The sequence below is a fragment of the Diabrotica undecimpunctata genome, chromosome 9 (genome assembly GCF_040954645.1).
Source record: "Diabrotica undecimpunctata isolate CICGRU chromosome 9, icDiaUnde3, whole genome shotgun sequence".
NCBI classification, from domain to species: domain Eukaryota; kingdom Metazoa; phylum Arthropoda; class Insecta; order Coleoptera; family Chrysomelidae; genus Diabrotica; species Diabrotica undecimpunctata.
Genome location: NC_092811.1, coordinates 68,497,398 through 68,569,486, shown reverse-complemented (window position 1 = coordinate 68,569,486; position 72,089 = coordinate 68,497,398). Strand labels below are relative to the sequence as shown.

The 72,089-nt window shown below is 34.9% G+C and overlaps 3 long non-coding RNA genes across 3 annotated transcripts; all 3 read right to left on the bottom strand.

The window, feature by feature from the left end:
• Positions 1 to 30,606: 30,606 nt before the first annotated feature.
• Positions 30,607 to 31,432, bottom strand: LOC140449669 (uncharacterized). Its single transcript, XR_011951860.1, has 3 exons — positions 31,220 to 31,432; positions 30,994 to 31,164; positions 30,607 to 30,877 (listed from the first exon to the last, which is right to left on the bottom strand). It is a non-coding gene; the product is annotated as an uncharacterized lncRNA (long non-coding RNA).
• Positions 31,433 to 35,326: 3,894 nt separating this feature from the next.
• LOC140449668 (uncharacterized) lies at positions 35,327 to 36,176 on the bottom strand. Its single transcript, XR_011951859.1, has 3 exons — positions 35,944 to 36,176; positions 35,718 to 35,888; positions 35,327 to 35,601 (listed from the first exon to the last, which is right to left on the bottom strand). It is a non-coding gene; the product is annotated as an uncharacterized lncRNA (long non-coding RNA).
• A 9,234-nt stretch (positions 36,177 to 45,410) lies between these two features.
• On the bottom strand, positions 45,411 to 46,240 carry LOC140449667 (uncharacterized). Its single transcript, XR_011951858.1, has 3 exons — positions 46,028 to 46,240; positions 45,802 to 45,972; positions 45,411 to 45,685 (listed from the first exon to the last, which is right to left on the bottom strand). It is a non-coding gene; the product is annotated as an uncharacterized lncRNA (long non-coding RNA).
• Between the last annotated feature and the right edge of the window lie 25,849 nt (positions 46,241 to 72,089).

Below are 72,089 nucleotides of genomic sequence, written 5' to 3'. Positions count from 1 at the left end.
AAAAATTAACTTACAACTCAATTATATTAGGCCCTGTATGTCAAAAAACAACATTTGGTACCTGGAAAATGTAAAACTTCTTGAGTTGTAAGTTCATTAATATGAATATCTGATTGGATGTTGACAAACTGAGTGAAGTAGTTATATTTTGTGTGTTGACAAGTATGAAATGGACAAAATTTGATGGTTGATAGTGGTTTTGTAATATATTGGTCGTAAAGTACTTAACTTATAACTTGAGAAAAAGCCCTATCTGTTATAAAGCAACACTAGGTACATAGGAAGATAAAAGATTAAGTTATAAGTTGGTAAGTTGAATGAACTATTGGTCTATATTGACTATAATAGTAAAATGAAATTGTTGTATGTGGCTCTGTTAAATTTGAGTAAAGAGAATGAAAATTAAGGTGTTTTGAGAAAATTGTGATAAACGGATAGACTACGAAAGGCTGAGGTCCACAGAGAACCGAAGCCAAACCCTTAGGGAATAGTGTTTAGAGAAGTAAAATAATAATTTAATAATATGGAATGGGTGGTGGATGATGGATGATCTGATCTGAATTTGGGAGTGTCGAAATAGAAGCATGGAAAGTATTGGTTATAGTGATTAAGACATGAAGTTTGGGTTGAAAAGAAAAGAGTGGGATAGATAGAAAGTAAGATGTATTGGAAGAAAGGTTTTTAGAGTGAACTAGGGGAGATGAGTATTAGGTGAACTAATAATTAATATGGAATTTAATTGTAGAAGTAAATTGGGGATGTGGGTTAGGAGAATAGTTGGCGATGGAGAGGGAGAAAATCTCGATTGAATGAAACATGACGATTAACGCAATTTGGGCTTTTTTGTTTTTCTTTAAGAATTTCAAGATCTTCGTATAAATCTAATTTGAGGAAATTTTTTTGGGAGATATTGTGGATAAGTGAAACGTCTTCTGGGATATTGAGGGTGTGGTTGTGTTCTTTGAGATGTTGAGAGAAAGTGGAAGTATTTTCTCTAAATAGAAGCATGGAAAGTATTGGTTATAGTGATTATATGAACTTCATCTTCTAAACCTAGGTCTCAAATACTCCATCCCTCGTAAGGTTTCAGAAAAAGACCTTCAGAGTCTCTCCATTGAGCTAGATATTATTATCCAAAACCTCTCAGTCCCGTTAAATCAAAAAACTTCTATTAGAAACTCTTGCTTCAATACCATCAACAAATTTAAAAACAAAAATTATCCTTCTAATTCTTCAACAGTACTTAATACCAACACACCCTCATCTTCCAACTTTTCTTACAACGCACAAAATTTTAATTTAACACCCAATTTTCATTCAACATCCAATCTTCACAAGCTGTCTCAAAACAAACGCAATGAACACCTCAAGACCCTCCATTCCATCAAGAAGAAAATCAAATCCAATAACTTAATCATCAGCAAAGCAGACAAAGGTAACTGTCTAGTGATTCTAGATCAAACATCATATAACAATAAAGTTTCAACTTTCCTTAATAATAATAACTTCACTTTACTTGCAACAGACCCCTCTAAAAAGTTCATAAACAAATTAAAAGATAACATTAAACTTTTCACAGACTTTTTCTCTGAACATTTTGCACCATACTATAAAATCCCAAGCAACCCTTTGACACCCAGACTGTATGGTTTGCCTAAGATACACAAGGAGGGCATTCCCATTCGTCCAGTTGTTAGTTTCATAAACACTCCAGTTTCCATCCTATCAAAATTTATATTGAACCTAATTAACAATATGACGAACTTCACCCCTCGATTCTCAGTCAAAAATACCAGTCACCTAGTCAATAATTTACAACACATTAATCTTCACCCCAACACCACTATGCTTTCATTTGATGTTAGCAATCTATTCACCTCTGTCCCCAAACTAGAAACAATTAATCTGGTTCCCTCACTTCTAAGAGCCAACTCCATTACCTTATCTACCACTAACTACATTATCCAACTATTACAACTTTGTTTAGATCAAGATTTCTTTGTTTTTAACAACAATTACTATAGACAACCTGATGGCTTAGCCATGGGCAGCTGTCTCTCCCCTCTATTAGCTGATGTCTTTATGGATCATTTAGAATCCACTCAGATCATGAAAAACCCTGAAATACTACACTGGTTTCGCTATGTTGATGACTGTTTAGTCTTCATTTCAGGTAATTCCAATTCAGCTGAACTTTTACTTTCCAAAATCAACCAAATTCACCCCAATATCAAGTTCACCATGGAACTAGAATCTTCCAAGTCAATTAATTTTCTTGATCTAACCATTACCAGATTAAATGACCACTTCGACTTCAGTATCTATAGGAAACCCACACAGACTGACCACGTAATTCCATTTTCATCCAACCATCCCATGTCACATAAATACGCCGCTTTTCATAGTTACATCCATCGCCTAGAAAGCATTCCACTGTCAGATTCAAACTACAAAAAAGAACTAAATATACTCAGACAAATAGCAGTCAACAACTGATATGATCACAACATCATCAACAAACTCATCCACAAAAAACGCCTTAAGACCTTGCGGGAGACTGCGTTCCCCAGAGACCTTACTACCAAACCCAACTATGTTTCACTCCCTTTCTACCATGAAAGTCTTTCTGGAGATATTCGAAATCTCATCCAACGTTCGGTTGAAAACACCCATGTTTCTTTCAAAGTACCCAACAACTTGGGACAACACATTTCTAATTCCAAAGATCCTATCAACTATATGAACCGGAGTGGAGTATATAGACTTAAATGTTCAGATTGCAATGCCACCTACATAGGTAGAACATGCAGATCTCTTTCTTCACGCTCTCTAGAGCACATAAAAAGAGAAAATACTTCCACTTTCTCTCAACATCTCAAAGAACACAACCACACCCTCAATATCCCAGAAGACGTTTCACTTATCCACAATATCTCCCAAAAAAATTTCCTCAAATTAGATTTATACGAAGATCTTGAAATTCTTAAAGAAAAACAAAAAAGCCCAAATTGCGTTAATCGTCATGTTTCATTCAATCGAGATTTTCTCCCTCTCCATCGGCAACTATTCTCCTAACCCACATCCCCAATTTACTTCTACAATTAAATTCCATATTAATTATTAGTTCACCTAATACTCATCTCCCCTAGTTCACTCCAAAAACCTTTCTTCCAATACATCTTACTTTCTATCTATCCCACTCTTTTCTTTTCAACCCAAACTTCATGTCTTAATCACTATAACCAATACTTTCCATGCTTCTATTTCGACACTCCCAAATTCAGATCAGATCATCCATCATCCACCACCCATTCCATATTATTAAATTATTATTTTACTTCTCTAAACACTATTCCCTAAGGGTTTGGCTTCGGTTCTCTGGGGACCTCAGCCTTTCGTAGTCTATCCGTTTATCACAATTTTCTCAAAACACCTTAATTTTCATTCTCTTTACTCAAATTTAACAGAGCCACATACAACAATTTCATTTTACTATTATAGTCAATATAGACCAATAGTTCATTCAACTTACCAACTTATAACTTAATCTTTTATCTTCCTATGTACCTAGTGTTGCTTTATAACAGATAGGGCTTTTTCTCAAGTTATAAGTTAAGTACTTTACGACCAATATATTACAAAACCACTTTCAACCATCAAATTTTGTCCATTTCATACTTGTCAACACACAAAATATAACTACTTCACTCAGTTTGTCAACATCCAATCAGATATTCATATTAATGAACTTACAACTCAAGAAGTTTTACATTTTTCGGGTACCAAATGTTGTTTTTTGACATACAGGGCCTAATATAATTGAGTTGTAAGTTAATTTTTACATGAACTTTATATCATAATAGTTTTATTTCATTCATTGAACAACATCCTCACATATTAAATATATTAATTCCTATATTTTTTCAAGAACCCAACTCTCCACCAGTGTCTAGTTTCCATTTTCCAGGTACCAAATGTTATTAAAACATAAAAGGCCTTATATAAGAATCTTTTCATCACACCACTCGACACTGTATATTTGGTTGCCTAACTATAATCACATAATTTTCTCACCACAATTTCATTTCACATACATAATTTAAAACAATAACATTGATGGTTGATACTGTTATAATTTTATTTTATTTCAACTTTCACAATTTTAAACAACGTTGGCTTCTGTCTTAAATAGACATATACTGTTACACTGACTGCTCTGTCATAACTTCCGTCTTAACCTGCCAAGATTGTCATTTCAATCAGTTGCTTTGACAAAGTCCTCGTAGACATACCGTCTCAGGACTCGCAACTAACGTAGAGTCATATGTCGCCATGTTACCAATCCAACGGTAACTTTAACATCTTAACTGTAAATTAGACATAATGTAAATCAAATCTTATTTAATAATTTTTAAAGGGTTTTTACCCACATATTTAGTGGCTACATCCATGTATTAACTTGTAAGTATTAACCACACTTTTACATTAACCTTAGTCAAAACTTAAATCATTTTATGTTCTTTTAATTAAGTGGTTAAATACTATTTTAGGACACTGATGATGGAATATTTATTCCGAAAACGTTTTGTCAATGCAACATAGCCCAACTGGGTTTTTTATATACCTTTTTATAAAGGATTTTATTCAAAAATTTTTTTAATATATGGTATACAGCCAAATACAGGAACTTTGTTTCCTTGTGGATTTTAATTTGACGGTATGGTCAACTTGGCTCCTCAGTACATGCGCTTAGCCACTAAAAGATGCACTTTGAAGCTGGATATTTGGTTCATCTCCCAATGTATAAATAACCAGGTCTTCCCTACTTTTTGTAAGATAAAAACTCCAGGAAATGTTCCAGTCATCCTAAAGAACACCTTCCAACGGAAAATTTTGAAAAAGGAGATTTGTAACCATTATGGAAAGCTTAACTACATTGATTGTAAACTTAAGGTAACATATGACTCTCTACTTGATTTCATGGGCTTTGACAATTTAAATAATTTTTTGAATGATGTTCAGGACAGATTGGACAATGTAACTTTCACCAAATTCAATAAACTTAAATCTAAATTGAATAATCTTATCAAAAATAAGCCTAATTCATCAAATAGTAACAGTAACACCAACAGTAAATTCTCTAATTTTTCTTTTCACCCAAGATTGAAAAATCTCTCTTCAGTTACCTTCGACAAAAATGAACTTCATCTTCTAAACCTAGGTCTCAAATACTCCATCCCTCGTAAGGTTTCAGAAAAAGACCTTCAGAGTCTCTCCATTGAGCTAGATATTATTATCCAAAACCTCTCAGTCCCGTTAAATCAAAAAACTTCTATTAGAAACTCTTGCTTCAATACCATCAACAAATTTAAAAACAAAAATTATCCTTCTAATTCTTCAACAGTACTTAATACCAACACACCCTCATCTTACAACTTTTCTTACAACGCACAAAATTTTAATTTAACACCCAATTTTCATTCAACATCCAATCTTCACAAGATGTCTCAAAACAAACGCAATGAACACCTCAAGACCCTCCATTCCATCAAGAAGAAAATCAAATCCAATAACTTAATCATCAGCAAAGCAGACAAAGGTAACTGTCTAGTGATTCTAGATCAAACATCATATAACAATAAAGTTTCAACTTTCCTTAATAATAATAACTTCACTTTACTTGCAACAGACCCCTCTAAAAAGTTCATAAACAAATTAAAAGATAACATTAAACTTTTCACAGACTTTTTCTCTGAACATTTTGCACCATACTATAAAATCCCAAGCAACCCTTTGACACCCAGACTGTATGGTTTACCTAAGATACACAAGGAGGGCATTCCCATTCGTCCAGTTGTTAGTTTCATAAACACTCCAGTTTCCATCCTATCAAAATTTATATTGAACCTAATTAACAATATGACGAACTTCACCCCTCGATTCTCAGTCAAAAATACCAGTCACCTAGTCAATAATTTACAACACATTAATCTTCACCCCAACACCACTATGCTTTCATTTGATGTTAGCAATCTATTCACCTCTGTCCCCAAACTAGAAACAATTAATCTGGTTCACTCACTTCTAAGAGCCAACTCCATTACCTTATCTACCACTAACTACATTATCCAACTATTACAACTTTGTTTAGATCAAGATTTCTTTGTTTTTAACAACAATTACTATAGACAACCTGATGGCTTAGCCATGGGCAGCTGTCTCTCCCCTCTATTAGCTGATGTCTTTATGGATCATTTAGAATCCACTCAGATCATGAAAAACCCTGAAATACTACACTGGTTTCGCTATGTTGATGACTGTTTAGTCTTCATTTCAGGTAATTCCAATTCAGCTGAACTTTTACTTTCCAAAATCAACCAAATTCACCCCAATATCAAGTTCACCATGGAACTAGAATCTTCCATGTCAATTAATTTTCTTGATCTAACCATTACCAGATTAAATGACCACTTCGACTTCAGTATCTATAGGAAACCCACACAGACTGACCACGTAATTCCATTTTCATCCAACCATCCCATGTCACATAAATACGCAGCTTTTCATAGTTACATCCATCGCCTAGAAAGCATTCCACTGTCAGATTAAAACTACAAAAAAGAACTAAATATACTCAGACAAATAGTAGTCAACAACGGATATGATCACAACATCATCAACAAACTCATCCACAAAAAACGCCTTAAGACCTTGCAGGAGACTGCGTTCCCCAGAGACCTTACCACCAAACCCAACTATGTTTCACTCCCTTTCTACCATGAAAGTCTTTCTGGAGATATTCGAAATCTCATCCAACGTTCGGTTGAAAACACCCATGTTTCTTTCAAAGTACCCAACAACTTGGGACAACACATTTCTAATTCCAAAGATCCTATCAACTATATGAACCGGAGTGGAGTATATAGACTTAAATGTTCAGATTGCAATGCCACCTACATAGGTAGAACATGCAGATCTCTTTCTTCACGCTCTCTAGAGCACATAAAAAGAGAAAATACTTCCACTTTCTCTCAACATCTCAAAGAACACAACCACACCCTCAATATCCCAGAAGACGTTTCACTTATCCACAATATCTCCCAAAAAAAATTTCCTCAAATTAGATTTATACGAAGATCTTGAAATTCTTAAAGAAAAACAAAAAAGCCCAAATTGCGTTAATCGTCATGTTTCATTCAATCGAGATTTTCTCCCTCTCCATCGCCAACTATTCTCCTAACCCACATCCCCAATTTACTTCTACAATTAAATTCCATATTAATTATTAGTTCACCTAATACTCATCTCCCCTAGTTCACTCCAAAAACCTTTCTTCCAATACATCTTACTTTCTATCTATCCCACTCTTTTCTTTTCAACCCAAACTTCATGTCTTAATCACTATAACCAATACTTTCCATGCTTCTATTTCGACACTCCCAAATTCAGATCAGATCATCCATCATCCACCACCCATTCCATATTATTAAATTATTATTTTACTTCTCTAAACACTATTCCCTAAGGGTTTGGCTTCGGTTCTCTGGGGACCTCAGCCTTTCGTAGTCTATCCGTTTATCACAATTTTCTCAAAACACCTTAATTTTCATTCTCTCTACTCAAATTTAACAGAGCCACATACAACAATTTCATTTTACTATTATAGTCAATATAGACCAATAGTTCATTCAACTTACCAACTTATAACTTAATCTTTTATCTTCCTATGTACCTAGTGTTGCTTTATAACAGATAGGGCTTTTTCTCAAGTTATAAGTTAAGTACTTTACGACCAATATATTACAAAACCACTTTCAACCATCAAATTTTGTCCATTTCATACTTGTCAACACACAAAATATAACTACTCCACTCAGTTTGTCAACATCCAATCAGATATTCATATTAATGAACTTACAACTCAAGAAGTTTTACATTTTCCAGGTACCAAATGTTGTTTTTTGACATACAGGGCCTAATATAATTGAGTTGTAAGTTAATTTTTACATGAACTTTATATCATAATAGTTTTATTTCATTCATTGAACAACATCCTCACATATTAAATATATCAATTCCTATATTTTTTCAAGAACCCAACTCTCCACCAGTGTCTAGTTTCCATTTTCCAGGTACCAAATGTTATTAAAACATAAAAGGCCTTATATAAGAATCTTTTCATCACACCACTCGACACTGTATAGTTGGTTGCCTAACTATAATCACATAATTTTCTCACCACAATTTCATTTCACATACATAATTTAAAACAATAACATTGATGGTTGATACTGTTATAATTTTATTTTATTTCAACTTTCACAATTTTAAACAACGTTGGCTTCTGTCTTAAATAGACATATACAGTTACACTGACTGCTCTGTCATAACTTCCGTCTTAACCTGCCAAGATTGTCATTTCAATCAGTTGCTTTGACAAAGTCCTCGTAGACATACCGTCTCAGGACTCGCAACTAACGTAGAGTCATATGTCGCCATGTTACCAATCCAACGGTAACTTTAACATCTTAACTGTAAATTAGACATAATGTAAATCAAATCTTATTTAATAATTTTTAAAGGGTTTTTACCCACATATTTAGTGGCTACATCCATGTATTAACTTGTAAGTATTAACCACACTTTTACATTAACCTTAGTCAAAACTTTCATTTTATGTTCTTTTAATTAAGTGGTTAAATACTATTTTAGGACACTGATGATGGAATATTTATTCCGAAAACGTTTTGTCAATGCAACATAGCCCAACTGGGTTTTTTATATACCTTTTTATAAAGGATTTTATTCAAAAAATTTTTTAAAAAAATATATATTGACATCACATATTAAGATATATTAACATTACAAATTAAATATGCTGATCAGGAAGAAGAATAGGCCAAGCACTCCGCCACACTTATGTCTAGAGTCTGATCCACTACTCTGAGCCGCGTAATGTGGGTTGCCTATTATGAATTTAAATCGGTGAAATTACTGAAAGACTTACGCATGATGTCTTAGTGACGTGACAACTTAGTGTTTTCTTGATTATTTGTTAAAGACTATACCGATAAATTTTCGGATTATTTCTATCGTTCACAGTTCTGTGTTTTCTTTTTGGACAATTCATTTTGTTGACAACGAAAATGTCTGGTGTGGAAAGCGTTAATAAGTGTGTGGAATGCGGAAAAGTTTATAAATGTTTAAGTGAACTAAGACGACATGTAAAAACTTCTCATCCCGACAAATTGAATTTAATGGCGCCTTTAAAAGTTCTAAAAGGCAACGTCTATATAAGTGTACGTATTGTGATAGACAATTTAGTTATAAGCCAAATTTAAACTTTCATCTGACAAAAGTTCACTCAAATGTGTCAGTTTCTGCCTCGGTTTCTATAAAAACTTAAAAAGTTCAACATAACTGTCCACTGTGTGATTATGGTGCCACTTTTAAAAAGGACTTTATGAAACGGGACACTCAGAAACTTCTCATAGCATTCTTATGCAATACGATATCATAGAGTTTTCCAACCATGATGACTTTATTTCTTGGAAGAATAAAATAGAGCATGAAAAAAATGCTAGTTTTGTTATGGAAAAAGGAAAAAGGTAGGAATAGTGAACTACATATGCCACCGATCGGGATTTTTCACCTCAAAAGGGCGACAGACACCTTAAAACACAAGGTAGCAATACAATTAATGGATACTGTCCTGCTATGATAAAAGAAGTTGCCCAAAGTAATGAAAATATGTAGCATATTTCGCTAAAACTCATATTGTTCACCAAAACACAATTGGGCACTTATTTTTGTCACCCCTCAGAAAGAAAATCTATTCCTACGAAACTAGGTGCAAAAATTCCATTTAAAGCGGTTTTAGATGAAGTGAGAGATGGAATTTCAGATGCAGAGAAGTTACAAAAAAAGCATCTTTTGACAAAAAAGGATCTTTATAATATTGAGGCCACCTTCGCTCTACTACAGTAAGACATCAAAATGATGCCGTTAACCTAGAATCTTGGATAAATGAAATATAAGCCTCAAGATATGACATTGGATGAGTACCCCGAGCTGCATAGTGCTGATATTGTTTTAATAATTATAAACACTGGTCAACTCACTACGATAAAGAAGTTTGGAAGCGACTGTTTTGTGTCGATGGAACTCATGGTGTTAACAGCTACCAATTTGAGCTTCACACATTACAAGTCCTTGATGACCTACGTCAAGGCTTTCCTTGTTTCCTCTGATTGTATTAAGAAAGAAAGTGGGCTTATTGAGGCAAAAGTTTTCATGTCTGACATGGCATATGTCACATTTCCGATATGTTTAATTGCATTTTTCACATTATAATATAGTTTTAATTATTGATGTATATTTTTCAGCTTATATTGCACATGGCCTATGGATCGTGCATGGAGAAAGAACTTAACTTTGATTAAGACCAAAGAAAAACAGGTAGGTACTTACTGGGTTAATTTGGAAATAAATAAGTCTTAAAAATTAATTCAATCATTAAAAATTAACTTATATTTTTATTCTTTTATATCATTTTCAAAAATTTCCTCAGACTCTATTGATGTTCAGCAATTTTGATTGTGAAAAAAAACTGCACAACAATAAAGTATGTTGTCTCCGAAGTGAGCCCCTTTATAAAAAATTGCAAGAGTTTCTTTACATCTTTATGTTTCAAATTAAAAGTTTATGGAAAAAATTTAAATTAAATAAGTGTCATATTTTTATTTTCAGGAATTGGTGTATAAAAATTTAAGAGTTCTTCTCCAAAAAACGGATGCCTCAGCCTTTAAACCCATGCTAAACAGTTTTATAGAAAATACATTTGATGATCCACGTACTGTTAATTTCGGTCGTTATTTTCAGTTAACAGGTTAAACGCCACACCAAAAATATTGTTTTTTTCTGTTGGGCCGAAATTTTCTTTGCATGTTTTTGGTTAGTAGTTGATCAATTATAACTATTATGGTAATTAAAATTTATTTTAAAAGTAAACATTTGTCAATATTAAAAAACTGTTTTTGGCGGTCCGCAGGGACCGCCACGGCCAGAGTATAATTTTATTGACATAGCACTAGCGGTCCCCTCCACGGTACAGCTGAAATTCTTGTCGTGACTTGTTTTATTGTATTGGTTAGTTGTGCATCGAGTGAGCTTTGAGCAACATCAACTCATTATGGCTTCGGAGCGTACAAAAAGAATGTTTTTGCTTGCAAAACTTACTAGAAAAACTAGAAAACTAAATCAAATATCTTTTAAATTATAAAATACAATTCTGGATATAAAACTACCATTTAACTTTATGTATTTATTTTTCTTTTTGGATCTTACCGATAATGAAACAGACGACGAGCCATTTTCGTCTGATTCAATGGAAGATCCCAACTACTCTCCTGAATATTTGAATTCCAAAGATGAGGTTATACCGGTGGTTGAAGATGATCCAGTTTATGTAGAAACAGTAGAAGATACAAATAACATTGGTTCCTATTTGAAAGAACAAAGCGATTCATCTTCAGAGACATCAGAAAATGAAGTTTACAGGTAGCCAGGTTGAAGCATTCCGCAAGGAATTCACCAAAATTTTTTACCTACTTATCATGAGTCGGAAGGAATGTGACCAGAATTGCAACAGCATTGGTCAATGAAACCCGATTTGATTATTTTTCTGCATTTGTAGATTAAAATATCATCGAGTCCGTGATATGCGATATTTATGCGACTCAAATACTAACTTCTGGAGAGGATGTTCCAGAAGGTTCCAGATTACATCAGTGGACTCCAACTACGACTACTGAAATGTATAAGTTTTTAGGTCTCATAGGATACATGGGGTTGGTAAATATGCCCACAATACGTCATTACTGGAGTCAAAATCGTTTTGAGTTATTGATGCAGGTTTAGCATTTCACAGATAATACATTGTGCCCACCGGGTGATCGCACATTTAAAGTTCAGCGTCTTGTTGATACACTTGTAAAAAATATCAACAGGTGTATACGCCAGGAAATACATTCTGCATAGATGAATCGCTTATTCTATTTCAAGGACGTCTCATATTGAAGCAATACTTACCGCTTAAAACCCACAAATGAAGTGTGTAGATGCAAAATTCACATTCTCCAAATTTTCATATTTTTAGTTATTTATATCAATGAATTCGTCTTTTAAAGGCGAATCGAACCGTAATGATATCTTGAACCAAAACTCACATTTTAATATCGAAAAACCATATTGAAAAAGACGTTCTGAAATATAAGTCACATTATCCAACACATGATTTGCAGCAAAATTAACATTCTCCAATTCGACCAATCAGACTGCGTAGGGCGTATCACGTGATTGTCGTCACTCTGTTGATGTTTTGTCAACGGTTTTTTTAACCTCACCTCACTTGTGGTATTTACATGTGCTTGTGAAGATTAATTAACGCTTTTATGATTGTGGTTTAAATAATACGACTTTTATAACTAGTTACTAAACTAAATTATTGGTGTATAATGGATGAACTAGTAGAACCCTCGACTGGTCAAACAAGGAAAAAGAAAATAAGTCCCCAGAAGTGGAAACGAAAAAAATCTATGCACCAAAAAATGTAAAAACGGCGGAGTTCTTTTTTCCCATAACAGGTCATAGGTCATTTGGTCATTTGGTCATTTCAATCAGTTGCTTTGACAAAGTCCTCGTAGACATACCGTCTCAGGACTTGCAACTTAATGTAGAGTCATATGTCGCCATGTTACCAATCCAACGGTAACTTTAACATCTTAACTGTAAATTAGACATAATGTAAACTAAATTTCATTTAATAATTTTTAAAGGGTTTTTACCCACATATTTAGTGGCTATATCCATGTATTAACTAGACACTGATAATGGAATACTTATTCCGAAAACGTTTTGTCAATTCAACATAGCCCAACTGGGTTTTTTATATACCTTTATAAAGGATTTTATTCAAAAATTTTTTTAATATATGGTATACAGCCAAATACAGGAACTTTGTTTCCTTGTGGAAATAACAATTTGTTTTAAAGAGTAAAACATTATATCACTGTAAACTAAATTTAATGATTTGGTAAAATTAAAATTGAAATAAAATAATTTATTTATTGTTTTTAATTCTAACCCACAAAAATCATCAATATAAATCACCTTATTTTTCTTGGTTTTAGTTTTTAATTTAAGGTTAAAATATAAATAAAGCAAAGTTCAAATGTTTTGGATCATAACTAACATTATCCATGAGATTTTGGTGCAAAACTCATAGTTAACCAAATTTTGGTACAAAACTCACATTATCTGAATTTTAAATTAAATTTACAAAACAATGTTCATTAAATACCCCCATAAAGTTTAAGCAAACAGTTTCTAGTACAACGAAGTTATCACACAAAAAAATTGAAGCATTATACCGTGGCCTTCAATAGTAAACAGTTTTCCTCATTTTTCCGAAAGTTGAGAAACGTGGAGAATGTGAATTTTGCATCTATACCATTCAAAAATGGAATAAAAGTATTCAAACTGTGCTCTGGAGCAGTGTATACATGGAACATAAGGATTTATTGCGGGAAATAATAAGATGCAGGAGCTAGTGTTCCTACAAAAGGAGAGTAGTTACCGACAATTATTATACAAGTTTAGATCTAACAAACAAATTGTTAGATAGACAAACACACCTCTTGGTACACTTCGATCAAATCGATGCGGTAATCCACAAGAAGCTAAAACGTGGGGAAATTGTAGGAAGAGAGAATAAAAGAGGAATTTGTATTATGAAATGGCGTGACAAAAGGGATGTCTTACTTTGGTCCACAAGACATTGATTCAATGGAAGAAGTAAAAGTCAGAGACCAAACAAAGTATAAGTCAACTGCTGTTCTGGACTACAACAAGGGAAAGAGTTCTATAGGCCTTTCTGATCAAATGGCATCCTATAATTCAGCTTTGAGAAAGAGTATAAAGTGGTACCGCAAATTTTAAATTGAAGTTCTGTTTGGTACTACAATGGTTAATTCGCACCACTTGTATAAAATTATTAATAATTTCCGTATATCTATTACTGAGTTTCGCGAAAAAGTGTACAAAGATATGCTGTTTTATGAAAAAGAAGACAAAGAAAATTTGGGAAATGAAACACCAAAAAAAGCGAAATTCTGAACATATTTTTAGCAAAAAGGAAGGGACTTCACACAAAACAAGAAAGTATTGCAAAGGATGTTACTAGAAAAAAACAAAAGGAAAAATATCCAAAAATAACGTAAAAAAAGTTAATATCTTCTGTCAACATTGTGCCGAACATGTGTGCATTGAATGTTTCAGTATTAGTCACAAATAAATTCAGTTTTTTTAATTACTTTGCTTGACAATTAAATGTTTATTTCTTAGTTTTTCTAAATATACACACACTTGCAGAAAAAATTATTGTTTTATTGTTTGCACAAAAAAACAAAACAACAGATAAACTCTTACATCTTAGCCTAAGCTGTAAGCCTAGAGGTATAAGATCGGTCCCTAGGGACCGTCATGGCGTTTAACCTGTTAAATTATGCAAGTAACTATGCCCTGGGCTTACTGCTATAGGATGCATGCTGGATTAAACACCAACATGCACATTGAACGAATGCATAGGACCATCAAATATATTTACTTGCAAGACAGAAATAAAATGTTAGGCAAAGCTGTCAATGCCCTAATGAAATTCATACGAGACAAGCTTTCGACAGGCTAATTATAACAAAGGAAAACTTTCCTCTAAAACTATAGAGCTCAGGAAGAGACACAAAACTAGTTTTAATATAGACATGACCAATATTATAAATTTTGAAGACACTTGGCAATTTCCATCCTCGACAAAAGCCGAGATAAATATTATCAATGAAAATGATGTTCAATATGATTGTCAACTTATTTGTACATACTGCAAAGTGTGTATCCACAAATAATCCTGTAGCTGCCTTGATTCTGCAATTGCATGGAATATGTGCAAGCACATTCACTTGCTTTGTAGGTATAGGCAACTTACAAAGGAATCATCACAGGAAAGTAAATATTTTTTTGTATTACATCTGGCCAAATTTCAAATTATAGCGCCGATGACACGTTCTCGACAGTTTCGGCATATCAGCCATTTTACTGTTAAGTTAATTGGTAGTATTGATATGATTGGCACCTGACAATTGATTCTATAATTAGTATGATGAGGTTATGAGAATTAAGAAGACGCGCTATTATGAAATGTTTATATTATGAAATATTTAAAAAATATTTTAAGTTGAGGGCCATCCGAGTTTGATTTAAGTGACAAAAAGTCAACATCTCAGAAGTGGGATACCGTAAGTCAATATTTTAAGAGAATAGATAGAAAGATTTAAGATCACGAAAATGGCAGAAACCAACGATAGTGTCGAAACAATTCACTCTATGATGTAAATGATGTTGTTCAGGCTACAGTGCGAGCTTTATTAGCCTATGAAAAGGAAAAAAAGCCAGACATGAAATTACGAAGCAAACCATGAGAATTTCCAATGAGGAAATATCGGCTCGTATTCCTGTGTTTTCAGCTAACAGGAAAAGTGGCAATGTTGCCGCATGGCTAGACCGAATTGAAAAAATTAAAACCGTTTTGCCGTTGCTGAAGATGTTATATAACTTATAGCCATTGGTAAGTTGACAGAGCGAGCCAAGAACTGGTATTTAAGTAAACCTGATTTTATTTCATTGGATTGGAATGGTTCTAAGCAAGAAATTAGAAAAATGTATGATGCTGAAATAAATCCACTAGTATTAAGAAAAACCATGGAAAGCAGGAGATAGACAAAATCAGACCAATTGGACAAAAGCATTAAGTGAGGTAGAGTTTAGCATAAATAATAGTGTAAATTAATAGGTCTACAGAAGAAATACCTACGTCTACAACGCTAAACTACTATTTGGTAGGGACCAAAGAGGAAAAGGAGCCAGGACGAATTTCCACCTCTATCAAATTAGGTTAATATCTCCAAATGGGAGATTTGAAGAGGGACCCTTCTTGGCAAGTTCTAAAATTCCTATTCCTGGATGTTCACGTACGGAACAACTAGGGAGGGAAACTGACAAAATATTAGGCGAAACATTAAAAACGTTGAATTGGAGACATAAGCAAGACCTAATCACCTACTTGCACAAGCTACTTACACATGAAACATCAACAAACCAAAAATTACTAGATCTAGATGGATCCCAAGAATCCATACATTCTAAAATGGAGCATAAAAGGTTTAAACAGTAATTATAAAATATTTTAAAGATTTGTATATAAGATTATAACCCTAAAATAATATTATTAAACAAAACATGGTTAAAAATATATTATCATTTTTATTCAAGAGGGTATGAAATACATCGATTGGATAGATTAGATGGTTATGGTGGTATTGCTACTGCTGTTGAGAATAGTTTGGATCATAAAATAGTATATACTTTGTAACGTTATAAACGTCACATCTTTATTAATTTATATTTAAATAATTATTTTATTTTAATTTCTTTATTAAAATATTAATTCCTTTAACTTCAGTTTCTCTTTGTACTATTGTCTATGTAAAAAGTAGTTGGCGCCCTCTTTTTCTCCCTCTGTCTTTCTTTTCTTTCTCTTTCTGTCCCGTAGAATAAATATTCGCCCCATCTCTTTCTCTCCGGTAGACTAGATATTCTGTTCTGTGTTGATAGAAAAGCTAATTCTATGATGTAGAAATATCCTATGACATCTGTGCTAACTTCATTCAGTCCCCCTACTTTCCGTCAAGTTAACTTTTCTAACGTAGTGGGAATATAATTTTTTGCTACTTTTTGAAATTTATAAGAGAAGGCAAACATTATTATAAGATTCATTTTATGGTCTACAAAATTCTCTTGGGTTTATTGATCATATCGAAGAATATACTGAAGGGTTTATTGACACCATTTAGGGTTTATGGATAACGTTCAAATTTGATTGACAAATTGATTTACCATTTTGAAGAATTTATTGATCATATTCTTCAAGACTATTGTCTGCTTTATTAATAGACCATATTCAAGAATTTATTAACCACTTAATAAGGAGGCCATATCCACATATTACAAACTGCAGCTCCACGGAGGACTTAACATTTAATTGGGAAGACACACAAGCAGCTCATCGATTCCATAAGTATCATCCTCACTAATTATTGTTAAGCTTTGGCAGGGTTGATTATTGTTTCTTATTTTTTTTTATAAATATGTTTGGTTAAAATTTGTTTTATTTGCTATCAGCTAAGAGCTCAGGTTCAACCCCAGACGAACTCACACTTGAGATAGTGAGCTGGGCAAAGCATAGACATATATCGTTACAACGTATAACAATAATAACAGTAAAATTCAAATTTTAGTAATAAATTAATATTTAAAGTATAAAATATAAGTATTAATATTTAATAATATATAAATAGAATATCATCATCATCATAAGTGGCTCGACAATCCGTTGTGGATCTTGGCCTGCTCACAAAGAAGTCGCCACTCCTGTCGATTCCTGGCAACTTCCCTCCATCTTCTAACCCCTAGAATCTGTAGGTCTTCTTCCACATCATCAATCCATCTCATTCGTGGTCGTCCTCTGCTTCTTGTGCCCTCTGGTTTTGAAAATGTTAATCTCTTCGTGTATTCGTGATCTGACATCCGAGCAATGTGTCCAGCCCATCTAAGTCTCTGCACTTTAACGAATTTCACAATATCTGGATCGGTGTATAACTGATACAGTTCAAAGTTGTATCTTCGACGCCATAGCCCATTTTCATTTACGGCCCCAAAAATCTTTCTAAGACCAGTTTTGATATATGGGGCTGAAACGTGGATCTTATCTCAAAATGATAAAAGACTTCTTGGTATTTTTGAGAGAAATAGAATATAAATTAATATTTATATTCATCCTGAAGCAAAAATAGCATTTTCTTCCGAAGAATTACGTGATTTTCCATTACAGTATCTTCAGTATATGAAAGCATCAGACTTACGAGATATTGAACATAAACTGTTGGATGATGTGAAAAATAACCCAATTATTCGATAAAAAATTACTCGCTGTTATAATCATTGGATGGAATGATATATCCTCCTTTCGTCAGCGACTGCTATATTTGTATTATGAAACTTGTTGAACACAATCCTTTATTAGAGAAAGTGATAACACATTATCTTCGCCGTAAAGATTTTTGTTTATTTAACAAACAAGAGCTAGAAAGATTTCCTTGAGTGACCAATTCAAAATTGAATTTATTCTATGGTTTACTAGTATTTAGGCATTGGAAATTATATTATTTTATTATTTAAACAATGAAACATTGAGGAAACATACAAACTCTTTAGTTTTAATATAATTTCATTCTATTTTCAGGTCCTATTGTCATTCTATAATCCCATTAAAATTGTCCTTATTCTGTTCCTTATTAATCTATACTTGAATATAAAAATAAGTGATACGTAATATGGTATAATGTTTTAATGTTTGCGACTACCAGTTTTTTTGGGTGTTTCAAATGACTTTATAAATACTATACCTTCAGATAGACAGCTATGATATCCCTTTTTTTTTTGTATTGGTTTCTTCTATCATATTTCAGCCATCTATTGCCGTGATGTATCCCTTTTTATGCCACTGACCTGAGGTTCTTTGTTCTTAATTGTAACTATTTCGAAAATACTTTATTTTGCAGACACTTGTTTAACCCAGACTTTTTGTGTCGCAGTCGCAAGTCTACGTTTCAAAAGTAATCTTGAAAATATAGTGTTTCTTTTCTGTGTAATAATTTGTAGTTAAAAATATAGAAGTGTTTGTGTTGTTTTCATTTATGATTTCGTAAAGTTAATTTTTTTTTAAATAATGAACAGGAAAAACAAATCGGTGATCTGGAACTATTTTAAAGCCGAAAACAAAGAGAAAGGGAAGTGTAATTTATGCAGTTAAATAATAAGGTATAAATCAAGTTCCACTAATGTAAAAAACATTTGCAAAGGAAACATACGTTTGTTAACATAGAACAAGATTCCTCATCTTCACAAAATGAAATGACACATTCAAATAAGAGACAATTACCAGAAACAGAAAATAACGACGGTAATAATTCCACAGAAGGTTCTTCTTCTATTAAGATACCTAAACAGACAAAATTAGATTATGCTCCAAGGGCCGTCGGACGTGCTGTCCAAAATATAGTCGACAGATGCTTGATTAAGTTAATAAACTAAAGACTTTCAGCCTTTTAGTATTTTAGAGGACAAAGGTTTCCGAAGTTTCGCAAGTGTTTTAAATTCTGCATATCAAATACCTAGTAGGAAAACCATGACAAATAATTTATTACCAACAATATACAAGGAAACTCTTACTGAAGTAAAGTCTATAGTGAGAAATGTAAAATCTGTGACCATAACTACAGATAGTTGGAATTCCGTTAATACAGAGAGCTTTATGGCGGTAACAATACACTTTATACATAATTTTGAAATAAAATCTGTATTATTAGATTGCTCTACCTTTTCGCAAGCACATACAAGTGTAAATTTAGCAACGGAGTTAAAAAAAAGTCATTACTGAATGGGTACTCGAAAATAAAATATTATTAGCTGTTACAGATGATGCAGCTAATATTACCAAAGCTGTCAAAGATATCTTCCATTGAAAACATTTAGAATGTTTAGCCCTTACCATTAACCTAACTGCCAAAGATTCAATTACTATTATCGAACCTGTCATAGCAAAAATTAGGAACTTAGTGACGCACTTTAAACGCAGTACGTCAGCTACAGCAAAATTATTAGATGTGCAGAAACAATCAGGAAAAATACCAAAAAAGTTGCTCCAAGATGTTTCAACGAGATTAAACTCTACGTATTACATGCTAGAAAGGATTCTTGATTTAGAAGAACCCGTAAGAACAACCATGGCGCTTCTAGATAAAGATAATTTACCAATTATTGTCGTAGAAGAATGGTAGCTCTTAAAACATGTAAAAAAAGTTTTAGAACCGTTGGAAACAATTACAAAAATTATGAGCGGCGATACTTATATCACTGTATCTTCTGTGATCATTCTTACAAACGTACTAGTACACATGTTAACACAATTGAAGAAAGAAGAACTATGTGCCTTACCTCTTACTATGCTTTGTACAATGCTACATAGCATAAAAGAACTGCTTGGAGATCTAGAGAACAGTAACACACTAGCAGTATCAACTTTTCTAGATCCTAGGTTTAAACATGTGGGATTTTCAACTGAAGCTGTAGCAGATCGTACAAAAAAATTAATTATAAATATGGTGGCTCATAAAATGAATGAAGAAAAACCATTTCAAGAAAATGAGATTGATCCAAGCGTTCCCTCTACCAGCAACCAAGTTTCTATAGAAAAGAAAATATCTATTTGGAGCCACTTTAAAGATAAAGCAGCTACATTTCATCCCATCGGTACATCCTCTTCGCGTGCTGTAGTTGAGGTCCTGAGATATTTAGAGGATGAACTTTTAGCGAGAGACAGTGATCCGCTTAAATGGTGGTAGACACATGCCTATAATTATCCTTATTTGTCAAAAGTGATAATTAAAAAATTAGGCACAGTTGTCACCTCAGTACCGTGTGAGCGCATATTTTCAAGAACTGGGCAGATAATAACGGATCGAAGATCAAGATTAAGTTCAGAAATGATGAAACAAATAGTATTCTTAAACGTTAATTCAAAGTAAATTATTGTTTAAAGTTTATTGATAAATGTTTTGTTTTTTAAAGAATTTTTTTGTTTTTAAAGAATGTTTTTTAGATTTTGTTTAATTAATATTATATTTTAAAATAAAAATATCTTTCATTTAAATTATATTATACTAATAAATGCATTAGATATATGACCGCACGCTGAATCAAACAGCAGCTCTAATTAATTGTATTGGAAATTATAGAAAAACCGTTTTGAACTAGAATTAAAATAAATAACAATAAATCCATTTAATTCTACATTATACAATGATTCTACTTATAAGTATCTATACGCAGCATTATATCTCACAACATGTTTCTCAATAATGTATTACTAATTTCAGTTCCTAAAAAAACTGTTACTAGAAATGCTGTGTTTTTTAACAGGCAAAAGTATTCTAATCGATAAAAAAGTTCATTTTCTTAAAACCTGTGACTCAAAATAACAGCTTTTTAATAATGGCTGGAACATCATGCTCCAGTGACAAAAAATTGTGAAAAAACCTGTTACTGTGAAATCACAACATACAAAAGTGTAAAGAGGCACTTTATATTCAACCTCTGAAGGGAAAAGAGGTATTCTCCAGCGACCAACGCCACGTAATTCTTGAAGTTTATTCGGAGGCAAATTTAAGTTAAAGAAGGCGCGTTTGTTTTGATGATTATTTGAAGTTTTTGGAAAAGAAGGCTTTAGTTTAAATCTGTGGAATATTGTTGCGTTGGGTGAATTTCATTTTAATTCAAGTAAATCATTTTTTAAACCATTGTTAATTTCATATTAATACCCTTGTTATATTACCCTAATTATATCAGTCTAATCACATTCAGAATTCTTTCTGTTAGAAATCCTGCTAAGCACATTTTCTTATATCAATATCCAATCAATTCGGTAATGGAAGGAGATCTTTCATTACTATTTGCATAGAATATATTCAAGATAAGTTTAAATTTTATTTCTTCCTTGAAATATTCATAGAAAAATCCCAATATTCTTTTTAAAAACACGTAGCGTTCGATTAATTTTTCCAAGGTCATAAAAAGTGTACGAAACCTTTCACTAATTATCAACATTCGGTATAGTTTTTCCTGTCTTAACCGCCTTGTTTTATTTTATCAAATCAGAATCAAGCTAATAGGGGAAGGGCGGGTAAAATGGCATAGGCGGGCAAAATGGTTTTTTGTTCTCGTAGTCAAGCTAACGGTTCTACGTCACCGCAATTCTGGATACTTATTATAAACAGTGGCAACACTGTCCACATTAAGTCTCGTGCACCTAATTTAACAGCTGGCCACGAGATTGGTGTATTTGTGAACAAGTGCTCGTCGAGTTCGATGTGTCAATGTAAGTTTTATTCAATAATTTATTAAATTAAGGTTATAGAGCTTTTTGAATTCACTTTTTGGTAATCATGTTTTATACGCTGCATGTGACCTTGAGTCTGTCAAAAAGTATCTAACTTTGAAAAAAATAATTACTAAATTAACTAGACAGTTCGGACTAGACTATAAGATTGATTACGCTCATAGATATTTTTTTTAGCACGGATTTTACATTACAAGATATCCGACGAGAATCCGAATACATTTCGCAGATGCTTTCAACTATAAATAATCCAATGTCGCGTGATAATCCTGCTACAGCACAAAACTTTGCAGAAAATCTGAAAATTGCAACAGCACAGGCTCTACGAGAAAGTTTGGCTGCTAGGCCACTTGCCTTTGCAGAAAGACTTGATACTGAAGAAAATCCCATTGTTGCAACAGTAGAGTTTGATTCGGATTCGGATGGCTCTATAGAGTTTGCGTATTTGGCACGTAGTGAATAAAGTGGTTGTGTGTGTATCTAGTTTCATTTTATGACTAGAAACATAATCCATTAACCTCTTAAGTTTTGAATTATTAATTAATTTTTTTTTAACAATTGTTCGAGCGAGAACCCGTAACAACAATAAAATTTAATCTTCTATTGACTTACATATAATTACGTATCTTCGTTAAATTTTTTTTTATTATCATTATATTTTTTTTATTTTTAGTAACTTCCAGGCACCTCTAGTCTGTCAAAAAGTAACTAACTTTGAAAAAAATAATTACTAAATTAACTAGACAGTTCGGACTGGGAATAGCGAACGGACTATAAGATTTATTATGTTCATTGATATTTATTTAGGACGGATTTTACATTACAAGATATCCGACGAGAATGAGAGTACATTTCGCAGATGCTGTCAACTATAAATAATCCAATGTCGCGTGATAACCCTGCTACAGCACAAAACTTTGCAGAAAATCTGAATATTGCAACAGCACAGACTCTACGAGAAAGTTTGGTTGCTACGTCACTTGTCTTTGCAGAAAATCTTGATAATGAAGCAGAACAGGATAAGCAAGAAAATATGGAGTTCGGTTCTGAGGCTCCAGGGACCTTAGTACAAGTGGTTCCAGTGCCTGAAGAGTACCTGGAGGCAGAGCATGAAATAATAAAAATAGACTCCGACTCCTCAGGCGAGAAGGAAGAAAATCCCATTGTTGCAACAGTAGAGTTTGATTCGGATGGCTCTATAGAGTTTGCGTATTTGGCACGTAGAGTAGAAAGTGGTTGTGTGTGTATCTATTTTCATTTTATGACTAGAAACATAGTCCATTAACCTCTTATGTTTTGAATTATTAATTAATTTTTTTTAACAATTGTTCGAGCGAGAACCCGTAACAACAATAAAATTTAATCTTCTATTGACTTACATATATAAGTACGTACCTACGTTAAATTTTTTTTATTATTATATTTTTTTTACTTTTAGTAATTTCAAGGCACCTCTAGTCTGTCAAAAAGTAACTAACTTTGAAAAAAATAATTACTAAATTAACTAGACAGTTCGGACTGGGAATAGCGAACGGACTATAAGATTTATTATGTTCATTGATATTTATTTAGGACGGATTTTACATTACAAGATATCCGACGAGAATGAGAGTACATTTCGCAGATGCTGTCAACTATAAATAATCCAATGTCGCGTGATAACCCTGCTACAGCACAAAACTTTGCAGAAAATCTGAATATTGCAACAGCACAGGCTCTACGAGAAAGTTTGGCTGCTACGCCACTTGCCTTTGCAGAAAATCTTGATACTGAAGCAGAAGAGGATAAGCAAGAAAATATGGAGTTCGGTTCAGAGGCTGCAGGGACCTTAGGACAAGTGGTTCCAGTGTCTGAAGAGTACCTGGAGGCAGAGTGCATGAAATAATAGAAATAGACTCCGACTCCTCAGGCGAGAAGGAAGAAAATCCCATTGTTGCAACAGTAGAGTTTGATTCCGATTCGGATGGCTCTATAGAGTTTGCGTATTTGGCACGTAGTGTATAAAGTGGTTGTGTGTGTATCTAGTTTCATTTTATGACTAAAAACATAATCCATTAACCTCTTAAGTTTTGAATTATTAATTAATTTTTTTTAACAATTGTTATAGCGAGAACCTGTAACAACAATAAAAGCTAATCTTCTATTGACTTACATATAAGTACGTACCTACGTTAAATTTTTTTTACTATCATTACATTTTTTTTATTTTTAGTAATTTCCAGGCACCTTTAGTCTGTCAAAAAGTAACTAATTTTGAAAAAAAATAGTTACTAAATTAACTAGACAGTTCGGACTGGGAATAGCGAACCGACTATAAGATTGAGTATGTTCATTGATATTTATTTAGGACGGATTTTACATTACAAGATATCCGACGAGAATCAGAGTACATTTCGCAGATGCTGTCAACTATAAATAATCCAATGTCGCGTGATAATCCTGCTACAGCACAAAACTTTGCAGAAAATCTGAATATTGCAACAGCACAGGCTCTACGAGAAAGTTTGGTTGCTACGCCACTTGCCTTTGCAGAAAATCTTGATACTGAAGCAGAACAGGATAAGCAAGAAAGTATGGAGTTCGGTTCTGGGGATGCAGGGACCTTAGGACAAGTGGTTCCATTGTCTGAAGAGTACCTGGAGGCAGAGCATGAAATAATAGAAATAGACTCCGACTCCTCAGGCGAGAAGGAAGAAAATCCCATTGTCGCAACAGTAGAGTTTGATTCGGATGGCTCTATAGAGTTTGCGTATTTGGCACGTAGAGTATAAAGTGGTTGTGTGTGTATCTAGTTTCATTTTATGACTAGAAACATAGTCCATTAACCTCTTATGTTTTGAATTATTAATTAATTTTTTTTTTAACAATTGTTCGAGCGAGAACCCGTAACAACAATAAAATTTAATCTTCTATTGACTTACATATAAGTACGTACCTACGTTAAATTTTTTTTTATTATCATTATATTTTTTTTATTTTTAGTAATTTCCAGGCACCTCTAGTCTGTCAAAAAGTAACTAACTTTGAAAAAAAAAAAATAATTACTAAATTAACTAGACAGTTCGGACTGGGAATAGCGAACGGACTATAAAATTAATTATGTTCATTGATATTCATTTAGGACGAATTTTACATTACAAGATATCCGACGAGAATGAGAGTACATTTCGCAGATGCTGTCAACTATAAATAATCCAATGTCGCGTGATAATCCTGCTACAGCACAAAACTGCAGAAAATCTGAAAATTGCAAGAGCACAGGCTCTACGAGAAAGTTTGGCTGCTACGCCACTTGCCTTTGCAGAAAATCTTGATACTGAAGCAGAAGAGGATAAGCAAGAAAATATGGAGTTCGGTTCTGAGGCTGCAGGGACCTTAGGACAAGTGGTTCCAGTGTCTGAAGAGTACCTGGAGGCAGAGTGCATGAAATAATAGAAATAGACTCCGACTCCTCAGGCGAGAAGGAAGAAAATCCCATTGTCGCAACAGTAGAGTTGGATTCGGATGGCTCTATAGAGTTTGCGTATTTGGCACGTAGAGTATAAAGTGGTTGTGTGTGTATCTAGTTTCATTTTATGACTAGAAACATAGTCCATTAACCGCTTATGTTTTGAATTATTAATTAATTTTTTTTAACAATTGTTATAGCGAGAATCTAAACAACGTAAATGGACATGGGTCAGCCTAGACAAGAAAACTAAGAACGAAATAGACTATATACTCTCCAATAACAAAAACATATGCCCCGACGTGACAGTACTAAACAAATTCTATACCGGAAGTGACCATAGATTGGTTAGAGCGAATATTAAAATACAGACGAGAGTAGAACGAAACAAACTTATTAAACGAGAACGATACCCAACCACCGATGTCCTATTTCAAAAACAAACAGAATACCAAAAAGAGCTAAGCACAAGACTAAAATCAGTAGAGACTCTGAGACAAATGGATATAAACGGACTAGCCAATAAAATAAAAGTAACTGTAACAACATCGGTTAAGAAAATATGCTCAAACACGAAAACAGCCAAAACATCTCAACTTCAACATAATACAATTAAATTACTAAAAGAAAGACGAAACAGAACAGATCGAACTTCGGACAGCTTCAAAAGTTTAAACAGAAACGTGAAGAAAGAAATTAGGAACGATCATAGAAACTATACTAACAATCTAATAAAAAATATAATACAAGATAACTGCAATATGAAAGTACTCAAAGCAAAAAACTCAAACGGCACAAGAAAAATCATAGAAATAAAAAATGAGAAAAATGTCACCGTCCGAGACAGAAAGGAAATAAGCGAGGCCATTGAAAAATTCTACACTAAATTATACTCGGCAAATACACAACCACAACAACGACGTACTGAACGAACAATAATTAACACCGGCTCAGAAGAAATACCGGACATAACCGACTATGAAATAAGAATGGCCCTAAATCAACTAAAAACGAATAAATGTCCGGGAGAGGATAAAATTACAGTCGAAATGTTGAAAATCGGTGGAAAAAAAAAAATAGAACAGGTATTAAATATTTTATTTAATAAAGTAATTGATGAAGGAAAGATTCCTCAAGAATGGTGCAACTCCGAAGTCATTTTACTATTCAAGAAAGGAGACAAAGCAAACAAACATCGAGAATTACCGACCAATATCCTTGCTCTCACATCTGTATAAATTACTAACTAAAATCATAACCAACCGCCTAACACATAAGCTCGATTTCTATCAACCTATCGAGCAGGCTGGATTCAGAAAACATTTTAGTACCATAGACCACTTGCACACCGTAAGAACACTGATAGAAAAATGCACCGAGTATAATGTTCCAATTCATATGGCGTTCGTCGATTTCCATAAAGCATTCGATTCCATCGAATTATGGGCAGTGCTTGAATCTCTAGAAAATGCACGTATAGATTCAAGATACACTAACATAATTAAAAACATATATGAAAATACCACCATGCAGATAAAGCTGGACGAAAGCACAAAAACTAATCCCATAAGACTACAACGGGGAGTAAGACAAGGAGACACCATCTCTCCCAAAATATTTACCCTTGCTCTAGAAGACATTTTTAAGAAACTAGAATGGAACAATAAGGGTATCAACGTCGACGGATCATACTTAAACCACTTGCGATTCGCAGATGACATAGTTTTAATAGCCGATAATATCCAAGAAGTAAATGATATGTTACAACAATTAAATGCAGTTTCAGGAGCAGTAGGCTTAAAAATGAACTACAGCAAAACAAAAATACTGAGCCGAGACCAGGCAAATATAACAATACAAAATCATACCATAGAAAATGTTGAACATTATGTATATCTAGGTCATGTTATCAAACTAGGAAAACCAAATCAAGATGCTGAAATTAAAAGAAGAACACAACTGGCATGGGGCGCTTTCGGCAAATTAGCATATATCTTGAAAAACACCTCCATTCCTGTAAACTTAAAGAAAAAGGTGTATAACACATGCATACTACCAGTTTGTACTTACGGCTTGGAGACAGTAGCCCTTACCAAAAAATCTGCTAAAAAATTAGAAACAACGCAAAGAGCAATGGAACGAATCATGCTTGGAATATCACTAAGAGACAAGATTAGAAACACCGAGATAAGACGTAGAACGAAGATTAGGGATATTGTGGAAGAAATTGCAAAAATGAAATGGCGCTGGGCAGGTCATAATCGTGATAATCCTGCTACAGCACAAAACTGCAGAAAATCTGAAAATTGCAAGAGCACAGGCTCTACGAGAAACTTTGGCTGCTACGCCCCTTGCCTTTGCAGAAAATCTTGATACTGAAGCAGAACAGGATAAGCAAGAAAATATGGAGTTCGGTTCTGAGGCTGCAGGGACCTTAGGACAAGTGGTTCCAGTGTCTGAAGAGTACCTGAAGGCAGAGCATGAAATAATAGAAATAGACTCCGACTGCTCAGGCGAGAAAGAAGAAAATCCCATTGTCTCAACAGTAGATTTTGATTCGGATGGCTCTATAGAGATTGCGTATTTGGCACGTAGAGTATAAAGTGGTTGTGTGTGTGTATCTAGTTTCATTTTATGACTAGAAACATAATCCATTAACCTCTTATGTTTTGAATTATTAATTAATTTTTTTTAACAATTGTTATAGCGAGAACCCGTAACAACAATAAAATCTAATCTTCTATTGACTTACATATAAGTACGTACCTACGTTAAATTTTTTTTTATTATCATTATATTTTTTTTATTTTTAGTAATTTCCAGGCACCTCTAGTCTGTCAAAAAGTAACTAACTTTGAAAAAAAAAATTAATAAATTAACTAGACAGTTCGCACTGGGAATAGCGAACGGACTATAAGATTGATTATGTTCATTGATGTTTATTTAGGACGGATTTTACATTAAAAGATATCCGACGAGAATCAGAGTACATTTCGCAGATGCTGTTAACTATAAATAATCCAATGTCGCGTGATAATCCTGCTACAGCACAAAACTTTGCAGAAAATCTGAATATTGCAACAGCACAGGCTCTACGAGAAAGTTTGGCTGCTACGCCACTTGCCTTTGCAGAAAATCTTGATACTGAAGCAGACCAGGATAAGCAAGAAAATATGGAGTTCGGTTCTGAGGCTGCAGGGACCTTAGGACAAGTGGTTCCAGTGTCTGAAGAGTACCTGGAGGCAGAGCAAGAAATAATAGAAATAGACTCCGACTCCTAAGGCGAGAAGGAAGAAAATCCCATTGTTGCAACAGTAGAGTTTGATTCGGATGGCTCTATAGAGTTTGCGTATTTGACACGTAGTGAATAAAGTGGTTGTGTGTGTATCTAGTTTCATTTTATGACTAGAAACATAATCCATTAACCTCTTATGTCTTGAATTATTAATTATTTTTTTTTAACAATTGTTATAGCGAGAACCCGTAACAACAATAAAATTTAATCTTCTATTGACTTACATATAAGTACGTACCTACGTTAAATTTTTTTTATTATCATTATATTTTTTTTATTTTTAGTAATTTCCAGGCACCTCTAGTCTGTCAAAAAGGAACTAACTTTGAAAAAATAATTACTAAATTAACTAGACAGTTCGGACTGGGAATAGCCAACGGACTATAAGATTAATTATGTTCATTGATATTTATTTAGGACGGATTTTACATTACAAGATATCCGAAGAGAATGAGAGTACATTTCGCAGATGCTGTCAACTATAAATAATCCAATGTCGCGTGATAATCCTGCTACAGCACAAAAGTTTACAGAAAATCTGAATATTGCAACAGCACAGGCTCTACGAGAAAGTTGGGTTGCTACGCCACTTGCCTTTGCAGAAAATCTTGATACTGAAGCAGAACAGGATAAGCAACAAAATATGGAGTTCGGTTCTGAGGCTGCAGAGACCTTAGGACAAGTGGTTCCAGTGTCTGAAGAGTACCTGGAGGCAAAGCATGAAATAATAGAAATAGACTCCGACTCCTCAGGCGAGAAGGAAGAAAATCCCATTGTCGCAACAGTAGAGTTTGATTCGGATAACTCTATAGAGTTTGCGTATTTGGCACGTAGAGAATAAAGTGGTTGTGTGTGTATCTAGTTTCATTTTATGACTAGAAACATAGTCCATTAACCTCTTATGTTTTTAATTATTAATTAATTTTTTTTAACAATTGTTATAGCGAGAACCCGTAACAACAATAAAATTTTATCTTCTATTGACTTACATAAATATAAGTACGTACCTACGTTAGATTCTTTTTATTATCATTATATTTTTTTATTTTTAGTAATTTCCAGGCACCTCTAGTCTGTCAAAAGTAACTAACTTTGAAAAAAAAAATTACTAAATTAACTAGACAGTTCGCACTGGGAATAGCGAACGGACTATAAGATTGATTATGTTCATTGATATTTATTTAGGACGGATTTTACATTACAAGATATCCGACGAGAATGAGAGTACATTTCGCAGATGCTGTCAACTATAAATAATCCAATGTCGCGTGATAATCCTGCTACAGCACAAAACTTTACAGAAAATCTGAATATTGCAACAGCACAGGCTCTACGAGAAAGTTGGGTCGCTACGCCACTTGCCTTTGCAGAAAATCTTGATACTGAAGCAGAACAGGATAAGCAAGAAAATATGGGGTTCGGTTCTGAGGCTGCAGGGGCCTTAGGACAAGTGGTTCCAGTGTCTGAAGAGTACCTGGAGGCAGAGCATGAAATAATAGAAATAGACTCCGACTCCTAAGGCGAGAAGGAAGAAAATCCCATTGTTGCAACAGTAGAGTTTGATTCGGATTCGGATGGCTCTATAGAGATTGCGTATTTGGCACGTAGAGTATAAAGTGGTTGTGTGTGTATCTAGTTTCATTTTATGACTAGAAACATAGTCCATTAACATCTTATGTTTTGAATTATTGTAACAGATTTATTTTGACCCTAGGATTGTTAGTGTAATTTGGATATATATTAAGTAAATTTGTACCTGTTATGTGATTTATTTAACATTGTTACATAATAAAGTATATGAAATTTCTAAGTGTAGATATTGTATAGTTCCTTATAGGTAGTGAAATGTCTTTCTGAGAGTTTTTTTTTCATTTTTACTTTAACTGTCAGCCCAAAGGTTTTGTCCACTTTGCTACCTCATTCGGTTAAGGGGTACTGGCTGTAACTATATTTCTATCGACCATCATGACAAGGTTGTTGTGTTAGCGTCCACTTGTTGAAAACTTTGCTAAAAAGGTTATTTATTATTAGCTATTTTTGTTTCTTATTTTGGGTATAATTGGGGTTCTCTATGTGGTTTTTACTCTAGTTTTAAGTAACCGTGGGGCTATTGTGTGTACATACCTGTGTGTCTCTTGATAGTCCAAAATCAGCCGCTTCAGTCTGACAGGCACTATAACTTGTTAGGGTGTTTATATGGAAAGCATAAAACCTCTTAGAGAAATCCTCTAAAATATTTCAGCTTGATAAATGCTATAATTTATTAGGAAGTTTGATTCCTTGAGATAATATTCTCTAAAACATATTAATAATAATTAGAACAGACTGTATGTAGTTGTTTGATTCATACCTGTTTAGAGTGTTTAGTAGAAATGTATTTAACATTCATTTATCTTGTTTTGCTAAGTAGTAATCTTTTATTTTGGTTGTTAACATCTAGTGGTTTGCAATAGAACTTTTCTTGTAAGGTATTACACAGGACTGAGAATGACGAGTTTACCCATTCTCATCAGTAGAATTACGATTAAACACTATTTTCTATCACTTTTGTAATCGATTAAAGTCGTTTCATCATTCATAATAAATAATAAAATATGTTTGGTTATCAATCAGTTCTTCTTTCTTCTGTTTTGATTTTTCGTATATCTCAGGTATTGGGCTATTAGACTGTAGTTCAGGAGACGTCCGCTGTGTCGTTTCAAGAGCGGTGTGTTCTGTGATGTCACTATGGGATAGGTTGGAACTTACGTGTTTCATGGTTAGGTAGATGTTTCTACCATAACTAGTGTTTCTAATGCCGTGGTTGGTGGCATCAAGGATGTTATGTTTTGCTTTCTACTCGTTTTATAAGTACGGATGACAACTTAGTTTTGTCGCTCTGTCAAGTGTACAGAATAGTTGGAACAGTTGAATGGCGAGTGATGTATTTTGCTCTTTACTCGTCGTACGAGTACGAATGACAACTTAGTTTTGTCGCTCCGATTAGCATGAGGAATTGTTAGAGCATGTGAAAGACACTGTACTCAAAGTCTATTTGGTGATTTGATTTATGACGTCATCCGGCCGTTCGGGGCTATCACTTCAATGGTCGATGTGTTTTGGTAGTTCTATTGTGTCCCAAGGATTTGACAGTTTCCGGGGTCCGTCGTTTGGACTCCTCACTTCTGATTTTGACGTTAAAATGTCTGCATGATTAACAGGTGTGAGTGACGAATTCTAATTTAATATATGGTAATTTGAAACCATCACGGATTGTGGAGATTAAGAAGTTCGTCTATTATTATTTAAGAAGCCTCTGATAGTTGTATTTTTGGAGTTTCGCAAGATTTTGATGGAAATTTGGTATTTGTGATGTATCATGCTTTTTAACCTGTTAAGGGAGTTTTAACCCTGTGGTCACAGCATTTTGGAGGAAGTATACAGGCTGCTTAGCTTGTTGGAATATTATTGAAACGTCGATTAATTTTGGAAACGCTCTCAAATTGAGGTAAATGAGATTATTTTACATTTCTGTTGTAAAGCATTTCTAGATCTATTTATTTTTGTATATTAACTTTCTATTACAGAAAAGGGGTAAGGGAGGTTTAGATCTGTAATTTTCAGTAATTCAGCTTCACTGTAACATAATATTTTGTTCATTTTCACAGTTCAGAAACTTTGTGTCTTTTTAGTTAATCATTTTTTCTTTGTACCTAAGAATATCAGTTCTAACTAGTTTTTGGAAAGTATTGGGAAGGGATCTGAAGGTTCACTTCATGTACTAATACTTGATGGTATTTTTAGGGCAGTTTTCAGTATCTGGAGATTTCTGCGTCTGGATCTTTAGTATTTGGGGTTTTATTTTACAATCCAGACCACCAATTCCTGGTTTTGTATGCATTTGAGACTGTACAGCTTGGGTTCGTATGTAGAAGTCTGTAGCAGTTTGATTTTGCTTTATTCAAAAATTATTTTGGTGAAGTTTATGGAAGCACTTTTCCATGTATCTTTTCCCTTGGAGTTACACATCCAGTGTTAGGATGGTAGAAGGAAGCGGAGGAGACTTGATAAGTTTTTAGTTTTATTTAACTGACTTTTTAACTTACATTTAAATTTTGCGGGTTTGAAATATTGATTAATAAAATTCTTGATGCAAATTTTCATTTAAATCTATTAACTAAGTAATAATTTTTCACTTTAAAGTTGATTAAACATTTTGTAAATGCCTATGTACAATATTTGGGCACACTTTTAAACTTAAAGCAGCTATGCTGTAGTGTTGTAACTTAATTTACCCATCTGTTGTTCGCCTTGGATCCAATGCCTATAACTTGAGGTATTTCCCTGAAGTAAAGTTTTATTCATCTGCTAAAATGGCAGATTGTTATACATAGGTATACTTTCATTTTCTACTATTTTTATGTGATTAAATAATTAATAACATTACTTAAAATTTTAAATAGTCTGGGGGAGAAATAGTACAAAATTTTTTTCGACTAGTAAAGGGGATTAAGGTTGTAATTTGTAACTTGATTATAATTTTAAAATTAGTACTGCGGTCTAAATTTTATCCGACGTGTAAACATATGTTTTTGACATTTACTTTTCATATTGAAACCAAGTGTGGTTCTTCGCACATTTTTTTTTTTAAATAAACGAATGTAAGTTAAGGTTGTCTCTTTATTTCCTACTTTTGTCAGATTTAGGTTAGGGAAAGAAACTTTATGGCTCAGATAAATCTGACTGGCGCCTGACAATTAAATTTTACATTTTTAACATCCCAGATTTGAGATATACTCACTCCCGTCTCCACTTGAGTGAACCGGAGCTACAACGGTTGACATCTGGGACAACCGAAACTTAATAAACCTAAATTGAAGGTTATATTATTAATTAATTTTTTTTAACAATTGTTCGAGCGAGAACCCGTTACAACAATAAAATTTAATCTTCTATTGACTTACATATAAGTACGTACCTACGTTAAATTTTTTTTTTATTATTATATTTTTTTTTATTTTTAGTAATTTCCAGGCACCTCTAGTCTGTCAAAAAGTAACTAACTTCGAAAAAAATAATTACTAAATTAACTAGACAGTTCGGACTGGGAATAGCGAACAGACTATAAGATTGATTATGTTCATTGATATTTATTTAGGATGGATTTTACATTACAAGATATCCAACGAGAATGAGAGTACATTTCGCAGATGCTGTCAACTATAAATAATCCAATGTCGCGTGATAATCTTGCTACAGCACAAAACTTTGCATAAAATCTGAATATTGCAACAGCACAGGCTCTACGAGAAAGTTTGGCTGCTACGCCACTTGCCTTTGCTGAAAATCTTGATACTGAAGCAGAACAGGATAAGCAAGAAAATATGGAGTTCGGTTCTGAGGCTGCAGGGACCTTAGGACAAGTGGTTCCAGTGTCTGAAGAGTACCTGGAGGCAGAGCATGAAATAATAGAATGGACTCCGACTCCTCAGGCGAGAAGGAAGAAAATCCCATTGTTGCAACAGTAGAGTTTGATTCGGATTCGGATGGCTCTATAGAGTTTGCGCATTTGGCACGTAGAGTATAAAGTGGTTGTGTGTGTGTATCTAGTTTCATTTTATGACTAGAAACATAGTCCATTAAGTTCTTATGTTTTGAATTATTAATTATTTTTTTTTAACAATTGTTATAGCGAGAACCCGTAACAACAATAAAATCTAATCTTCTATTGACTTACATATAAGTACGTACCTACGTTAAATTTTTTTTATTATCATTATATTTTTTTTATTTTTAGTAATTTCCAGGCACCTCTAGTCTGTCAAAAAGTAACTAACTTTGAAAAAAAAATTACTAAATTAACTAGAGAGTTCGCACTGGGAATAGCGAACGGACTATAAGATTGATTATGTTCATTGATATTCATTTAGGACGGATTTTACATTACAAGATATCCGACGAGAATGAGAGTACATTTCACAGATGCTGTCAACTATAAATAATCCAATGTCGCGTGATAATCCTGCTACAGCACAAAACTTTGCAGAAAATCTGAATATTGCAACAGCACAGGCTCTACGAGAAAGTTTGGCTGCTACGCCACTTGCCTTTGCAGAAAATCTTGATACTGAAGCAGACCAGGATAAGCAAGAAAATATGGAGTTCGGTTCTGAGGCTGCAGGGACCTTAGGACAAGTGGTTCCAGTGTCTGAAGAGTACCTGGAGGCAGAGCAAGAAATAATAGAAATAGACTCCGACTCCTAAGGCGAGAAGGAAGAAAATCCCATTGTTGCAACAGTAGAGTTTGATTCGGATTCGGATGGCTCTATAGAGATTGCGTATTTGGCACGTAGAGTATAAAGTGGTTGTGTGTGTATCTAGTTTCATTTTATGACTAGAAACATAGTCCATTAACATCTTATGTTTTGAATTATTGTAACAGATTTATTTTGACCCTAGGATTGTTAGTGTAATTTGGATATATATTAAGTAAATTTGTACCTGTTATGTGATTTATTTAACATTGTTACATAATAAAGTATATGAAATTTCTAAGTGTAGATATTGTATAGTTCCTTATAGGTAGTGAAATGTCTTTCTGAGAGTTTTTTTTTCATTTTTACTTTAACTGTCAGCCCAAAGGTTTTGTCCACTTTGCTACCTCATTCGGTTAAGGGGTACTGGCTGTAACTATATTTCTATCGACCATCATGACAAGGTTGTTGTGTTAGCGTCCACTTGTTGAAAACTTTGCTAAAAAGGTTATTTATTATTAGCTATTTTTGTTTCTTATTTTGGGTATAATTGGGGTTCTCTATGTGGTTTTTACTCTAGTTTTAAGTAACCGTGGGGCTATTGTGTGTACATACCTGTGTGTCTCTTGATAGTCCAAAATCAGCCGCTTCAGTCTGACAGGCACTATAACTTGTTAGGGTGTTTATATGGAAAGCATAAAACCTCTTAGAGAAATCCTCTAAAATATTTCAGCTTGATAAATGCTATAATTTATTAGGAAGTTTGATTCCTTGAGATAATATTCTCTAAAACATATTAATAATAATTAGAACAGACTGTATGTAGTTGTTTGATTCATACCTGTTTAGAGTGTTTAGTAGAAATGTATTTAACATTCATTTATCTTGTTTTGCTAAGTAGTAATCTTTTATTTTGGTTGTTAACATCTAGTGGTTTGCAATAGAACTTTTCTTGTAAGGTATTACACAGGACTGAGAATGACGAGTTTACCCATTCTCATCAGTAGAATTACGATTAAACACTATTTTCTATCACTTTTGTAATCGATTAAAGTCGTTTCATCATTCATAATAAATAATAAAATATGTTTGGTTATCAATCAGTTCTTCTTTCTTCTGTTTTGATTTTTCGTATATCTCAGGTATTGGGCTATTAGACTGTAGTTCAGGAGACGTCCGCTGTGTCGTTTCAAGAGCGGTGTGTTCTGTGATGTCACTATGGGATAGGTTGGAACTTACGTGTTTCATGGTTAGGTAGATGTTTCTACCATAACTAGTGTTTCTAATGCCGTGGTTGGTGGCATCAAGGATGTTATGTTTTGCTTTCTACTCGTTTTATAAGTACGGATGACAACTTAGTTTTGTCGCTCTGTCAAGTGTACAGAATAGTTGGAACAGTTGAATGGCGAGTGATGTATTTTGCTCTTTACTCGTCGTACGAGTACGAATGACAACTTAGTTTTGTCGCTCCGATTAGCATGAGAAATTGTTAGAGCATGTGAAAGACACTACTCAAAGTCTATTTGGTGATTTGATTTATGACGTCATCCGGCCGTTCGGGGCTATCACTTCAATGGTCGATGTGTTTTGGTAGTTCTATTGTGTCCCAAGGATTTGACAGTTTCCGGGGTCCGTCGTTTGGACTCCTCACTTCTGATTTTGACGTTAAAATGTCTGCATGATTAACAGGTGTGAGTGACGAATTCTAATTTAATATATGGTAATTTGAAACCATCACGGATTGTGGAGATTAAGAAGTTCGTCTATTATTATTTAAGAAGCCTCTGATAGTTGTATTTTTGGAGTTTCGCAAGATTTTGATGGAAATTTGGTATTTGTGATGTATCATGCTTTTTAACCTGTTAAGGGAGTTTTAACCCTGTGGTCACAGCATTTTGGAGGAAGTATACAGGCTGCTTAGCTTGTTGGAATATTATTGAAACGTCGATTAATTTTGGAAACGCTCTCAAATTGAGGTAAATGAGATTATTTTACATTTCTGTTGTAAAGCATTTCTAGATCTATTTATTTTTGTATATTAACTTTCTATTACAGAAAAGGGGTAAGGGAGGTTTAGATCTGTAATTTTCAGTAATTCAGCTTCACTGTAACATAATATTTTGTTCATTTTCACAGTTCAGAAACTTTGTGTCTTTTTAGTTAATCATTTTTTCTTTGTACCTAAGAATATCAGTTCTAACTAGTTTTTGGAAAGTATTGGGAAGGGATCTGAAGGTTCACTTCATGTACTAATACTTGATGGTATTTTTAGGGCAGTTTTCAGTATCTGGAGATTTCTGCGTCTGGATCTTTAGTATTTGGGGTTTTATTTTACAATCCAGACCACCAATTCCTGGTTTTGTATGCATTTGAGACTGTACAGCTTGGGTTCGTATGTAGAAGTCTGTAGCAGTTTGATTTTGCTTTATTCAAAAATGATTTTGGTGAAGTTTATGGAAGCACTTTTCCATGTATCTTTTCCCTTGGAGTTACACATCCAGTGTTAGGATGGTAGAAGGAAGCGGAGGAGACTTGATAAGTTTTTAGTTTTATTTAACTGACTTTTTAACTTACATTTAAATTTTGCGGGTTTGAAATATTGATTAATAAAATTCTTGATGCAAATTTTCATTTAAATCTATTAACTAAGTAATAATTTTTCACTTTAAAGTTGATTAAACATTTTGTAAATGCCTATGTACAATATTTGGGCACACTTTTAAACTTAAAGCAGCTATGCTGTAGTGTTGTAACTTAATTTACCCATCTGTTGTTCGCCTTGGATCCAATGCCTATAACTTGAGGTATTTCCCTGAAGTAAAGTTTTATTCATCTGCTAAAATGGCAGATTGTTATACATAGGTATACTTTCATTTTCTACTATTTTTATGTGATTAAATAATTAATAACATTACTTAAAATTTTAAATAGTCTGGGGGAGAAATAGTACAAAATTTTTTTCGAATAGTAAAGGGGATTAAGGTTGTAATTTGTAACTTGATTATAATTTTAAAATTAGTACTGCGGTCTAAATTTTATCCGACGTGTAAACATATGTTTTTGACATTTACTTTTCATATTGAAACCAAGTGTGGTTCTTCGCACATTTTTTTTTAAATAAACGAATGTAAGTTAAGGTTGTCTCTTTATTTCCTACTTTTGTCAGATTTAGGTTAGGGAAAGAAACTTTATGGCTCAGATAAATCTGACTGGCGCCTGACAATTAAATTTTACATTTTTAACATCCCAGATTTGAGATATACTCACTCCCGTCTCCACTTGAGTGAACCGGAGCTACAACGGTTGACATCTGGGACAACCGAAACTTAATAAACCTAAATTGAAGGTTATATTATTAATTAATTTTTTTTAACAATTGTTCGAGCGAGAACCCGTTACAACAATAAAATTTAATCTTCTATTGACTTACATATAAGTACGTACCTACGTTAAATTTTTTTTTTATTATTATATTTTTTTTATTTTTAGTAATTTCCAGGCACCTCTAGTCTGTCAAAAAGTAACTAACTTCGAAAAAAATAATTACTAAATTAACTAGACAGTTCGGACTGGGAATAGCGAACAGACTATAAGATTGATTATGTTCATTGATATTTATTTAGGATGGATTTTACATTACAAGATATCCAACGAGAATGAGAGTACATTTCGCAGATGCTGTCAACTATAAATAATCCAATGTCGCTTGATAATCTTGCTACAGCACAAAACTTTGCATAAAATCTGAATATTGCAACAGCACAGGCTCTACGAGAAAGTTTGGCTGCTACGCCACTTGCCTTTGCTGAAAATCTTGATACTGAAGCAGAACAGGATAAGCAAGAAAATATGGAGTTCGGTTCTGAGGCTGCAGGGACCTTAGGACAAGTGGTTCCAGTGTCTGAAGAGTACCTGGAGGCAGAGCATGAAATAATAGAATGGACTCCGACTCCTCAGGCGAGAAGGAAGAAAATCCCATTGTTGCAACAGTAGAGTTTGATTCGGATTCGGATGGCTCTATAGAGATTGCGTATTTGGCACGTAGAGTATAAAGTGGTTGTGTGTGTATCTAGTTTCATTTTATGACTAGAAACATAGTCCATTAACATCTTATGTTTTGAATTATTAATTAATTTTTTTTAACAATTGTTCGAGCGAGAACCCGTAACAACAATAAAATTTAATCTTCTATTGACTTACATATAAGTACGTACCTACGTTAAATTTTTTTTTATTATCATTATATTTTTTTTATTTTTAGTAATTTCCAGGCACCTCTAGTCTGTCAAAAAGTAACTAACTTTGAAAAAATAATTACTAAATTAACTAGACAGTTCGGACTGGGAATAGCGAACGGACTATAAGATTGATTATGTTCATTGATATTTATTTAGGACGGATTTTACATTACAAGATATCCGACGAGAATGAGAGTACATTTCGCAGATGCTGTCAACTATAAATAATCCAATGTCGCGTAATAGTCTTGCTACAGCACAAAACTTTGCAGAAAATCTGAATATTGCAACAGCACAGGCTCTACGAGAAAGTTTGGCTTCTACGCCACTTGCCTTTGCTGAAAATCTTGATACTGAAGCAGAACAGGATAAGCAAGAAAATATGGAGTTCGGTTCTGAGGCTGCAGGGACCTTAGGACAAGTGGTTCCAGTGTCTGAAGAGTACCTGGAGGCAGAGCATGAAATAATAGAATGGACTCCGACTCCTCAGGCGAGAAGGAAGAAAATCCCATTGTTGCAACAGTAGAGTTTGATTCGGATAACTCTATAGAGTTTGCGTATTTGGCACGTAGAGTATAAAGTGGTTGTGTGTGTATCTAGTTTCATTTTATGACTAGAAACATAGTCCATTAACCTCTTATGTTTTTAATTATTAATTAATTTTTTTTAACAATTGTTATAGCGAGAACCCGTAACAACAGTAAAATTTAATCTTCTATTGACTTACATATAAGTACGTACCTACGTTAGATTCTTTTTATTATCATTATATTTTTTTATTTTTAGTAATTTCCAGGCACCTCTAGTCTGTCAAAAAGTAACTAACTTTGAAAAAAAAAATTACTAAATTAACTAGACAGTTCGCACTGGGAATAGCGAACGGACTATAAGATTGATTATGTTCATTGATATTTATTTAGGACGGATTTTACATTACAAGATATCCGACGAGAATGAGAGTACATTTCGCAGATGCTGTCAACTATAAATAATCCAATGTCGCGTGATAATCCTGCTACAGCACAAAACTTTACAGAAAATCTGAATATTGCAACAGCACAGGCTCTACGAGAAATTTGGGTGGCTACGCCACTTGCCTTTGCAGAAAATCTTGATACTGAAGCAGAACAGGATAAGCAAGAAAATATGGGGTTCGGTTCTGAGGCTGCAGGGGCCTTGGGACAAGTGGTTCCAGTGTCTGAAGAGTACTTGGAGGCAGAGCATGAAATAATAGAAATAGACTCCGACTCCTAAGGCGAGAAGGAAGAAAATCCCATTGTTGCAACAGTAGAGTTTGATTCGGATTCGGATGGCTCTATAGAGATTGCGTATTTGGCACGTAGAGTATAAAGTGGTTGTGTGTGTATCTAGTTTCATTTTATGACTAGAAACATAGTCCATTAACATCTTATGTTTTGAATTATTAATTAATTTTTTTTAACAATTGTTCGAGCGAGAACCCGTGACAACAATAAAATTTAATCTTCTATTGACTTACATATAAGTACGTACCTACGTTAAATTTTTTTTTATTATCATTATATTTTTTTTATTTTTAGTAATTTCCAGGCACCTCTAGTCTGTCAAAAAGTAACTAACTTTGAAAAAATAATTACTAAATTAACTAGACAGTTCGCACTGGGAATAGCCAACGGACTATAAGATTGATTATGTTCATTGATATTTATTTAGGACGGATTTTACATTACAAGATATCCGAAGAGAATGAGAGTACATTTCGCAGATGCTGTCAACTATAAATAATCCAATGTCGCGTGATAATCCTGCTACAGCACAAAAGTTTACAGAAAATCTGAATATTGCAACAGCACAGGCTCTACGAGAAAGTTGGGTTGCTACGCCACTTGCCTTTGCAGAAAATCCTGATACTGAAGCAGAACAGGATAAGCAAGAAAATATGGAGTTCGGTTCTGAGGCTGCAGAGACCTTAGGACAAGTGGTTCCAGTGTCTGAAGAGTACCTGGAGGCAAAGCATGAAATAATAGAAATAGACTCCGACTCCTCAGGCGAGAAGGAAGAAAATCCCATTGTCGCAACAGTAGAGTTTGATTCGGATAACTCTATAGAGTTTGCGTATTTGGCACGTAGAGAATAAAGTGGTTGTGTGTGTATCTAGTTTCATTTTATGACTAGAAACATAGTCCATTAACCTCTTATGTTTTTAATTATTAATTAATTTTTTTTAACAATTGTTATAGCGAGAACCCGTAACAACAATAAAATTTAATCTTCTATTGACTTACATATAAGTACGTACCTACGTTAGATTCTTTTTATTATCATTATATTTTTTTATTTTTAGTAATTTCCAGGCACCTCTAGTCTGTCAAAAGTAACTAACTTTGAAAAAAAAAATTACTAAATTAACTAGACAGTTCGCACTGGGAATAGCGAACGGACTATAAGATTGATTATGTTCATTGATATTTATTTAGGACGGATTTTACATTACAAGATATCCGACGAGAATGAGAGTACATTTCGCAGATGCTGTCAACTATAAATAATCCAATGTCGCGTGATAATCCTGCTACAGCACAAAAGTTTACAGAAAATCTGAATATTGCAACAGCACAGGCTCTACGAGAAAGTTGGGTTGCTACGCCACTTGCCTTTGCAGAAAATCTTGATACTGAAGCAGAACAGGATAAGCAAGAAAATATGGAGTTCGGTTCTGAGGCTGCAGAGACCTTAGGACAAGTGGTTCCAGTGTCTGAAGAGTACCTGGAGGCAAAGCAAGAAATAATAGAAATAGACTCCGACTCCTAAGGCGAGAAGGAAGAAAATCCCATTGTTGCAACAGTAGAGTTTGATTCGGATGGCTCTATAGAGTTTGCGTATTTGACACGTAGTGAATAAAGTGGTTGTGTGTGTATCTAGTTTCATTTTATGACTAGAAACATAATCCATTAACCTCTTATGTTTTGAATTATTAATTATTTTTTTTTAACAATTGTTATAGCGAGAACCCGTAACAACAATAAAATTTAATCTTCTATTGACTTACATATAAGTACGTACCTACGTTAAATTTTTTTTTATTATCATTATATTTTTTTTATTTTTAGTAATTTCCAGGCACCTCTAGTCTGTCAAAAAGGAACTAACTTTGAAAAAATAATTACTAAATTAACTAGACAGTTCGGACTGGGAATAGCCAACGGACTATAAGATTGATTATGTTCATTGATATTTATTTAGGACGGATTTTACATTACAAGATATCCGAAGAGAATGAGAGTACATTTCGCAGATGCTGTCAACTATAAATAATCCAATGTCGCGTGATAATCCTGCTACAGCACAAAAGTTTACAGAAAATCTGAATATTGCAACAGCACAGGCTCTACGAGAAAGTTGGGTTGCTACGCCACTTGCCTTTGCAGAAAATCTTGATACTGAAGCAGAACAGGATAAGCAAGAAAATATGGAGTTCGGTTCTGAGGCTGCAGAGACCTTAGGACAAGTGGTTCCAGTGTCTGAAGAGTACCTGGAGGCAAAGCAAGAAATAATAGAAATAGACTCCGACTCCTAAGGCGAGAAGGAAGAAAATCCCATTGTTGCAACAGTAGAGTTTGATTCGGATGGCTCTATAGAGTTTGCGTATTTGACACGTAGTGAATAAAGTGGTTGTGTGTGTATCTAGTTTCATTTTATGACTAGAAACATAATCCATTAACCTCTTATGTTTTGAATTATTAATTTTTTTTTTTTAACAATTGTTATAGCGAGAACCCGTAACAACAATAAAATTTAATCTTCTATTGACTTACATATAAGTACGTACCTACGTTAAATTTTTTTTTATTATCATTATATTTTTTTTATTTTTAGTAATTTCCAGGCACCTCTAGTCTGTCAAAAAGGAACTAACTTTGAAAAAATAATTACTAAATTAACTAGACAGTTCGCACTGGGAATAGCGAACGGACTATAAGATTGATTATGTTCATTGATATTTATTTAGGACGGATTTTACATTACAAGATATCCGACGAGAATGAGAGTACATTTCGCAGATGCTGTCAACTATAAATAATCCAATGTCGCGTGATAATCCTGCTACAGCACAAAAGTTTACAGAAAATCTGAATATTGCAACAGCACAGGCTCTACGAGAAAGTTGGGTTGCTACGCCACTTGCCTTTGCAGAAAATCTTGATACTGAAGCAGAACAGGATAAGCAACAAAATATGGAGTTCGGTTCTGAGGCTGCAGAGACCTTAGGACAAGTGGTTCCAGTGTCTGAAGAGTACCTGGAGGCAAAGCAAGAAATAATAGAAATAGACTCCGACTCCTAAGGCGAGAAGGAAGAAAATCCCATTGTCGCAACAGTAGAGTTTGATTCGGATAACTCTATAGAGTTTGCGTATTTGGCACGTAGAGAATAAAGTGGTTGTGTGTGTATCTAGTTTCATTTTATGACTAGAAACATAATCCATTAACCTCTTATGTTTTGAATTATTAATTATTTTTTTTTAACAATTGTTATAGCGAGAACCCGTAACAACAATAAAATTTAATCTTCTATTGACTTACATATAAGTACGTACCTACGTTAAATTTTTTTTTATTATCATTATATTTTTTTTATTTTTAGTAATTTCCAGGCACCTCTAGTCTGTCAAAAAGGAACTAACTTTGAAAAAATAATTACTAAATTAACTAGACAGTTCGGACTGGGAATAGCCAACGGACTATAAGATTGATTATGTTCATTGATATTTATTTAGGACGGATTTTACATTACAAGATATCCGAAGAGAATGAGAGTACATTTCGCAGATGCTGTCAACTATAAATAATCCAATGTCGCATGATAATCCTGCTACAGCACAAAAGTTTACAGAAAATCTGAATATTGCAACAGCACAGGCTCTACGAGAAAGTTGGGTTGCTACGCCACTTGCCTTTGCAGAAAATCTTGATACTGAAGCAGAACAGGATAAGCAACAAAATATGGAGTTCGGTTCTGAGGCTGCAGAGACCTTAGGACAAGTGGTTCCAGTGTCTGAAGAGTACCTGGAGGCAAAGCATGAAATAATAGAAATAGACTCCGACTCCTCAGGCGAGAAGGAAGAAAATCCCATTGTCGCAACAGTAGAGTTTGATTCGGATAACTCTATAGAGTTTGCGTATTTGGCACGTAGAGAATAAAGTGGTTGTGTGTGTATCTAGTTTCATTTTATGACTAGAAACATAGTCCATTAACCTCTTATGTTTTTAATTATTAATTAATTTTTTTTAACAATTGTTATAGCGAGAACCCGTAACAACAATAAAATTTAATCTTCTATTGACTTACATAAATATAAGTACGTACCTACGTTAGATTCTTTTTATTATCATTATATTTTTTTATTTTTAGTAATTTCCAGGCACCTCTAGTCTGTCAAAAGTAACTAACTTTGAAAAAAAAAATTACTAAATTAACTAGACAGTTCGCACTGGGAATAGCGAACGGACTATAAGATTGATTATGTTCATTGATATTTATTTAGGACGGATTTTACATTACAAGATATCCGACGAGAATGAGAGTACATTTCGCAGATGCTGTCAACTATAAATAATCCAATGTCGCGTGATAATCCTGCTACAGCACAAAACTTTACAGAAAATCTGAATATTGCAACAGCACAGGCTCTACGAGAAAGTTGGGTCGCTACGCCACTTGCCTTTGCAGAAAATCTTGATACTGAAGCAGAACAGGATAAGCAAGAAAATATGGGGTTCGGTTCTGAGGCTGCAGGGGCCTTAGGACAAGTGGTTCCAGTGTCTGAAGAGTACCTGGAGGCAGAGCATGAAATAATAGAAATAGACTCCGACTCCTAAGGCGAGAAGGAAGAAAATCCCATTGTTGCAACAGTAGAGTTTGATTCGGATTCGGATGGCTCTATAGAGATTGCGTATTTGGCACGTAGAGTATAAAGTGGTTGTGTGTGTATCTAGTTTCATTTTATGACTAGAAACATAGTCCATTAACATCTTATGTTTTGAATTATTGTAACAGATTTATTTTGACCCTAGGATTGTTAGTGTAATTTGGATATATATTAAGTAAATTTGTACCTGTTATGTGATTTATTTAACATTGTTACATAATAAAGTATATGAAATTTCTAAGTGTAGATATTGTATAGTTCCTTATAGGTAGTGAAATGTCTTTCTGAGAGTTTTTTTTTCATTTTTACTTTAACTGTCAGCCCAAAGGTTTTGTCCACTTTGCTACCTCATTCGGTTAAGGGGTACTGGCTGTAACTATATTTCTATCGACCATCATGACAAGGTTGTTGTGTTAGCGTCCACTTGTTGAAAACTTTGCTAAAAAGGTTATTTATTATTAGCTATTTTTGTTTCTTATTTTGGGTATAATTGGGGTTCTCTATGTGGTTTTTACTCTAGTTTTAAGTAACCGTGGGGCTATTGTGTGTACATACCTGTGTGTCTCTTGATAGTCCAAAATCAGCCGCTTCAGTCTGACAGGCACTATAACTTGTTAGGGTGTTTATATGGAAAGCATAAAACCTCTTAGAGAAATCCTCTAAAATATTTCAGCTTGATAAATGCTATAATTTATTAGGAAGTTTGATTCCTTGAGATAATATTCTCTAAAACATATTAATAATAATTAGAACAGACTGTATGTAGTTGTTTGATTCATACCTGTTTAGAGTGTTTAGTAGAAATGTATTTAACATTCATTTATCTTGTTTTGCTAAGTAGTAATCTTTTATTTTGGTTGTTAACATCTAGTGGTTTGCAATAGAACTTTTCTTGTAAGGTATTACACAGGACTGAGAATGACGAGTTTACCCATTCTCATCAGTAGAATTACGATTAAACACTATTTTCTATCACTTTTGTAATCGATTAAAGTCGTTTCATCATTCATAATAAATAATAAAATATGTTTGGTTATCAATCAGTTCTTCTTTCTTCTGTTTTGATTTTTCGTATATCTCAGGTATTGGGCTATTAGACTGTAGTTCAGGAGACGTCCGCTGTGTCGTTTCAAGAGCGGTGTGTTCTGTGATGTCACTATGGGATAGGTTGGAACTTACGTGTTTCATGGTTAGGTAGATGTTTCTACCATAACTAGTGTTTCTAATGCCGTGGTTGGTGGCATCAAGGATGTTATGTTTTGCTTTCTACTCGTTTTATAAGTACGGATGACAACTTAGTTTTGTCGCTCTGTCAAGTGTACAGAATAGTTGGAACAGTTGAATGGCGAGTGATGTATTTTGCTCTTTACTCGTCGTACGAGTACGAATGACAACTTAGTTTTGTCGCTCCGATTAGCATGAGAAATTGTTAGAGCATGTGAAAGACACTACTCAAAGTCTATTTGGTGATTTGATTTATGACGTCATCCGGCCGTTCGGGGCTATCACTTCAATGGTCGATGTGTTTTGGTAGTTCTATTGTGTCCCAAGGATTTGACAGTTTCCGGGGTCCGTCGTTTGGACTCCTCACTTCTGATTTTGACGTTAAAATGTCTGCATGATTAACAGGTGTGAGTGACGAATTCTAATTTAATATATGGTAATTTGAAACCATCACGGATTGTGGAGATTAAGAAGTTCGTCTATTATTATTTAAGAAGCCTCTGATAGTTGTATTTTTGGAGTTTCGCAAGATTTTGATGGAAATTTGGTATTTGTGATGTATCATGCTTTTTAACCTGTTAAGGGAGTTTTAACCCTGTGGTCACAGCATTTTGGAGGAAGTATACAGGCTGCTTAGCTTGTTGGAATATTATTGAAACGTCGATTAATTTTGGAAACGCTCTCAAATTGAGGTAAATGAGATTATTTTACATTTCTGTTGTAAAGCATTTCTAGATCTATTTATTTTTGTATATTAACTTTCTATTACAGAAAAGGGGTAAGGGAGGTTTAGATCTGTAATTTTCAGTAATTCAGCTTCACTGTAACATAATATTTTGTTCATTTTCACAGTTCAGAAACTTTGTGTCTTTTTAGTTAATCATTTTTTCTTTGTACCTAAGAATATCAGTTCTAACTAGTTTTTGGAAAGTATTGGGAAGGGATCTGAAGGTTCACTTCATGTACTAATACTTGATGGTATTTTTAGGGCAGTTTTCAGTATCTGGAGATTTCTGCGTCTGGATCTTTAGTATTTGGGGTTTTATTTTACAATCCAGACCACCAATTCCTGGTTTTGTATGCATTTGAGACTGTACAGCTTGGGTTCGTATGTAGAAGTCTGTAGCAGTTTGATTTTGCTTTATTCAAAAATTATTTTGGTGAAGTTTATGGAAGCACTTTTCCATGTATCTTTTCCCTTGGAGTTACACATCCAGTGTTAGGATGGTAGAAGGAAGCGGAGGAGACTTGATAAGTTTTTAGTTTTATTTAACTGACTTTTTAACTTACATTTAAATTTTGCGGGTTTGAAATATTGATTAATAAAATTCTTGATGCAAATTTTCATTTAAATCTATTAACTAAGTAATAATTTTTCACTTTAAAGTTGATTAAACATTTTGTAAATGCCTATGTACAATATTTGGGCACACTTTTAAACTTAAAGCAGCTATGCTGTAGTGTTGTAACTTAATTTACCCATCTGTTGTTCGCCTTGGATCCAATGCCTATAACTTGAGGTATTTCCCTGAAGTAAAGTTTTATTCATCTGCTAAAATGGCAGATTGTTATACATAGGTATACTTTCATTTTCTACTATTTTTATGTGATTAAATAATTAATAACATTACTTAAAATTTTAAATAGTCTGGGGGAGAAATAGTACAAAATTTTTTTCGAATAGTAAAGGGGATTAAGGTTGTAATTTGTAACTTGATTATAATTTTAAAATTAGTACTGCGGTCTAAATTTTATCCGACGTGTAAACATATGTTTTTGACATTTACTTTTCATATTGAAACCAAGTGTGGTTCTTCGCACATTTTTTTTAAATAAACGAATGTAAGTTAAGGTTGTCTCTTTATTTCCTACTTTTGTCAGATTTAGGTTAGGGAAAGAAACTTTATGGCTCAGATAAATCTGACTGGCGCCTGACAATTAAATTTTACATTTTAAACATCCCAGATTTGAGATATACTCACTCCCGTCTCCACTTGAGTGAACCGGAGCTACAACGGTTGACATCTGGGACAACCGAAACTTAATAAACCTAAATTGAAGGTTATATTATTAATTAATTTTTTTTAACAATTGTTCGAGCGAGAACCAGTTACAACAATAAAATTTAATCTTCTATTGACTTACATATAAGTACGTACCTACGTTAAATTTTTTTTTTATTATTATATTTTTTTTTATTTTTAGTAATTTCCAGGCACCTCTAGTCTGTCAAAAAGTAACTAACTTCGAAAAAAATAATTACTAAATTAACTAGACAGTTCGGACTGGGAATAGCGAACAGACTATAAGATTGATTATGTTCATTGATATTTATTTAGGATGGATTTTACATTACAAGATATCCAACGAGAATGAGAGTACATTTCGCAGATGCTGTCAACTATAAATAATCCAATGTCGCGTGATAATCTTGCTACAGCACAAAACTTTGCATAAAATCTGAATATTGCAACAGCACAGGCTCTACGAGAAAGTTTGGCTGCTACGCCACTTGCCTTTGCTGAAAATCTTGATACTGAAGCAGAACAGGATAAGCAAGAAAATATGGAGTTCGGTTCTGAGGCTGCAGGGACCTTAGGACAAGTGGTTCCAGTGTCTGAAGAGTACCTGGAGGCAGAGCATGAAATAATAGAATGGACTCCGACTCCTCAGGCGAGAAGGAAGAAAATCCCATTGTTGCAACAGTAGAGTTTGATTCGGATTCGGATGGCTCTATAGAGTTTGCGCATTTGGCACGTAGAGTATAAAGTGGTTGTGTGTGTGTATCTAGTTTCATTTTATGACTAGAAACATAGTCCATTAAGTTCTTATGTTTTGAATTATTAATTAATTTTTTTTAACAATTGTTATAGCGAGAACCCGTAACAACAATAAAATCTAATCTTCTATTGACTTACATATAAGTACGTACCTACGTTAATTTTTTTTATTATTATATTTTTTTTACTTTTAGTAATTTCAAGGCACCTCTAGTCTGTCAAAAAGTAACTAACTTTGAAAAAAATAATTACTAAATTAACTAGACAGTTCGCACTGGGAATAGCGAACGGACTATAAGATTGATTATGTTCATTGATATTCATTTAGGACGGATTTTACATTACAAGATATCCGACGAGAATGAGAGTACATTTCACAGATGCTGTCAACTATAAATAATCCAATGTCGCGTGATAATCCTGCTACAGCACAAAACTTTGCAGAAAATCTGAATATTGCAACAGCACAGGCTCTACGAGAAAGTTTGGCTGCTACGCCACTTGCCTTTGCAGAAAATCTTGATACTGAAGCAGACCAGGATAAGCAAGAAAATATGGAGTTCGGTTCTGAGGCTGCAGGGACCTTAGGACAAGTGGTTCCAGTGTCTGAAGAGTACCTGGAGGCAGAGCAAGAAATAATAGAAATAGACTCCGACTTCTAAGGCGAGAAGGAAGAAAATCCCATTGTTGCAACAGTAGAGTTTGATTCGGATGGCTCTATAGAGTTTGCGTATTTGACACGTAGTGAATAAAGTGGTTGTGTGTGTATCTAGTTTCATTTTATGACTAGAAACATAATCCATTAACCTCTTATGTTTTGAATTATTAATTATTTTTTTTAACAATTGTTATAGCGAGAACCCGTAACAACAATAAAATTTAATCTTCTATTGACTTACATATACGTACGTACCTACGTTAAATTTTTTTTTATTATCATTATATTTTTTTTATTTTTAGTAATTTCCAGGCACCTCTAGTCTGTCAAAAAGTAACTAACTTTGAAAAAATAATTACTAAATTAACTAGACAGTTCGGACTGGGAATAGCCAACGGACTATAAGATTGATTATGTTCATTGATATTTATTTAGGACGGATTTTACATTACAAGATATCCGAAGAGAATGAGAGTACATTTCGCAGATGCCGTCAACTATAAATAATCCAATGTCGCGTGATAATCTTGCTACAGCACAAAACTTTGCAGAAATTCTGAATATTGCAACAGCACAGGCTCTACGAGAAATTTGGGTGGCTACGCCACTTGCCTTTGCAGAAAATCTTGATACTGAAGCAGAACAGGATAAGCAAGAAAATATGGGTTCGGTTCTGAGGCTGCAGGGGCCTTGGGACAAGTGGTTCCAGTGTCTGAAGAGTACCTGGAGGCAGAGCATGAAATAATAGAAATAGACTCCGACTCCTAAGGCGAGAAGGAAGAAAATCCCATTGTTGCAACAGTAGAGTTTGATTCGGATTCGGATGGCTCTATAGAGATTGCGTATTTGGCACGTAGAGTATAAAGTGGTTGTGTGTGTATCTAGTTTCATTTTATGACTAGAAACATAGTCCATTAACATCTTATGTTTTGAATTATTAATTAATTTTTTTTAACAATTGTTCGAGCGAGAACCCGTGACAACAATAAAATTTAATCTTCTATTGACTTACATATAAGTACGTACCTACGTTAAATTTTTTTTTATTATCATTATATTTTTTTTATTTTTAGTAATTTCCAGGCACCTCTAGTCTGTCAAAAAGTAACTAACTTTGAAAAAATAATTACTAAATTAACTAGACAGTTCGGACTGGGAATAGCGAACGGACTATAAGATTGATTATGTTCATTGATATTTATTTAGGACGGATTTTACATTACAAGATATCCGACGAGAATGAGAGTACATTTCGCAGATGCTGTCAACTATAAATAATCCAATGTCGCGTAATAGTCTTGCTACAGCACAAAACTTTGCAGAAAATCTGAATATTGCAACAGCACAGGCTCTACGAGAAAGTTTGGCTTCTACGCCACTTGCCTTTGCTGAAAATCTTGATACTGAAGCAGAACAGGATAAGCAAGAAAATATGGAGTTCGGTTCTGAGGCTGCAGGGACCTTAGGACAAGTGGTTCCAGTGTCTGAAGAGTACCTGGAGGCAGAGCATGAAATAATAGAATGGACTCCGACTCCTCAGGCGAGAAGGAAGAAAATCCCATTGTTGCAACAGTAGAGTTTGATTCGGATTCGGATGGCTCTATAGAGTTTGCGCATTTGGCACGTAGAGTATAAAGTGGTTGTGTGTGTGTATCTAGTTTCATTTTATGACTAGAAACATAATCCATTAACCTCTTATGGTTTGAATTACTAATTAATTTTTTTTAACAATTGTTATAGCGAGAACCCGTAACAACAATAAAATCTAATCTTCTATTGACTTACATATAAGTACGTACCTACGTTAAATTTTTTTTTATTATCATTATATTTTTTTTATTTTTAGTAATTTCCAGGCACCTCTAGTCTGTCAAAAAGTAACTAACTTTGAAAAAATAATTACTAAACTAACTAGACAGTTCGGACTGGGAATAGCCAACGGACTATAAGATTGATTATGTTCATTGATATTTATTTAGGACGGATTTTACATTACAAGATATCCGAAGAGAATGAGAGTACATTTCGCAGATGCCGTCAACTATAAATAATCCAATGTCGCGTGATAATCCTGCTACAGCACAAAAGTTTACAGAAAATCTGAATATTGCAACAGCACAGGCTCTACGAGAAAGTTGGGTTGCTACGCCACTTGCCTTTGCAGAAAATCTTGATACTGAAGCAGAACAGGATAAGCAAGAAAATATGGAGTTCGGTTTTGAGGCTGCAGAGACCTTAGGACAAGTGGTTCCAGTGTCTGAAGAGTACCTGGAGGCAGAGCATGAAATAATAGAAATAGACTCCGACTCCTCAGGCGAGAAGGAAGAAAATCCAATTGTCGCAACAGTAGAGTTTGATTCGGATAACTCTATAGAGTTTGCGTATTTGGCACGTAGAGTATAAAGTGGTTGTGTGTGTATCTAGTTTCATTTTATGACTAGAAACATAGTCCATTAACCTCTTATGTTTTTAATTATTAATTAATTTTTTTTAACAATTGTTATAGCGAGAACCCGTAACAACAGTAAAATTTAATCTTCTATTGACTTACATATAAGTACGTACCTACGTTAGATTCTTTTTATTATCATTATATTTTTTATTTTTAGTAATTTCCAGGCACCTCTAGTCTGTCAAAAAGTAACTAACTTTGAAAAAAAAAATTACTAAATTAACTAGACAGTTCGCACTGGGAATAGCGAACGGACTATAAGATTGATTATGTTCATTGATATTTATTTAGGACGGATTTTACATCACAAGATATCCGACGAGAATGAGAGTACATTTCGCAGATGCTGTCAAATATAAATAATCCAATGTCGCGTGATAATCCTGCTATAGCACAAAACTTTACAGAAAATCTGAATATTGCAACAGCACAGGCTCTACGAGAAATTTGGGTGGCTACGCCACTTGCCTTTGCAGAAAATCTTGATACTGAAGCAGAACAGGATAAGCAAGAAAATATGGGGTTCGGTTCTGAGGCTGCAGGGGCCTTGGGACAAGTGGTTCCAGTGTCTGAAGAGTACCTGGAGGCAGAGCATGAAATAATAGAAATAGACTCCGACTCCTAAGGCGAGAAGGAAGAAAATCCCATTGTTGCAACAGTAGAGTTTGATTCGGATTCGGATGGCTCTATAGAGATTGCGTATTTGGCACGTAGAGTATAAAGTGGTTGTGTGTGTATCTAGTTTCATTTTATGACTAGAAACATAGTCCATTAACATCTTATGTTTTGAATTATTAATTAATTTTTTTTAACAATTGTTCGAGCGAGAACCCGTGACAACAATAAAATTTAATCTTCTATTGACTTACATATAAGTACGTACCTACGTTAAATTTTTTTTTATTATCATTATATTTTTTTTATTTTTAGTAATTTCCAGGCACCTCTAGTCTGTCAAAAAGTAACTAACTTTGAAAAAATAATTACTAAATTAACTAGACAGTTCGGACTGGGAATAGCGAACGGACTATAAGATTTATTATGTTCATTGATATTTATTTAGGACGGATTTTACATTACAAGATATCCGACGAGAATGAGAGTACATTTCGCAGATGCTGTCAACTATAAATAATCCAATGTCGCGTGATAATCTTGCTACAGCACAAAACTTTGCAGAAAATCTGAATATTGCAACAGCACAGGCTCTACGAGAAAGTTTGGCTGCTACGCCACTTGCCTTTGCTGAAAATCTTGATACTGAAGCAGAACAGGATAAGCAAGAAAATATGGAGTTCGGTTCTGAGGCTGCAGGGACCTTAGGACAAGTGGTTCCAGTGTCTGAAGAGTACCTGGAGGCAGAGCATGAAATAATAGAATGGACTCCGACTCCTCAGGCGAGAAGGAAGAAAATCCCATTGTTGCAACAGTAGAGTTTGATTCGGATTCGGATGGCTCTATAGAGTTTGCGCATTTGGCACGTAGAGTATAAAGTGGTTGTGTGTGTGTATCTAGTTTTATTTTATGACTAGAAACATAATCCATTAACATCTTATGTTTTGAATTACTAATTAATTTTTTTTAACAATTGTTATAGCGAGAACCCGTAACAACAATAAAATCTAATCTTCTATTGACTTACATATAAGTACGTACCTACGTTAAATTTTTTTTTATTATCATTATATTTTTTTTATTTTTAGTAATTTCCAGGCACCTCTAGTCTGTCAAAAAGTAACTAACTTTGAAAAACAAAATTACTAAATTAACTAGACAGTTCGCACTGGGAATAGCGAACGGACTATAAGATTGATTATGTTCATTGATATTTATTTAGGACGGATTTTACATTACAAGATATCCGACGAGAATCAGAGTACATTTCGCAGATGCTGTCAACTATAAATAATCCAATGTCGCGTGATAATCCTGCTACAGCACAAAACTTTACAGAAAATCTGAATATTGCAACAGCACAGGCTCTACGAGAAAGTTGGGTTGCTACGCCACTTGCCTTTGCAGAAAATCTTGTTACTGAAGCAGAACAGGATATATGGAGTTCGGTTCTGAGGCTGCAGGGACCTTAGCACAAGTGGTTCCAGTGTCTGAAGAGTACCTGGAGGCAGAGCAAGAAATAATAGAAATAGACTCCAACTCCTAAGGCGAGAAGGAAGAAAATCCCACTGTTGCAACAGTAGAGTTTGATTTGGATGGCTCTATAGAGTTTGCGTATTTGTCACGTAGTGAATAAAGTGGTTGTGTGTGTATCTAGTTTCATTTTATGACTAGAAACATAATCCATTAACCTCTTATGTTTTGAATTATTAATTAATTTTTTTTTAACAATTGTTATAGCGAGAACCCGTAACAACAATAAAATTTAATCTTCTATTGACTTACATATAAGTACGTACCTACGTTAAATTTTTTTTTATTATCATTTAATTTTTTTTATTTTTAGTAATTTCCAGGCACCTCTAGTCTGTCAAAAAGTAACTAACTTTGAAAAAATAATTACTAAATTAACTAGACAGTTCGGACTGGACCCACATCGGAGGCTGACAATGGTTCCACCTCCAAAAGAGGACAGGAACTAACAGCCCCCGGTGTGAAGCGCCTTCGCCCAAGTACCTCCACGGAGGGCACGCCGAGGAAGCATAAGAAGTCACGCGGTGGTGGAAACACCGCTGCGCCTTCCCAAAGCTTCGCTGAAGCTACCTTAAGACATCTTAAGGTTGCTATTATAGATAAGTTAAACCCGTATGGAAAGGTCACCGCCGACCGGGCAAACCTTATTAAACAAAGCCTAATCGAGGAATTGGACAGAACAATCTTGTCACCCTCGAGCAGCCAGGTAAAAGCACCCACGTTCAAGTCGTGGACTTACTCAGGTGAGATCATCAGAGTAGTCTGTGATGACGATGAGGCGCTTGCATGGCTGGAAAAGGCTACATCTGACCTCAAACCGTAGGAGGAAGCATCACTGGCTGTTGTCAGTCAGGATAAGCTCCCAAAACTTACCAAAGCCTCTCTATGGATCCCGGAGGATGCTATTAGCACCTCTGATGACCCAGAAAGAGTGCTGCGGAGGTTAGCGGCGCAAAATCCAGACATGGCAGTCGCGAGATGGTGCACCTTCCACCATGAGGTAAAAAAGGATCCTAAAGGACACCTGTTTGTCTTCGGAATCGGAGACGATGACATGGTTGTCCTTAGGAAAAGGGCAATGAGGCTGAGCTGCACGTTCACCTCATTGTATCTAAAAACAAGCACAAGCAAAGTGCAGGATACCTCCTCGGAACCAGGAACCTCAGACACGCGGCAACCGACTGCGGTTGCTGAGACTGAGACAACCCTGGTCCCACAGCAGGGAGAAGATCATCAGATGATGGTTGACGAACTCTGCGGAGGAAGTTCCGAAATAACTGAGGCTGCCCCCTCCTCAACCGAGGAGGAAATGGACACCTAAAAAGAGCCGAAACGATACCTAAGCCATGGGCAAGGATGTCGAAAAAAATAAGGTTACTATTATTCAATGCAACCTCCAACACAAAAAGGTGGCAACGGCAACACTATGTCGCCGCCTGGATGTAACGGAGGATGCAATAGCACTAATCCAAGAACCTTGGATAAATAAGACCAAAATAACTGGTCTTAGCAGCCCAAACGGTCAAATTTTCAGCTTACCAAGCAATCAACAACCGAGAACAGCAATATATGTTCTAAGAAAAATCAAAGCCTCCCCCATGGCGCAGTTTTGCACCTCAGACGTAACTGCGGTTAAAGTGAAGTGCCCATGGGGAAAGGGCAAAAATAGAGAGTTGATACTAGCATCAGTCTACCTACCCTCAGATGCAGCCACCCTACCACCAACAAGGGAAATGGAAGATCTGGTAGACCATTGTCTCAGTCAGAAGGTAGAACTTATTATCGGCTGCGATTCGAACTCTCACTATTTAGGCTGGGGCAGCAGAGATAACAACGCTCGAGGTAAGTCTCTTTATAACTATATTACTATAAAAGATTTGTATATCTTAAATAAGGGCACCGAACCTACCTTTATTAATGTTCGTAGCCAAACAGTCATCGATATCACGCTGGCAACAGCTGAAATATCGAATAAAATTCAGAACTGGCAGGTATCGGAGGATATTTCTATGTCCGACCACCGCTGGCTAACCTATAATATTAGTCTGGAAAAAAGCCTTATCAAATCGCGCGACCCTAAGAGGACGGATGTAGAACTCTACAACCGACTCTTAGAAGATGCTCTGCGGAATGAAAGGGCTTCAACTCCAGGAACTAATACAGAATTGGAAAGGTATGCGGTATCTATCCAAAACAAAATAAGCTATGCTTATAAAAAATCCTGTCCAATAAGGATGGTCCAGGAAAGTCGCAAAACCAACTCTTGGTGGTGCACTGAATTGGAACACCTTAGGAAGACAGCAAGAACAGCTTTTAATAGAGCAAAACGCACCAAACTCAAAGAGGATTGGGATTCTTACCAATCAAATCTCAGAGAATTTAAAAAAGTCTGCAGACAAAGACAAAGAGCTGCTTGGAGAACCTTCTGTGAGGAAATCGAAGATTTCCCGCAGGCTTCCAGGTTACAAAAAGCGCTCTCAAAGGACCCACATCGGCATGTCGGCATACTAACGAAGGAAGATGGGAATAAAACTTCCAACCTTCGCGAAAGTGCTGAGGTCCTGATGAAAACACACTTTCCCGGTTCTAGTGTCTCAACAGCACCAAACCGGATGGAAGAAGCAATCATACCCTCAACAAACGACTGGCATCTCGCCAGAACAATGATTAATGAGGAAAAGGTAAAATGGGCCATATTGTGCTTCACCCCTTTCAAATCACCAGGGCCTGACGGCATATATCCAGCCCTACTACGGTGGGGACTTGATATCCTCCTGCCGCACCTCGTGGAAATATTCAGAGCCTCTTTGGTTCTGAGATATATTCCTAGGAAGTGGAGAGAGGTACGTGTGGTCTTCGTACCAAAACCAGGTAGGATGGACTACACCCTACCAAAGGCTTTCCGACCAATTAGCCTAACATCCTTTCTGTTGAAAACGATGGAAAGGCTATGCGAGAGGTACATAAGGGATGAAGTTCTGGTCCATAACCCACTTCACCCAAATCAACATGCATATACTTCGGGAAGATCTACCGATTCTGCACTGCATCATGTAGTGGGAAGAATTGAAAGATCGCTGGATAATAAAGAATCCACCCTAGGTATATTCATAGACATTGAGGGAGCGTTTGATAAAACCACATTCCCAACTATCACCCAACAGCTCAACATCAGGAATGTTCCCCTGGCCATAAGCGAATGGATATTCAGTATGCTCTCTAATAGAGCAATAAGCATAAATGTAGAAGATGTTTCTGTTAGAAGCATGGTTACGAGGGGCTGTCCACAGGGAGGGGTGCTATCACCACTACTCTGGAACATAGTTCTAGATACCCTGGTTGACCAACTCAGCAGCAACGGTTTCTACACAATAGCCTATGCAGACGATATTGCTGTCCTGCAAAGCGGTAAGTTTGAGAGCACACTATGTGAGAGATCACAAGTTGCTCTCCGACTAATAGAAACATGGTGCAAGGAACACTCACTATCTATAAATCCAAAGAAAACTGAGATGGTCCTCTTTACCAGGAAAAGAAGAATCACGGGCTTAATACCCCCAAGGATTCTAAACTACAGTCTAAATTTTTCTGACGAGGTGAAGTACCTTGGTATTACCCTTGACAAGAAGTTAACATGGAACTCACACTTAGATGGTAGAGCTAAAAGAGCATATATTGCCTATGAGCAGTGTCGACGAACGGTCGGACGCACCTGGGGCCTCACGCCCAGGGTGATCGCCTGGGTCTACACCGCTGTCATTAGGCCAATGCTAACTTACGGAGCTATTGCTTGGGTACCAAAAGTGCTACAGGCAACAGCGATTAACAAACTAAACCATATTCAGCGGATGGCTTGCATAAATATAACAGGTGCCATGAAAACAACACCAACTGCTGCAATGGAGTTGATCATTGGCATCACGCCTCTAGATGTATATGTCAAAGAGGTGGCGCTAGTGACAATGATGCGACTGCGCTCAGCTGGTGCAAACCTTGATGTAGGAATGGGACAATTGAGAACTCGTTTCTGGCGAGAAGAGTTGGATGCGTTACCACTTCTACAGGCAGGCTGCGACTCAATTGAACCAAAGTTTGTCTTCAACAAACCCTACAAAATTGAAACAGGACAGTATATGGAGACAAACGTGGCAAATGCCTATTGCATATACACCGATGGCTCCAAAATGAAAGAAGGCTCAGGATGCGGGATATACTCCAGATCACTGAACCTAAGAATAAAGTGGGGTATGGGCAAAAATGCCAGCGTAGTTCAGACAGAACTGACTGGTATCTCCATAGCCGCAAAAGAGATAACCCAAAAAGGTATAGCAGGTAAAACTATAATCATCTGCACAGATAGCAGACAAGCGCTACTAACCTTGAATAGACCACGTGTCACATCAGGTTTAGTAATGGAGTGTCACAAGTCACTAACCCAAGCTTCGGATGGTAATACCATCATCCTGAGGTGGGTTAAAGGACACAATAGGAATAAAGGCAACCGCATTGCTGACCAATTAGCTAGGAAGGCGGCAGGCCTAAGACTCTTAGGACCTGGGGATCTTTTTGGTTGGTCAACTACAACAATCGCGGAAATTGTCAAATGTCACTCCCATGCGCAAACCGTAAAAAGATGGGAAGAAGGGAAAGGATGTAAACTTGCCAGGGTAACACTAAGTAACCTTGAAGAGTCAACATCTAAGAAGTACTTGGGAATGACCAAGAAAAACCTACGTTTGGCAGTTGGTTTTTTAACTGGTCATTGTCAACTAAGCAAACACCTCCATACACTGGGGCTAGCAAACACACCACTATGTAGGAAGTGTGAACGAGAAGACGAAACTGTAGAGCATGTCCTATGTGAATGCCCAGAGTTATCGTTAATACGAGAGTACGCGTTCGGCGAGTCCTGGCCAACACCTGCCCACATAAGAGAGATGTCCCCTGGTGACTTGTCCACCTTCCTAGAATTGGCAGGATGGACAATGAGCTAAGGCTGACAGCGCTCTGGGAGGATGCACAATGGGTCAATTGTGGCCTAAGTGCTGTGAAACTTAACTCGCCCTCCCTACTCTACAGATACAGATACAGTTCGGACTGGGAATAACCAACGGACTATAAGATTGTATTTTGTATTTTGATGTTAATAATCAGTATGGTTGGGCCATGTCTCAATATCTTCCATATGGGGGTTTCAAGTGGGTCGATGCCAATATTGATGTCCTTTCCATTGCTGACGATGCTTCTGAAGGGTACATTCTCGAGGTTGATCTGGAGTACCCTCAACATCTTCACGATCGTCATAAAGATATCCCGTTTTGTCCTGAGTCTTTAAATTCTAAGACTATGCTTCCTCCTACACGTCCGCGAGAGCAGACTAAATTAATGGCCACCCTACAAGATAAAGAAAGATATGTAATACATTATAGAGCACTAAAACAGGCGCTTGCAAATGGCCACTTGCCTTTGCAGAAAATCTTGATACTGAAGCAGAACAGGATAAGGAAGAAAATATGGAGTTCGATTCTGAGGCTGCAGGGACCTTAGGACAAGTGGTTCCAGTGTCTGAAGAGTACCTGGAGGCAGAGCATGAAATAATAGAAATAGACTCCGACTCCTAAGGCGAGAAGGAAGAAAATCCCATTGTTGCAACAGTAGAGTTTGATTCGGATTCGGATGGCTCTATAGAGTTTGCGTATTTGGCACGTAGAGTATAAAGTGGTTGTGTGTGTATCTAGTTTCATTTTATGACTAGAAACATAGTCCAATAACCTCTTATGTTTAGAATTATTAGTTAATTATTTTTAACAATTGTTCGAGCGAGAACCCGTAACAACAATAAAATTTAATCTTCTATTGACTTACATATAAGTACGTATCTACGTTAAATTTTTTTTTATTATTATATTTTTTTTTATTTTTAGTAATTTCCAGGCACCTCTAGTCTGTCAAAAAGTAACTAACTTTGAAAAAAATAATTACTAAATTAACTAGACAGTTCGGACTGGGAATAGCGAACGGACTATAAGATTGATTATGTTCATTGATATTTATTTAGGACGGATTTTACATTACAAGATATCCGACGAGAATGAGAGTACATTTCGCAGATGCTGTCAACTATAAATAATCCAATGTCGCGTGATAATCCTGCTACAGCACAAAACTTTGCAGAAAATCTGAATATTGCAACAGCACAGGCTCTACGAGAAAGTTTGGCTGCTACGCCACTTGCCTTTGCAGAAAATCTTGATACTGAAGCAGGACAGGATAAGCAAGAAAATATGGAGTTCGGTTCTGAGGCTGCAGGGACCTTAGGACAAGTGGTTCCAGTGTCTGAAGAGTACCTGGAGGCAGAGCATAAAATAATAGAAATAGATTCCAACTCCTCAGGCGAGAAGGAAGAAAATCCCATTGTTGCAACAGTAGAGTTTGATTCGGATTCGGATGGCTCTATAGAGTTTGCGTATTTGGCACGTAGAGTATAAAGTGGTTGTGTGTGTGTATCTAGTTTCATTTTATGACTAGAAACATAATCCATTAACCTCTTATGTTTTGAATTATTAATTAATTTTTTTTAACAATTGTTATAGCGAGAACCCGTAACAACAATAAAATCTAATCTTCTATTGACTTACATATAAGTACGTACCTACGTTAATTTTTTTTTTATTATCATTATATTTGTTTTATTTTTAGTAATTTCCAGGCACCTCTAGTCTGTCAAAAAGTAACTAACTTTGAAAAAAAAAAATTACTAAATTAACTAGACAGTTCGGACTGGGGATAGCGAACGGACTATAAGATTGATTATGTTCATTGATATTTCTTTAGGACGGATTTTACATTACAAGATATCCGACGAGAATCAGAGTACATTTGGCAGATGCTGTCAACTATAAATAATCCAATGTCGCGTGATAATCCTGCTACAGCACAAAACTGCAGAAAATCTGAAAATTGCAACAGCACAGGCTCTACGAAAAAGTTTGGCTGCTACGCCACTTGCCTTTGCAGAAAATCTTGATACTGAAGCAGAACAGGATAAGCAAGAAAATATGGAGTTCGGTTCTGAGGCTGCAGGGACCTTAGGACAAGTGGTTCCAGTGTCTGAAGAGTACCTGGAGGCAGAGCATGAAATAATAGAAATAGACTCCGACTCCTAAGGCGAGAAGGAAGAAAATGAGTTTGATTCGGATTCGGATGGCTCTATAGAGTTTGCGTATTTGGCACGTAGTGAACGTAGTGAATAAAGTGGTTGTGTGTGTATCTAGTTTCATTTTATGACTAGAAACATAATCCATTAACCTCTTATGTTTTGAATTATTAATTAATTTTTTTTAACAATTGTTATAGCGAGAACCCGTAACAACAATAAAATCTAATCTTCTATTGACTTACATATAAGTACGTACCTACGTTAAATTTTTTTTTATTATCATTATATTTTTTTTATTTTTAGTAATTTCCAGGCACCTCTAGTCTGTCGAAAAGTAACTAACTTTGAAAAAAAATAATTACTAAATTAACTAGACAGTTCGGACTGGGAATAGCGAACGGACTATAAGATTGATTATGTTCATTGATATTTCTTTAGGACGGATTTTACATTACAAGATATCCGACGAGAATCAGAGTACATTTGGCAGATGCTGTCAACTATAAATAATCCAATGTCGCGTGATAATCCTGCTACAGCACAAAACTGCAGAAAATCTGAAAATTGCAACAGCACAGGCTCTACGAAAAAGTTTGGCTGCTACGCCACTTGCCTTTGCAGAAAATCTTGATACTGAAGCAGAACAGGATAAGCAAGAAAATATGGAGTTCGGTTCTGAGGCTGCACGGCTGCAGGGACCCTAGGACAAGTGGTTCCAGTGTCTGAAGAGTACCTGGAGGCAGAGCATGAAATAATAGAAATAGACTCCGACTCCTCAGGCGAGAAGGAAGAAAATCCCATTGTTGCAACAGTAGAGTTTGATTCGGATGGCTTTATAGAGTTTGCGTATTTGGCACGTAGAGTATAAAGTGGTTGTGTGTGTGTATCTAGTTTCATTTTATGACTAGAAACATAATCCATTAACCTCTTATGTTTTGAATTATTAATTAATTTTTTTTAACAATTGTTATTGCGAGAACCCGTAACAACAATAAAATCTAATCTTCTATTGACTTACATATAAGTACGTATCTACGTTAACTTTTTTTTTATTATCATTATATTTTTTTTATTTTTAGTAATTTCCAGGCACCTCTAGTGAAATCTTGATACTGAAGCAGAACAGGATAAGCAAGAAAATATGGAGTTCGGTTCTGAGGCTGCAGGGATCTTAGGACAAGTGGTTCCAGTGTCTGAAGAGTACCTGGAGGCAGAGCATGAAATAATAGAAATAGACTCCGACTCCTAAGGCGAGAAGGAAGAAAATCCCATTGTTGCAACAGTAGAGTTTGATTCGGATTCGGATGGCTCTATAGAGTTTGCGTATTTGGCACGCAGTGAATAAAGTGGTTGTGTGTGTATCTAGTTTCATTTTATGACTAGAAACATAATCCATTAACCTCTTATGTTTTGAATTATTAATTAATTTTTTTTAAACAATTGTTATAGCGAGTACCCGTAACAACAATAAAATCTAATCTTCTATTGACTTACATATAAGTACGTACCTACGTTAAATTGTTTTTATTATCATTATATTTTTTTTATTTTTAGTAATTTCCAGGCACCTCTAGTCTGTCAAAAAGTAACTAACTTTGAAAAAAATAATTACTAAATTAACTAGACAGTTCGGACTGGGAATAGCGAACGGACTATAAGATTGATTATGTTCATTGATATTTATTTAGGACGGATTTTACATTACAAGATATCCGACGAGAATGAGAGTACATTTTGCAGATGCTGTCAACTAACTTTACAGAAAATCTGAATATTGCAACAGCACAGGCTCTACGAGAAAGTTTGGTTGCTACGCCACTTGCCTTTGCAGAAAATCTTGTTACTGAAGCAAAATTGGATAAGCAAGAAAATATTGAGTTCGGTTCTGAGGCTGCAGGGACCTTAGCACAAGTGGTTCCAGTGTCTGAAGAGTACCTGGAGGCAGACCAGGAAATAATAGAAATATACTCCGACTGCTCAGGCGAGAAGGAAGAAAATCCCATTGTCGCAACAGTAGAGTTTGATTTGGATGGCTCTATAGAGTTTGCGTATTTGGCACGTAGAGCAGAAAGTGGGTGTGTGTGTATCTAGTTTCATCTTATGACTAGAAACATAGTCCACTAACCTCTTATGATTTGAATTATTAATTAATTTTTTTTATAACAATTGTTCGAGCGAGAACCCGTAACAACAATAAAATTTAATCTTCTATTAACTTACATATAAGTACGTACCTACGTTAAATTTTTTTTTATTATCATTATATTTTTTTTATTTTTAGCAATTTCCAGGCACCTCTAGTCAGTAAAAAAGTAACTAACTTTGAAAAAAAAAATTACAAAATTAACTAGACAGTTCGCACTGGGAATAGCGAACGGACTATAAGATTGATTATGTTCATTGATATTTATTTAGGACGGATTTTACATTACAAGATATCCGACGAGAATCAGAGTACATTTCGGAGATGGTGTCAACTATAAATAATCCAATGTCGCGTGATAATCCTGCTACAGCATAAAACTTTGCAGAAAATCTGAATATTGCAACAGCACAGGCTCTACGAGAAAGTTTGGTTGCTACGCCACTTGCCTTTGCAGAAAATCTTGTTACTGAAGCAGAACAGGATAAGCAAGAAAATATGGAGTTCAGGCACCTCTAGTCTGTCAAAAAGTAACTTACTTTGAAAAAAAAAATTACTAAATTAACTAGACAGTTCGGACTGGGAATAGCGAACGGACTATAAGATTGATTATGTTCATTGATATTTATTTAGGACGGATTTTACATTACAAGATATCCGACGAGAATGAGAGCACATTTCGCACATGCTGTCAACTATAAATAATCTAATGTCGCGTGATAATCCTGCTACAGCACAAAACTTTGCAGAAAATAGACTCCGACTCCTAAGGCGAGAAGGAAGAAAATCCCATTGTTGCAACAGTAGAGTTTGATTCGGATTCGGATGGCTCTATAGAGTTTGCGTATTTGGCACGCAGTGAATAAAGTGGTTGTGTGTGTGTATCTAGTTTCATTTTATGACTAGAAACATAATCCATTAACCTCTTATGTTTTGAATTATTAATTAATTTTTTTTAAACAATTGTTATAGCGAGTACCTGTAACAACAATAAAATCTAATCTTCTATTGACTTACATATAAGTACGTACCTACGTTAAATTGTTTTTATTATCATTATATTTTTTTTATTTTTAGTAATTTCCAGGCACCTCTAGTCTGTCAAAAAGTAACTAACTTTGAAAAAAATAATTACTAAATTAACTAGACAGTTCGGACTGGGAATAGCGAACGGACTATAAGATTGATTATGTTCATTGATATTTATTTAGGACGGATTTTACATTACAAGATATCCGACGAGAATGAGAGTACATTTCGGAGATGGTGTCAACTATAAATAATCCAATGTCGCGTGATAATCCTGCTACAGCATAAAACTTTGCAGAAAATCTGAATATTGCAACAGCACAGGCTCTACGAGAAAGTTTGGCTGCTACGCCACTTGCCTTTGCAGAAAATCTTGATACTGAAGCAGAACAGGATAAGCAAGAAAATATGGAGTTGGGTTCTGAGGCTGCAGGGACCTTAGGACAAGTGGTTCCAGTGTCTGAAGAGTACCTGGAGGCAGAGCATGAAATAATAGAAATAGACTCCGACTGCTCAGGCGAGAAGGAAGAAAATCCCATTGTCGCAACAGTAGAGTTTGATTCGGATGGCTCTATAGAGTTTGCGTATTTGGCACGTAGAGTATAAAGTGGTTGTGTGTGTATCTAGTTTCATTTTATGACTAGAAACATAGTCCATTAACCTCTTATGTTTTGAATTATTAATTAATTTTCTTTAACAATTGTTATAGCGAGAACCCGTAACAACAATAAAATCTAATCTTCTATTGACTTACATATACGTACGTGCTTACGTTAAATTGTTTTTATTATCATTATATTTTTTTTATTTTTAGTAATTTCCAGGCACCTCTAGTCTGTCAAAAAGTAACTAACTTTGAAAAAAATAATTACTAAATTAACTAGACAGTTCGGACTGGGAATAGCGAACGGACTATAAGATTGATTATGTTCATTGATATTTATTTAGGACGGATTTTACATTACAAGATATCCGACGAGAATCAGAGTACATTTCGCAGATGCTGTCAACTATAAATAATCCAATGTCGCGTGATAATCCTGCTACAGCACAAAACTGCAGAAAATCTGAAAATTGCAACAGCACAGGCTCTACGAGAAAGTTTGGCTGCTACGCCACTTGCCTTTGCAGAAAATCTTGATACTGAAGCAGAACAGGATAAGCAAGAAAATATGGAGTTCGGTTCTGAGGCTGCAGGGATCTTAGGACAAGTGGTTCCAGTGTCTGAAGAGTACCTGGAGGCAGAGCATGAAATAATAGAAATAGACTCCGACTCCTAAGGCGAGAAGGAAGAAAATCCCATTGTTGCAACAGTAGAGTTTGATTCGGATTCGGATGGCTCTATAGAGTTTGCGTATTTGGCACGCAGTGAATAAAGTGGTTGTGTGTGTGTATCTAGTTTCATTTTATGACTAGAAACATAATCCATTAACCTCTTATGTTTTGAATTATTAATTATTTTTTTTAACAATTGTTATAGCGAGAACCCGTAACAACAATAAAATTTAATCTTCTATTGACTTACATATAAGTACGTACCTACGTTAAATTGTTTTTATTATCATTATATTTTTTTTATTTTTAGTAATTTCCAGGCACCTCTAGTCTGTCAAAAAGTAACTAACTTTGAAAAAAATAATTACTAAATTAACTAGACAGTTCGGACTGGGAATAGCGAACGGACTATAAGATTGATTATGTTCATTGATATTTATTTAGGACGGATTTTACATTACAAGATATCCGACGAGAATGAGAGTACATTTCGGAGATGCTGTCAACTAACTTTACAGAAAATCTGAATATTGCAACAGCACAGGCTCTACGAGAAAGTTTGGTTGCTACGCCACTTGCCTTTGCAGAAAATCTTGTTACTGAAGCAAAATTGGATAAGCAAGAAAATATTGAGTTCGGTTCTGAGGCTGCAGGGACCTTAGGACAAGTGGTTCCAGTGTCTGAAGAGTACCTGGAGGCAGACCATGAAATAATAGAAATATACTCCGACTGCTCAGGCGAGAAGGAAGAAAATCCCATTGTCGCAACAGTAGAGTTTGATTTGGATGGCTCTATAGAGTTTGCGTATTTGGCACGTAGAGCAGAAAGTGGGTGTGTGTGTATCTAGTTTCATCTTATGACTAGAAACATAGTCCACTAACCTCTTATGATTTGAATTATTAATTAATTTTTTTTATAACAATTGTTCGAGCGAGAACCCGTAACAACAATAAAATTTAATCTTCTATTAACTTACATATAAGTACGTACCTACGTTAAATTTTTTTTTATTATCATTATATTTTTTTTATTTTTAGTAATTTCCAGGCACCTCTAGTCTGTCAAAAAGTAACTAACTTTGAAAAAAAAAAATTACTAAATTAACTAGACAGTTCGCACTGGGAATCGCGAACGGACTATAAGATTGATTATGTTCATTGATATTTATTTAGGACGAATTTTACATTACAAGATATCCGACGAGAATCAGAGTACATTTCGCAGATGCTGTCAACTATAAATAATCCAATGTCGCGTGATAATCCTGCTACAGCACAAAACTTTGCAGAAAATCTGAATATTGCAACAGCACAGGCTCTACGAGAAAGTTTGGTTGCTACGCCACTTGCCTTTGCAGAAAATCTTGTTACTGAAGCAAAATTGGATAAGCAAGAAAATATGGAGTTCGGTTCTGAGGCTGCAGGGACCTTAGGACAAATGGTTCCAGTGTCTGAAGAGTACCTGGAGGCAGACCATGAAATAATAGAAATATACTCCGACTGCTCAGGCGAGAAGGAAGAAAATCCCATTGTCGCAACAGTAGAGTTTGATTTGGATGGCTCTATACAGTTTGCGTATTTGGCACGTAGAGCATAAAGTGGTTGTGTGTGTATCTAGTTTCATTTTATGACTAGAAACATAGTCCACTAACCTCTTATGATTTGAATTATTAATTAATTTTTTTTTAACAATTGTTCGAGCGAGAACCCGTAACAACAATAAAATTTAATCTTCTATTGACTTACATATAAGTACGTACCTACGTTAAATTTTTTTTTATTATCATTATATTTTTTTTATTTTTAGTAATTTCCAGGCACCTCTAGTCTGTCAAAAAGTAACTAACTTTGAAAAAAAAATTACTAAATTAACTAGACAGTTCGCACTGGGAATAGCGAACGGACTATAAGATTGATTATGTTCATTGATATATATTTAGGACGGATTTTACATTACAAGATATCCGACGAGAATGAGAGTACATTTCGCAGATGCTGTCAACTATAAATAATCCAAGGTCGCGTGATAATCCGGCTACAGCACAAAACTTTACAGAAAATCTGAATATTGCAACAGCACAGGCTCTACGAGAAAGTTGGGTTGCTACGCCACTTGCCTTTGCAGAAAATCTTGATACTGAAGCAGAACAGGATAAGCAAGAAAATATGGAGTTCGGTTCTGAGGCTGCAGAGACCTTGGGACAAGTGGTTCCAGTGTCTGAAGAGTACCTGCAGGCAGAGCAAGAAATAATAGAAATAGTCTCCGACTCCTCAGGCGACAAGGAAGAAAATCCAATTGTCGCAACAGTAGAGTTTGATTCGGATGGCTCTATAGAGTTTGCGTATTTGGCACGTAGAGTATAAAGTGGTTGTGTGTGTATCTAGTTTCATTTTATGACTAGAAACATAGTCCATTAACCTCTTATGTTTTGAATTATTAATTAATTTTTTTTAACAATTTTTATAGCGAGAACCCGTAACAACAATAAAATTTAATCTTCTATTGACTTACATATAAGTACGTACCTACGTTAAATTTTTTTTTATTATCATTATATTTTTTTTATTTTTAGTAATTTCCAGGCACCTCTAGTCTGTCAAAAAGTAACTAACTTTGAAAAAAAAAATTACTAAATTAACTAGACAATTCGCACTGGGAATAGCGAACGGACTATAAGATTGATTATGTTCATTGATATTTATTTAATACGGATTTTACATTACAAGATATCCGACGAGAATCAGAGTACATTTCGCAGATGCTGTCAACTATAAATAATCCAATGTCGCGTGATAATCCGGCTACAGCACAAAACTTTACAGAAAATCTGAATATTGCAACAGCACAGGCTCTACGAGAAAGTTGGGTTGCTACGCCACTTGCCTTTGCAGAAAATCTTGATACTGAAGCAGAACAGGATAAGCAAGAAAATATGGAGTTCGGTTCTGAGGCTGCAGAGACCTTGGGACAAGTGGTTCCAGTGTCTGAAGAGTACCTGCAGGCAGAGCAAGAAATAATAGAAATAGACTCCGACTCCTCAGGCGAGAAGGAAGAAAATCCCATTGTCGCAACAGTAGAGTTTGATTCGGATGGCTCTATAGAGTTTGCGTATTTGGCACGTAGAGTATAAAGTGGTTGTGTGTGTATCTAGTTTCATTTTATGACTAGAAACATAGTCCATTAACCTCTTATGTTTTGAATTATTAATTAATTTTTTTTAACAATTGTTATAGCGAGAACCCGTAACAACAATAAAATCTAATCTTCTATTGACTTACATATAAGTACGTACCTACGTTAAATTGTTTTTATTATCATTATATTTTTTTTATTTTTAGTAATTTCCAGGCACCTCTAGTCTGTCAAAAAGTAACTAACTTTGAAAAAAAAATAATTACTAAATTAACTAGACAGTTCGGACTGGGGATAGCGAACGGACTATAAGATTGATTATGTTCATTGATATTTATTTAGGACGGATTTTACATTACACGATATCCGACGAGAATCAGAGTACATTTCGCAGATGCTGTCAACTATAAATAATCCAAGGTCGCGTGATAATCCGGCTACAGCACAAAACTTTACAGAAAATCTGAAAATTGCAACAGCACAGGCTCTACGAGAAAGTTTGGCTGCTACGCCACTTGCCTTTGCAGAAAATCTTGATACTGAAGCAGAACAGGATAAGCAAGAAAATATGGAGTTCGGTTCTGAGGCTGCAGGGATCTTAGGACAAGTGGTTCCAGTGTCTGAAGAGTACCTGGAGGCAGAGCATGAAATAATAGAAATAGACTCCGACTCCTAAGGCGAGAAGGAAGAAAATCCCATTGTTGCAACAGTAGAGTTTGATTCGGATTCGGATGGCTCGATAGAGTGTGCGTATTTGGCACGTAGAGTATAAAGTGGTTGTGTGTGTATCTAGTTTCATTTTATGACTAGAAACATAATCCATTAACCCCTTATGTTTTGAATTATTAATTAATTTTTTTTAAACAATTGATATAGCGAGAATCCGTAACAACAATAAAATCTAATCTTCTATTGACTTACATATAAGTACGTACCTACGTTAAATTGTTTTTATTATCATTATATTTTTTTTATTTTTAGTAATTTCCAGGCACCTCTAGTCTGTCAAAAAGTAACTAACTTTGAAAAAAAAAAATAATTACTAAATTAACTAGACAGTTCGGACTGGGGATAGCGAACGGACTATAAGATTGATTATGTTCATTGATATTTATTTAGGACGGATTTTACATTACAAGATATCCGACGAGAATGAGAGTACATTTTGCAGATGCTGTCAACTAACTTTACAGAAAATCTGAATATTGCAACAGCACAGGCTCTACGAGAAAGTTTGGTTGCTACGCCACTTGCCTTTGCAGAAAATCTTGTTACTGAAGCAAAATTGGATAAGCAAGAAATATGGAGTTCGGTTCTGAGGCTGCAGGGACCTTAGGACAAATGGTTCCAGTGTCTGAAGAGTACCTGGAGGCAGACCATGAAATAATAGAAATATACTCCTACTGCTCAGGCGAGAAGGAAGAAAATCCCATTGTCGCAACAGTAGAGTTTGATTTGGATGGCTCTATAGAGTTTGCGTATTTGGCACGTAGAGCATAAAGTGGTTGTGTGTGTATCTAGTTTCATTTTATGACTAGAAACATAGTCCACTAACCTCTTATGATTTGAATTATTAATTAATTTTTTTTTATAACAATTGTTCGAGCGAGAACCCGTAAAAACAATAAAATTTAATCTTCTATTGACTTACATATAAGTACGTACCTACGTTAAATTTTTTTTTATTATCATTATATTTTTTTTATTTTTAGTAATTTCCAGGCACCTCTAGTCTGTCAAAAAGTAACTAACTTTGAAAAAAAAATTACTAAATTAACTAGACAGTTCGCACTGGGAATAGCGAACGGACTATAAGATTGATTATGTTCATTGATATATATTTAGGACGGATTTTACATTACAAGATATCCGACGAGAATGAGAGTACATTTCGCAGATGCTGTCAACTATAAATAATCCAAGGTCGCGTGATAATCCGGCTACAGCACAAAACTTTACAGAAAATCTGAATATTGCAACAGCACAGGCTCTACGAGAAAGTTGGGTTGCTACGCCACTTGCCTTTGCAGAAAATCTTGATACTGAAGCAGAACAGGATAAGCAAGAAAATATGGAGTTCGGTTCTGAGGCTGCAGAGACCTTGGGACAAGTGGTTCCAGTGTCTGCAGAGTACCTGCAGGCAGAGCAAGAAATAATAGAAATAGACTCCGACTCCTCAGGCGAGAAGGAAGAAAATCCCATTGTCGCAACAGTAGAGTTTGATTCGGATGGCTCTATAGAGTTTGCGTATTTGGCACGTAGAGTATAAAGTGGTTGTGTGTGTATCTAGTTTCATTTTATGACTAGAAACAGTCCATTAACCTCTTATGTTCTGAATTATTAATTAATTTTTTTTAACAATTGTTCGAGCGAGAACCCGTAACAACAATAAAATCTAATCTTCTATTGACTTACATATAAGTACGTACCTACGTTAAATTGTTTTTATTATCATTATATTTTTTTTATTTTTAGTAATTTCCAGGCACCTCTAGTCTGTCAAAAAGTAACTAACTTTGAAAAAAAAAAATAATTACTAAATTAACTAGACAGTTCGGACTGGGGATAGCGAACGGACTATAAGATTGATTATGTTCATTGATATTAATTTAGGACGGATTTTACATTACAAGATATCCGACGAGAATGAGAGTACATTTCGCAGATGCTGTCAACTATAAATAATCCAAGGTCGCGTGATAATCCGGCTACAGCACAAAACTTTACAGAAAATCTGAATATTGCAACAGCACAAACTCTACGAGAAAGTTGGGTTGCTACGCCACTTGCCTTTGCAGAAAATCTTGATACTGAAGCAGAACAGGATAAGCAAGAAAATATGG